A 72,089-nucleotide genomic window follows, 5' to 3' on the forward strand; every position below is an offset into this window, starting at 1 on the left:
GAGTTTAAAGCTGGGATGCTGCTGCCATCCTATGGTGTAAATTGCAGTGACCCATAGTAAACTATACTCACCTCTGTATGCTGGATGTTTGCTCTGTTGTTTTACTTACAGTAATTGCAACACTCATAGAAAGTTCCCACCATAATATAATTGCATCATGAGTTCTGTACTATGCTGCGGTTAGATGAAAATGACAGATGTGAAATGATATCATTTGTGATGCAGTAAGTAATCCAGGAAGCCATCTATAAGAAAGTTATTCACTTTTATTTAAACCCTTTTTACACTGTTGCACTAATAACAGGAATCCATGATGCGCCTCATGCTGTTGAACCTCATGTTGCCCATTCCCATCTGACTGAAGTTCCTGTACTCTCCAGGCCTCATGTAGTGCATCCTGCCTCTGTACTGGGGCTGCTCGTACATCAGCCAGTGGCCGTCCATCACGTTGCAGGACTGGCAGTTGTTCATCTGGAAACGGTCCGTCATGTTGTCACAGTCATCCATCAGCTCGTGCATCTGTCCACCGAAGTTCTCCCTCTCGTAGATCCTCATCCTGAACTGGCCTCTGTGCTGTAGATGGACAAGTGTGAAGAACCAAAAATGATCAACTAAACGTAAGAAACTGTTGTCATACCACACAATTACTGTAGATTCAATATATATGTAGATCTTGGATATTTTCAGTTAAATAGTTCAGCATGGGTGACGCTTAGGTGACGGTGCAAACAAGTAAAAGAAAAACTACCATGGGGATCATGCGGCAGGACCTGAGGCAGTCACTCATTCCCATACGCTGGTAGTCGGCATAATCTCCCCTCCTAACAAAGTACTGGTTTCCCATATAGTTGGAACGATCATACACCATGAAGCAGCCGCTCTCCACCCTGCAGGAGTGGCACTTGCTCAGGTAGGAGGTCATGTCAGCACAATCATTGCTGGTCTCATAGGAACGACCCTGGAAGTTCCTGTCCTCGTAGAAGATGATCTAAAAAAAAGAAAAAAAAGAGGAAGCTTTTCTGAATGCTGCAGGTCTCACAAAATTACATATATATCTTGCATAATACACATTCTTTTTAACCCATTTAGACATGAGGCTGATTTGAAAAACACCTTCTAAATCCTAACCTAAGTTTTCAGAAAATCTTCAATTTTGTATTCAAAAAATAAAAAAATAATCCTGTTGCTATATATATATATATATATCAACATCTAAAATGACACAGATGCTTCCCGTTTTTAAAGGTATAACACATATAGGCTTTCCCGGTGTTAACGTTAAATCGTACTTAACATAATAGTCAAAACAAACATTTCACACACCTTTCCCATGGTCATGGTTGTAGCGACTACCCTATTGGTCAAAAAAGGATTGCAGTTACCTCGATGTCCCCTCTCTCTTTTATACCTGACCAGACACCCAAAGAATACATGACCCTATTGTTTAAATTCCTGACAGAGCAACATGGAACAGAGGCCCCTCTTTACAGTGCAATTCAAAGTGGCCTTCAACGCGCTGTGATTTGCGGCGGTGTGCAATTGTGAGAAGAGGCCCAGCTTTGTATTGTCCTTGTTGAATAACACTCTGATACGGTTTAATTCCTAATATTTTTTTCAATATTGAAGTATCATATTGTAGTTCACACTATGAGACAATATGCAGTCTGCACATTTGTTTACTATATAATGTTTTTAAGGAGTTTGTAACAGGCACAGTACATGGTGCACTCATGAATACAGACCCAATCCATAATCAACTTTGTTCATGTAATGCTTGGGGTTGTCACAGTTACTGTGTGACAATTAAATTAGTGAAAAGTTCAAAGGAAAAAGCCCATTTTTGGAGCTCAATTTTATTGATCTTGACATTGTGAGGCAGAACTTACTATTATAAATTGTGCACATTGACAGGTAAAGCATTTATACCAGTTAAGTCGAGTATAGCCTTGGGTGACAGAACGGTAACACCCCCTGAAAATACAAATACATATTGCTTTACTCGGCTCTCACACTGCAAATTAACTGTTAGACTGTCTCTCAAACCAGATTTTCTACAATCGTTACATTGTAGAAAATTCCAAGAATGAACTGTAAAACCCAGTGAACATCTGTGCTCATATTGCATGCACTTGTTCAAGGGCTCCCAGGTAAGATTTACCAGTGGCGATTGCAACAAATTCTGGCATCCTTAAACAAGTGCACACTTTCCGAGTAAAATGGCAGATGAAACTGAACGACTTAATTTACAAGTTATTGTTACAGCTACAATACATATGCACTTATGCAGTGAAAAAAGTGTACTTTTTATTTTCAGTACTTTTTACTATAGGCTTGTAAGGTGGGACATTTTTCACATTAGTGCAAACTATTCCAGAACATCTTCAACAGTTTTGCCATTATGTATATTGAAAACTGCAGAGCTGTTGCAGAATGTATCTGCTTTCAATATGCTCCAAATCAATGAGCATAATAGTTGTCATAAATTTAAAACACTAAATGAAATCATGTTGTCAATCATGGGAGGAAGATATTAGATGCCCATGCATTCAATGCCTGCCCCAGATTCTTGCCTTATCCTTACCCTCACCAAACCAATGCCTAATCGTAACCATACTAACAGTGCCAAACATTAATGCATGCCCAACGGTTTCATTTACAGTAGTATTTCGGAATCATTATACATTTAATTAGCTTACCTGTTAATGAATAAGGTTTATTGGTTATTGGTTATTAAAATGACCAAAGAGACTAGGGAGCCTGGCAGTAGGCACCACATGTTATTGTTTTTGTGTTTCAATATCCAACTAATATTGTGTTATTTATATTATATTTATAATTTTAGCTAACATAGGGCTCAGTGTAACTTGTAGTAACGTTGACATTTACTACAATTGCCATATTGATGTGTTATATACCTGAAAATGCCAAATAAATATATTGTTTAAAAAAAAAAAAAACTTGTAGTAACGTTATGAACACAACCAACACACTGGCCTACCTGAGGTGTCACACATAGCCTATTCTCCATCTAGTTAACCACTAATTAGACTCTTTGAATCCTGCAAACTCACATACTAGTAGGATGCCCGTTTGGAATGCATGCCCCTTCCCCTTCGGTTGCGCATATCCATTGTACCCGTAATACTTAGTGCAGTACTCATTGTAGGCCAGTCTATGAAATTCTGCTGAAGACACACTTCTTACTCGATCGTCCCGTGCACTCTCTCTATCAACACTGAACAAGATGTACAGTACAGTAAAATGTTGCGCGGGATGTGCACGCACATGCAGCTGTGTTACTGTATGAACAGCAATGAACCCGTGCACAAACACAACCGGAGTGCGCTTGTAATCCATAAATACCGTCAGACTGCATGAATAGTGCGTGGCAAAAATCCTGAAGGGGGCGTCAACAAGTGTAATTTGGTAGCGGCGGACATCTTTGTGGGGTACAGTATAAACAGGTTGACTTAACATTGCTCCCCACAAGTATGTCTGCATGTCCCCCCGCCCCCCGTGGTGACGAGACGTCGGCAAGCACTATACCGCAGCAACTAGTTACTCTTACAAATAAAATATGTTTTCTTTGACATGAGACATCACACTTTCAGAGAGGTCTCTTCACTCCAGTGGCCCACCCAAACTCTCTCTTCAATTCAATTCAACTCAAAATTCAAATGGGCTTTATTGGCATGAGAAAACATACGTTTTCATTGTCAAAGCAAAAGGCGAACAATACAATCAAAACAAAATAAGAGAGAGAGAGAGAGAGAGAGAGAGAGAGATGTGACAGGAGCAGTGCCATCTATTAGAGAGTTACGCCAACTCCGTTCACTTCTAAGGGCCAGGTCTTCTACATACACATACATTGGCGAATAGTGACAAATCCCTAAACCGGAAGTTCATGGAATGCATTGAAGTCTACGGCTCCTTGTCACTATTTCCAGCTACATGAACCACGTGACCGACGCTGTTTCTGACCCCTCATTGGCGCAACTCTCTAATAGAAGGCTCTGGACAGGAGAGATTCCTTTGAGAGGCATTATAGGTAGCCTGTAATTGCCAGACTGATCATGTTGGAGGAACTTGTGAGTGAATCCCACGTGATAAGTCTGGCCATGCCAGGCTACAGCATAGGCACTTAAAAGAAAGACTTCCAAGCTAGTCACATCTCTCAATGATTAACAGACATTAACAAACAATCAGCTAAATATGGCAAGCTAACTTTGAAAACCTATTGCATGGACAACATTTTCTATGTTATAAATATAGTTTATGTTGTGGGGTTCCTGCTTCACATCTCAGCTAATTGGTCCCTGGCCTGAAAAACCTTGAAGACTGTGGTTTAGGGCATTCATCAAAGGATTGTTATTTTTTTCTATTGTGTGCAATTGCCTTATTTATATTATCATTAACCTACTTTCTACTTGTTATTACTTATTATATTATGTCGGAAAGGAGTCAATTTTCCCCAATACTCATGCATTATACAGTATATTGTGTATATACAGTATGTTTTTTTGTCAAAAATATTAATGACAATATATTTGATCAAAGTCAAAGCATTACCTATTCACCGTTGTCAGTTTTTCAGGATACATTGTCAGGAAAGCTCATTGTGTTGAACTACTCCACGTAGCAAAATGATCAAAATGAAATGATGTAGGCCTAATCAATATTACTTAATTAAATAATTAATAAATTAATATGAAGGCATCTTTCTCGCCCAAAGTGTTGCTATCGCAACATTGCTTTTCTCCATTTCTCCTCTCTGCCAAACTTGTGGTCACTAATTAGGGATTATGTTCTATGACGCATTAGATGTGTCTGGCTTGGCCAGTTAGCCTATTGCAGCTAGCCTAACATGCATGTTCCACTGCAGAGTTGTACACAATTTTAACATCCCATCCCATCGCAGCCACACGCCATGACATCTGAGTATAAAAACGTTTGTTTATCGGGTAATCCATGGCTGTCCACACAGCTCCTGGTCGTTTGGAGACACGGATGGGTTCTTGGGGATAATGGTGTGTCTGGGTCTACTCTCTGCTGTTCTGGTGCCTAGCTGATGGGGAACTACCGGGCTGACACCAGCATCCATGAGGTCCAGCGTTGGATGTCCAGAACCAGTCTATGTTATTTATGTCCAAACAGACTGGTGACCGCAGCAAACAAATTAAGTTTCTTACATTAATTTGCGTAATTCCCAGTTACGTAATTTTACAAAATGGTATTCCTATTTACTGATAATATATGACTGAGTGACTATGTGTAACGCTCCAGAGTCCCTGTCACGGCATATATGCTTACTAGTAAGCAGCAGACTTTGCTGTGGTTAGCTCTGATTGCAAGCCATAGCAAGCTATAGGTACATTTGCTGGTGCTTTTTCTTTAAGCTAAACTTGGCTAAGCTGAATCAACATCACACAGAGATGTGTGACATCAAACGCCACACAGAGACATAAAAAAAAACATCCTCCATGAGTTTGTCTGACTTTGGGTAAGTAGGAAAAATAGAAAGATTCCCCTGAACCTGGCTGAATCCCTTTAAGTGGTGCTTACCAAACAGTGTCATAGCTGTGTTTTACTCAAGTATTGTTTTGCAAGGGTGAAATTTGTACTTGCCTCATTGTCACTTGAAAAAAATGTAATTGATTACATCCTCCGTATTGAAAATACGGCCCTGAAATTGCATTTCAAATTTAAAAATGTAAACATTTAAACATTTCTAATTGAAATGGATTTTTTTTGCTCTTCTTTTGCACTCTCTTTCGTTTTAAAATCTTTTTAAGGTTTTATCATTATTATTGTTGTTATTATCTATGCTGCTGCATTGTCTGAAAGAAGCCAAACAAAAATAGGATTTACTCTTATGTACCATGTACACATGATGTAACAATAAAACACAACCTTGAACCTTGAACCTTGATTGGGTAGAGAAATTATGACACATACATTTTTTTTTGTGATTATCACCAAATTTTATTTGATGATTGCAGTGTCTAGTACATGCTATCCATGATGCGCCTCATGCTCATGAACCTCATGCCGCTGCCAGAGCCCATGCCCATGTTCATGAAGTTCCTGTACTCTCCAGGCCTCATGTACATCATCCTGCCTCTGTAGTGGGGCTGCTCGTACATCAGCCAGTGGCCGTCCATCACGTTACAGGACATGCAGTTGTTCATCTGGTAACGGTCCATGATAGAGTCGCAGTCATCCATCAGCTCGTAACTCTGACCACCGAAGTTCTCCCTCTCGTAGATCTTCATCCTGAACTGGCCTCTGTGCTGTTTGTGGAAAAAGAAAGGTTTATAGCGATGGACTTTAATTTATAATGAAGTAGTAATGAAATTATCCAGGAGATTATCCAAGATATCATCCTGTAGGATCCCCTGTACTGTAGAAGAAACAGTGATTAACCACTTAAACCTTATACTTGGTTGACTAGAATCGCTATACTATTGACTCTGCAATAAATATTTTCGCTGAAAATAGCATATAGACAAGCTCACAATGTGTCGTGTTGCGACACATTGTGAGCTTGTAGATATGCTATATGCTGGGGTTTAGGCCGTTGAATAGAAAGCAGCACTTTCAGGCCGCTTTCTGAGACTATGTACAGTACTAGATGAAATAAAATAAATGTTATGAAAATAATGTTTTTCCTACCTGAGGGATCATGCGGCAGGACCTGATACCACCAGTCCATCCCCACATGCTCATGTAGTCGGCGTAGTCTCCCCTCCTCATGAAGTACTGGTTTCCCATGTAGTTGGGGCGGTCGTAGGCCATGAAGCAGCCGCTCTCAACCCTCATGGAGTGGCACCTGCTCAGGTAGGAGGAGAAGTCAGAGCAGTCGCTCATGCACTCATAGGAGCGACCCTGGAAGTTCCTGTCCTCGAAGAAGGTGACCTGAAAAAGGAGAAACAGCCAGACTTTTAGGTGAAAGTAAATGGAACATCATGCATTCATCATAGCCAGACGATGTATTTAATGTATATTTGTAATTATTTTTATGCCACTTACTCTGCCCATGTTCATGCTGGAAGTGGTCATTCTGGTGGGATGAGCTGCTTCTGATGCTGCTGTTACTGCTGCACTGCTGTCCTGTTTGGTTTAACCCTTACTTTTATACCTGACAAAACCCTAAAGAATCTGTGGCCCCCATTGTGAAAACCCCTGACCCAGCAGCACAAAGAGGCCTGCTGTGTGTCGAGTCACTGTATGATAAATCCACGTGACTGGGCCCTCGAAGACTTTAGAAATGTTTTTTCTCTCCCTTTTGACCAGGTAACACAATACCCATTTTGTGAGTCCTACACAGAGGTTGTTACAGTATGACTACATTAATCCACTGTTTTATGTTTAAGGCAGGGAAGTTTTGACCTAACTCCTGTCCATTAAACCTGCCAGTAAATTATTATAATCAAGATGTCTTTCCATCCACAATACTCTGATTTCCACAATAGTTTTAATAAATATCAGCATCACCCCATACATCAATTTATTTAATCTGATTATGAAACAGATTTAGCAATTCTCAAATGTATATATCATGACAACTTATATTGTACAATGTATTACATATGAAATCTATATATTAAACACTAAAACAACTTAAATTATAGTTAATTGTCAAAATAACAATTTAAAAAGACTTATAGATCACCTTTCAACATTTCTTCTTAAGTTTCTTTCACTAATACTTAATTGTACCTTTTTAAATTCTAAAGTTACGTTTTTTAAAGTTAAATTCAGAAGAACAATAAGAACAACAAAAATGTGAAAATTGCATTGATTGCACATTTATTAGAGAATAGCTTCTGATGTACCTATATTTGTTATGTAGTGTATTGCTATCTGTTATACAGTAATGTATTGTTGTTGGATGTCATTCGTCATGTTGTTTAGTGTTTTGTGTTGAAGAGGACCCAAAGGAAATAAGCCCTCTGGCTTTATTGTGTTTTCATCCTCGGTGATGCAAGACAAGTGCTCTTGTGCTCTTGTTTATGTCACCAAATAAAATCAATCAATCAATCAATCAATGCAGTTTAAGAGCTTTTGCAAAATAAAGAAAAAACACACTATCGGTTTGGAAAACCTGTTGTACCCATTGCAGTGTCAGAGTACTTTTCCATTCATAATACTTGGAGGCCAGTCTATGACACCCGTACTATGAAGTAGTCATATTGATGACATCAGGGTATTTAATATTTCTGGACATCAGGCGATCCGTCCGTCCCATTCTTGTGAACACAATACGTATCTCAAGAACGCCTTGAGGTAATTACAAAAAGCCAAAGGTCAATGTCACTGTATCCTCATGTACGTCTCAGGCAAATCTCAGAAATGCTGGGCAAAGATCAAGGTTACTATGACCTGTTGACTTCATATGTAGCATTTGACAACATTTCACACAAATGTGCAATAGGATAAAATTATGTAGCGAAGATTTTGATAGTTAAGGGTCAAGGTCACTGACCTCACGTCCGTCCTGTTCCGATGAACGTGATTTCTCAGGAACGCCTGGAGGGAATTTCATAACATCTAGCACAAACATCCACTTGGACCCTAGGATAAATTGATTAGAATTTAGTGGTCAGGGTGAACCGATAGCTGAATGGTTATGGCGCGTATCACATACTGTAGGCTCAAAAGCCTTTGACTCCTGGGTTGGACAGTTTGCTGCATGTCACTCCCCTACTAGCCTGGGATCAATATCATTTTCGGGTTTCTGATCCGGTCTGGAGCGGAAATAACTTTACGTCATCAGGCAGCCGGAACACACGACCGGAACCTCCGGCGCCGTGCACCTCCAAAATGATTCCCCTAGTTTAAAATGTATTTAGTTTGGTAAAATCGTTTCGTTTCTTTTGGTATAATAATCGTTTGGTATGTCCATATTTTATTCTAACTTGATTTATTCCAATTGATTTCCATTGTGTGGGGAACAAAAACAATACGACGCCAACCGGAACACACCACCGGAACACAGATCAGATCACACGGCTCAGTTTTAGAATGAGTATGGCTTTCCTCCGCAGTGGAAAGCTTGGTGACGCGAGGTTACTCCCCTACTCTCTCTCCCTGTTTCCTGTCTCTCTCTCCACTGACTACAGTATAATCAAATAAAGGCAGAAAAGCCTGGGGGAAAATTATCAAGGATGCACACATTTGTATTGAACCGCTCGCACAAGGCTTTTCAGCATGCACTACAAACCAAACAATTTGCTCTACTTTTTTCATCATACCTCTCTACCTCAACCAGACACGTTAAAAGAGAGCTCTATGAAATAGGTTTGCATTCAACAAAGCAGCCAAAACGATGTACTGCTACTGAGAGACCAGAAACAGAAGATTAACCGGTGGTCCTTGTGAATTATTAGGATGTTGGAAAGAGCGTGGTGGATGAAATGACAACGGTATGTCAAGTTACTTCAAGCCAAGTCAATTTTATTTGTAAATCACGTTTAAAACAACCAAGGTTGACCAAAGTGCTGCACAGCATACAAATACGAAAAATACAAGATACATCAGAAATGAATTTCACAGCATACAAAGTAGTACAAAAATATAGCTGAGCAAGTACAATAGCAAAGTTATAAAACTGGGCCGTTTAAAACATTATAAAACAGCATTTTTGCCACAGGCTATGGGATCTCCAGTCAGAGATGTGGTGCCATAGGCGGGACAGACTGCCTTTTGTTGATTGTTGGTTTTATGTCAGCCAATTACGTTTGCGGGCTCCAGCCAAGTGTGCTAGCACGCTATAACAAAACATTTACATTTTGTGGACATAAGATTGTCCATAAAGACCATCTGCCATGTCTGGACTAATAATCCTCAAGCGTGGCCATCAGTTGAGTTTCGGGAACATTTGCGTCTAACTGACAATCCTGGTAGTACTTAAATTTACTTCATGACTCTGAGGAAGGTCGAAAGACCGAAACGTCAGTCTACTTGTTACCTGCACCGTATTAAATAAAAGGCCTAAATTGTCCGTGTTGCTCCAGCGTTCTTCTCTTCTGTTAAATTTACTTAATTCATTCAAATCTTGAAATATTTCATTGTTTGCTGATGCACTTGCACTGGTATTGATTGCCAACGACCGTTGCATTGCTTGAAATTTAAGAATGTTATATTTGCACCTGTTTTATTGCAAACAATCGCAAAAAAAACCTGATTAAGTGCTCCCAGTTTTCCCCAAATAAATGTATTCACTTATTTTTGTGTTTGAAGGTCCATTATAGCAGATATGTCAACTTAAAATCCCCAATCTACAAGCTCACAATGCTTCACATCTTTATGTGCTTTGAGCTTGTAGATCACTTATTTTTGCAATTTTTGAAAAGGTTAGATTTTTTAAAATGTTCCCCTGTAATGACATGCCCAAAATAGGGATGACAGGTTGAAAATGGTTAAACGCATACATACCAAGCAGCAGATCCAGCATAGCTGGGCTTTACTTTAGACTTGGTGCACTTATATATACTCCTGTGTGGTTGGTGTTCAGTGTTGTCAATAAAGTACAGAAGCTTCAATTACAAAACAATCTCATACATTCTGACTGCAAGAATCCACAGTAGCACTCAGCCTGCAGTGACATAACCACTTATACCCCAGCATCCGTATTTTGGGAAAGCTTTCGCTGTAAATAGCCGATCGACAATAACAGAAAACAGAAATACACTAGTATAGAGCCCTGAGGGACTCCGCTCAACAGGTTTGTAGGTTCTGAAGTTATGGTCCCATGTCCCATGTCAACTAGTATGGACTAGTTGATTATGTCTAAAATGACCATGTGCTGTTGATCTTTGACAAGGAATGGGCTGAACTACATCATCTCAACAAAAGGGAGAAAGTGAATGGTGGAACGGATTTCTTTTTTATTTCAGTGGCATTTTTTAAGCAAAGTGAACATTTGTGTCAACATTTAGTAGCAAGAGTCCATGATGCGCTTCATGCTCATGAACCTCATGCCGCTCATTCCCATCTGATTGAAGTTCCTGTACTCTCCAGGCCTCATGTAGTGCATCCTGCCTCTGTACTGGGGCTGCTCGTACATCAGCCAGTGGCCGTCCATCACGTTGCAGGACTGGCAGTTGTTCATCTGGTAACGGTCCATGATGTTGTCACAGTCATCCATCATCTCGTGCATCTGTCCACCAAAGTTCTCCCTCTCGTAGATCCTCATCCTGTACTGGCCTCTGTGCTGTAAAATGAAGAATATCTCATTTAGGTTTGCATATGACTAGATTCAGGGTAATGGATGAATTAATGGATTAGAAGTCATTAAACAAAGTAGAACAGTAAGCTTACCATGGGGATCATGCGGCAGGACCTGATGCAGTCTCTCCATCCAAACATCTGCATATAGTCAGAGTAATCTCCCCTCCTCATGAAGTGCTGGTTTCCCATGTAGTTGGGGCGGTCGTAGGCCATGAAGCAGCCGCTCTCAACCCTCATGGAGTGGCACCTGCTCAGGTAGGAGGAGAAGTCAGAGCAGTCGCTCATGCACTCATAAGAGCGACCCTGGAAGTTCCTATCCTCGTAGAAGATAATCTGAAAAAGAACACATAATTTTGTCAACACCATCCATAATGGTCATATTTAGAATGAAATACAGACATGAAGAAATGTATGTAAGTGAATCTTTCAAAAAGCAGTACCTTGCCCATCATGTTCATGCCGGAAGAGGACATATTGGCTGTTGACCTGTTGCTGTACCTGAACTGTATTCCTACCTGGTTTAACCCTTTCCTTTTATACCTGACAGAACCCAAAGAGCGTGTGGCCTCTCTGTGAGAATCTCTTACTCAGCAACATGCTGTAGTGGCCTATAGAGTGCCAAGGTTATGTCATTTAGAAAGGCCCTTTCTCTTGCCACAGAAAGGCTTTTCAACACTCTCAAATATTTCTATAGGTGTCCATGTTGAAATGGAAAAGTGGACCATCCGTATGGTTCATAATCTTTAATATTTGGCCAACTTCAGATTTGGTGTGTTCCCTTCAAAGCAACACGCACACACACACACACACACACACACACACACACACACACACACACACACACACACACACACACACACACACACACACACTAATATATTCTTCAAATTATGCCGGGAAAATATATTTTAAAGGATGAAAGTGTTGACTATTAAACCATGTAGTGGGCCAACCTCCCACAGTTTTTTTTTTGTGTCATCTCCATAAGATGGCATATCTGACGGAGTTGACAAAATGCTATGTTTTTTTTTCATTCCAGTTGTAGTGAGTTGGCAATTTATTTTCAAAGTTGCTTAGGTTCTATTAATGCTAATAGAATTGCACTTTTTTGGGGGGCATATTATTTAGTGCATTTATAAAAAAAAATAAAAGCTTAGCAGAGCTTTCGCTGCTTTCCCACCTTTTTTTAAACCCAAGTGAGACAGGGGACCTTAGAATATAGCTCAAACCTGTTTATGCCTGATTAAATTATGTTTTTGTAGAAATCTTGACAGCGTTGACAGCGATCTTGGACACAACTTTAAGAATATATTTTAACTTTTTTTTTAAATCTGAGGCATTGAATTTTTTCAGAGGCCAGTTTCGTATCGCACCCACCTGCAAGTGCTCCTTTAGAGCGGTTTTGAAGGAGAGTAGGGATTTACACTCCTTTACGAGTGTTGGTAGGGCGTTCCACATTTTTGTAGCATAGCAGGAGAACGAATTTAACTCCTTGATTGAGCCAAGTCTGGGTTGAACGTGATTAGTGGAACTCCGTCTGGTGTTGTGATTGTGGATGTTATTGACATTTTGGAAGTAGTTTGAGAGGTACGGGTGTCTTTGTGGTTTAGCGTATCTTGTAGACCAAGCCCATTGCAAGTTGCTGTACTCTGCCCTCTACCTTGAGCCATCCGACCCTAGCAAAATATTCTATATATATATCTGGAGGAGGAGATCCTGTAGATCCTGTACAAAAGTCAAATTAAAGGACATAAGTCCTTTAATCCTACTGTAGATATAGACTTGTCAACCTAAATGCCATTGTTCTGATGTGTAAATACCCATTATAAAGTGTGACAAAAATTCCTACCGGGTATGTGTTTCTCTGTTGATGTTGTGAAACGATGATGTCAAGCGTGTCATTGCGGCGTGCATTCCGTACAATGTTCAGCCTGGGGCAGCAGTGGATCAGGAGGCAGGCGGGCTGTCTGGGAGTCGGAATGTCTTTTCTTCATGTCTAAGTGTCCTTGAGCAAGACATTGAGGCCACGTTTAGATGACAATGGTCTTTAGAGAAAACGGCAAAGTGCTGTTGCGTTCTCACTTTTTATTTTACAGTGATTGAAAACGCTGCAGTGTGCATGCCAGGTGGCTAGGTGGTGGTGACGCACTGCCAGCTAGTCATGCATGCATAGAACAACTTCCCTTCTACTTCCTATCACAGCCGTTTGTTTACAAACACCAAATGTAGTTGTATTCAACGCATGTTCAGGAGTAGAGACCTCCCTCTGCTCAACCCCTGCTCAACTTGGTAAGGCAATCACCTTACCAAGTTCAGCTGTGCTGCTTATCTTTCAGCCAATCCACGCTGCAATCACCACAGTGTAAATACACCTGCCATTGTATCACCTACCTGTTTGAGTCCACTGCTAGTTATTTCAAATCCCCTCCTCCTCCCCAACCACCCTCCTTTCTCACCAATATTGCTCATCTAACTTTGTTTCTTCTCTTTCCTCCAGGAGCCCCAGGGCGGGGCAGTGTCGGAGCGAAGGCGACAGACCGCTCCTGAGCAGACAGACCGCTCCTGAGCAGAGCAACTGCGGCGGTCGCCTGGCTCCCGAAACTACACCCCCACCCTGAGTCTCGCCCCGCCTCGGGCTCCCCAGAAATACACATACATTTCATTGTGTTCAATAAATGCTGTTTAACTTGAGCAGAAGGTGTGGTCTCTTACTAGTGAATGCATCGTGGTTCCAGGTCATAGACTGTAAAAAGAATGGACAGCGTTATGCCCCTAGACTCTACAGACCGTAAATGAAGCTGTTAGTTCAGCAATTTCAAATCCGCCATCTTTAATATATGCCAAACAACGCGCCGGGAACAGGAACCGGAAAACAATCCCCAAAGATTGTTGTTGTGGTTGGGCCTACTTTATCGTCAATTTTAAAATAAATGGGACCATAATTTAGCAAAACGCATATCATGATGATTGAAAGGAGACCTTAAACTAGCGACTGGAAGCATATAGTATTTATGACCATTTTTATTAAGGTAAGAAAATCTAGTCTAAAGTTTGTCAAAAACCCATCCGCTTGCGTTAAGATAAATTCTTTCTGACACCAAAAAAAAAAGCTCTGAAAGGCTACCCCCACCCCCACCAAGAGACATTGGACTCCTCCTATGCCCCCGCCCCATATTTTACCCCTATGCCTATGCCCCCGCCCCATATTTCACTGTTCTGCTTGTCATAAATACTATGACACTTTGTATGTTTTCTCGTTTACACCTGTAATACAACTTCACTGGAGATGCTGATGGTGCTATTTAGCTATTTGTTGTATTATAATATCTGAATGTGCTCTTCATTAATACATCAAGCGGATAGCTCTGTGATTACACATTCAGAACATGGTTGCTTTACTCTGCAACCACTCTGTGTTACATTGTGCACTGAATGGAGGGTTTTTATGCTGCTGCTGTCAATCTTCAAAAATACTTCCCTTGTGTTTCTTTCATATCATATCCCACACGGCCCACCCCTGGACACCCATCCTCCTGCTCAGAGGTGTCAGACTGGACGCTGGAGGTTACTTTTCAGGAAATGGAAAATAGAATGTGTTCCAATGGATCCAAAGTATGGTTTAGTCACAAGCTCTTGTTGGTTCAATATTTATAAAACCCACAGACACACTCTACAAGCTCACAACGCGTCGCATCCCGACGCTTTGTGAGCTTGTAGATCGGCTATTTTTGCTGCTTTTGAGTGACACTGTAGTATGAAGGACATTAATTTACAGAAAAAGAAATTCCCATCGGGGTCACCACAGCACATCATCTGTTTCCATCTGGTTCTATTCTGTATGCATACACCTAGACCTCTGGGAGATGGATTGCTGAGGTGGAGCGCAGCACCTAGCACAGCCCCCAGTATTTTCCGCACCCAAGCCACGCTACTCATATGCAGAGTTTGCGATACCCGGGATCTAACCCATTACCTTGTGGTCCAAAGGCCAGTACTTTATAGGGATTGTAGGCAAGTTTAGAGATAAAAAAAAGAAAAAAACTGTTGTCAAACACCGCCCCTCCAGCAGTTCGTTTCCCCGACCACCAGGGGGTGACGCAGGGGAGACTTCTAAACGGGCCATGCCGAAAATAGGTTGCTTTATTCGGATGCAATGCGTGTCACTGCCCGCCCCTGCCGGTTCTCTGAATTTTTATTTTTAAATAGGCTCTTTCATGATAAATTGACCACATATATGAAGTTAAACAACTAAATTCTATCCAAACGCTATCTTAAAAGTAAATTCTGTGCCTCAAAAAAGAAGTTTGAGAGCGTTTTAAAACCGGAAGTAAAAAGTTCACACGGACGCACACGGACGCATGTGTGCGTTACTTTACATCCCGGACAAACATAAACAGTAGGGAAAATACAGATTTCAGAAAGAGGACTGTGTTTCAATGCAGGAAAACACCCCAGCATCATTATATAGTGGCTGATAGAGGGGAAAAAATGCAAAATATATATATATAAATATTTTTAAAATGTAGGCTTAATGTTGCCTAGAATCCCTTTAGGCCTAACAGACATACATAACAGAAGCACATGGCTACTGAATATGCAATCAAATGCAAACCATATGCAAACCAGAGACCCGCCCCAAATTATTGATTTATTGACTGTGGATCGTCAGCCAATGGCGTCGCGGTGTATCACCATGTGGTATGGAAATAGCTCCTCTCGGGACCAATGAGACCTGCAGAGAGTGGTCAGCTGATTACCATGGGGAGTTGCCATAGAGGTATAATATAACTAGAGGGCGGATTGCCCTGCCCCAAGCTATTAATTTCAATGAAATTGCTCAGTGGCGTTTTGAAGCACCCGGAAGTCTGCCGGAAGTAGACATATTGGGTGATATTGAGTCGATTAGAGTGGCCATTGAGCAGCCATAGAGTTATGAGCATGCGCACAAACGGGAGATGCACACACAGTAGCATTTTAAGTGCATTCTCAGATTTGACCACCAGGCTTGGCCGCTTCACTGTTCTACCGTGGTTCTGAGGGCCTGGGAGTTGCAGGACTCTTACTCAAAGATATGCCTGAGCAGAACAAGAAAGATAGTGGAAGGACCCCATCACCCCAGAAGACTGTTTCTGTGGCTGTGGTTAGGCAAACGCATAGGCTGCCATAAATCCACCATAGAGGGACAGAGAAAGAGTCATTTCACTATATTGTATAGTATATTTGCATAACTCCTGCTATTTACATAATATTGCAAATGTATTCATCCCTCTGCTGCATGAATGTATATTCTGTATATCTTTGATTCTTTGGTTGCTAATTTCATCAATTAATATTCTCTATGTTCTATATTCTGGTCTCTCCAGGCCCCATGCACCATATCCTGTCTCTGGAGTGGGGCTATTCCCCCTCTAACACTATTGTAACACTAACACTAAACGCTGCTCTCAATCTTGAAAATAATTTATTTTGTTCATATTGATGACTCAGAGTCCCGTAATTATGAATAAAGTACAACTTTATTATTATTTCCTTGGAAAGACATCTACATATCCATGATGCGCTTCATGCTCTGGAACCTCATGCCGCTCATTCCCATCTGATTGAAGTTCCTGTACTCTCCAGGCCTCATGTAGTGCATCCTGCCTCTGTACTGGGGCTGCTCGTACATCAGCCAGTGGCCGTCCATCACGTTGCAGGACTGGCAGTTGTTCATCTGGTAACGGTCCATGATGTTGTCACAGTCATCCATCATCTCGTGACTCTGTCCACCGAAGTTCTCCCTCTCGTAGATCTTCATCCTGAACTGGCCTCTGTGCTGTTTGTGGAAAAGGAAAGGTTTATAGCGATGGACTTTAACTTGAAATTAAGTAGAAATTAAATTATCCAGGAGATTATACAAGATTGTAAGCAAATTCATCCTACCATGGGGATCATGCGGCAGGACCTAATGCAGTCTCTCCATCCAAACATCTGCATGTAGTCAGAGTACTCTCCCCTCCTCATGAAGTGCTGGTTTCCCATGTAGTTGGTGCGGTCGTACACCATGAAGCAGCCGCTCTCCACCCTGCAGGAGTGGCACCTGCTCAGGTAGGAGGACATGTCAGAGCAGTCGCTCATGCATTCATAGGAACGACCCTGGAAGTTCCTGTCCTCGTAGAAGATGATCTGAAATTAAAATAATTAAATGTATTTTAAAAGACTGTTTAAGACATCCTCTTATTGATCAATTATTGTGACTTGAAAATGTATTTAACATGTATTGTTTAAAAAATCTGCCTGTAAGCTCACTGGGCTTACCTTTCCCATGGTCATGGTTGTGGTGTTTTCTCCTCAGAACTGTGTCACTGCTACACTGTTGTCATCTCTGTTTTAACCCTTACTTTTATACCTGACCAAACCCAAAGAATCTGTGGCCCCCATTGTGTAAACCCCTGACCCAGCAACATGGTATAGAGGCCTATAGAGTAGAAGGGTGTTTGTCCCATTTCCATGTGACTGGATCCCCTAGAAGACTTTAGAATAGATGTTTCCATAGAGTAAGTAACAATACATTCTAAGAGACAATTGTCCCTTTAACATAATATTTGAAAACACACTCTGTGGCCTTCTGTGTGTCAAGTGGATCCCTACCTGTGATTATTTCCTAATACATACCCAGTACATACGTACATAATGACAATGAAAATAGCACTTTTCTCTTACTGATGGTCAAATAATGCTACTGTACAGTACCACTCATGTTATGTTGATATTTGCATTGCACTGGTTCAATTGTGATACTGATGTGTTAATCATATTTTAATTTAAAAAACATTGTAATGTCACACACACATTTTACTCGTACTGTAATAACTTTGTTGATGGTGATGGTTTTAATGATGAGGATGGTCATTGTAATGAAATGGTGGAGATGGACCTCTGGGCTTCATAGTAGTAGTAGTAGTGCTATTGCAACACCATGAAGTATTTTTTTCTTTTATTAAAGGGAACTTAATTTAATGATTTAATGTGAGGAGAGACTGAAATGCAGAAAATATGTGATATTATTCATATGGTGTTTACAGCACATCTACTTGCCACAGCCACGACCCCCAAACTATGTTGTCAAACTTTTACTCCTTTGTTTGTCTTTTATTTAAGTATTTAAGTAATCTTTATCTGATGCAATCCTGCTGAATAATTATCTTGTCCCCTCAGGGAGGGGTATTGTTCACTTGTCTGTCTGTCTGTCTGTCTGTCTGTCTGTCTGTCTTTTGGTCATTTGGTTGATTGTGTCTATTCATTGCGATTATGCGATCGCATAATCAGCAAAATGGCGCATAATTATGCGGGGGTAACGTTTTTTCAAAAAGGCTGCATCGCATCGCATAATATGCGCATCGCATCGGATAACATGTGTTTCGCATCGCATATTTCCGCATATTTCGCAACTTTTCGCATATCTTTCGCATATTGCCGCATATTTCACAACTTTCCGCATATTTCGCAAATTCACCGCATAATTGGTAGTGTTCAAAGTGGAGTCAAGTGTATTATGTCAGAATTACATGTTCCACTATAACTCAAAAACTGTTGAGATATAGACATGTTTACTATATTGACCAGTAGAAAATAACATACAATATGGTCATTCATTTGGTAACATGACCTTTGATTGTAAGTGACCATGAAGCACTACTTGTACTGTATTTCCATTAAGCGATGACAAATCTGACAATGTATATTGCTTTCCTATGGCTTTGTATTAAACATTAAGGCTGAAACAACGCATTTACAAATACACAGTAGGCTATGCATGTGATTATTTTTCATAGAGCTGCTTTTTTTATAGAGCTGCTTTTATTAGAGTAGACTCTGCCATCCACTTTAGTTAAAATGATTATTTTAAACAATATATTTACGTATAGTTATAGTATAGTTTTAGTTGTGGTCTGGACGGCCCAGTACAGCTATTAAGGGCTACTGTATATTAAAACAAGTTGAGATGAGTTGAGTTACAATCCCAAATTGTAAAGTCTAGCTGAATTGATCTCAGAGGAAATTCAGCTCACTCATGGCTGACACATTATTATCAATCAAAAAACATAATTGGCATAATATAATATCTGTTTTGATTGAATACTTTATTTAGAAGGTTGCAGAGAAAAAGCACAGGAAGTACAGTTTACAATACAAGGTCAACTAAAATGGATCGCTCATGGAAGCCGCAATGGCTTGTTTCAAATGAGATCCTCATGTACTGAATTCATGGAGACAATAAAATAAATGACAGACAGATATACACTACTATGCAGAACATATACATCATAAACAGTTTAACGGTAAGAAAAACAGCTACTTCCTGAATTTTTGTTGTTGCAAGTAAGAATGTTACGCTACACATACAGAATGAGTAAAGTTACATGTTCAGCATATCCTTCAGTTGAAGTTAATTCACCTGCATGACTTCATTCACCTCTTTTGGGTTATTGCCTTTCTGCTTATTTTCTTCCTCATCATTTTGTCCACCAGGAACCGCCAGGAGGTGGAGATTATGTTTTCGCCCCTGTCCATCTGTGTGTCTCTGAACAGAGCTCTCTAGCACCACCCAACCGATTGGGGTGAAGCTTTGCACACACAGGGCCCTATATTGCGCCCGAGCCTCGCTACTACCCATTATTTGGGGATTTAGCATTGCGCAAGGGGCGTTCCCATGGCTGTGTTGCTATCTTGCGGCACCAGCCTTATCCCTAAAACACCTGCGCTACCCCTTACATTATGCATAGGTGTGGTTTGGGCGTTACATTCATTAAAACAATCAGCGTGCCAGATGCCATTGCCTTTAAGAGCCGTCTGCCCTATGCCTTATATTCATATTTTGGTTTCATAACAATCTGTTGTGATCACTCAGGTTGACATGCCTCACTGATTTCATATGCCAAGTGTGACTAGAGGGTATGAGAACATACAGAGAACTTACGGTACGCAAACACAACTTGTTGAGATATACTTTATTTGGTTGTATAGTGTTCTAAATGTTTGTCATTTATATCACCTCCTTTAGATATCACCACTGCTGATTTGTTTAGGTTGATTTTAGTGTCATTGTTCGATTTGATTATTTGAGCTATCTATTGTTTGTTCATATATTTTGTTTGTCTCTCCCCCACACATACAGAGTCCTGGGTGTATAGTTAACTGAGAGTCCGACGGAGCCGAGTGGAATCTCATTGAAACCTGCCGACTAACACCAGAATGTAACCTGGTGTGGCAAGGAATTAACTCTTAAATAATAAATGTACGACTATCAAGGAAAATAATGAATGAAGAATTTCTATAAATTGGGTTCCCCAAAAACACAGTTTCGAACAATGAGACCTGAGACGTGAGTTTCCCCCAAACACCTGGAAGTTTATTTATAAAATCACAGAAGGTACTGTAATCACATGTATTGTAGGTACAAGGAGACAATATTTATTCAATCCCTAATTAAAATCACAAACCTTAACAAAGTAGGCCTACAGTTACCATTATGTAGTATAATCAGAAACCACAATACATTCTACAGATACAAGCAGAGTCTTCTGGCCAGTGGGCAACAACCATTAACAGGGGCAGCTAAGGTAATACTCAACCCAGCCTAATACCACACAGCAAGAGCGCGCGCGCGCGCACACACACACACACACACACACACACACACACACACACACACACACACACACACACACACACAGCATGCAGAAAAAGGGTGCACGCGATCACGCCAAACAGGAGTAAATTCCTTGCCACACCAGGTTACATGGGGTAAAGACGATGATAACTTCTGTGATCGAGGGTGCACGATTTTAAATAAGGGTTCATTTGATCTCATGGCACTGACTATGCATGAGGTGTCATCCCAATTAGCCAAAGTGAGAGAGAATGCGATAACCGCAAACGACAACTAGAGCAGGCCTAGTCTAGAGACAGAGATCATAGCCTACAAAAAGAGGACGTTCGAAAGGGATTCGGCGGACTACCTACCAGAGAGGCGGCGTCTATGGGTGGCGCTCACCCACTACGGAACAATCGGATGTGCCAACTGCCAACAACAAACACACGAAGAAGACGGAGACAGAACTGGGATGTTGACACGCAATTCATCTTTGTGGGACGTTTCTTTTAAGAATGGACAGTGTACCCCACGAAAGAAGAAATGTATGCGGCAGACGCGGCAAGACTTCCACCGAGGAGTGCGCCCAGGATGGGCAGAGGGAAGACGCACTGAACGTCATCAACCTATCCAGTAAGCCCCTATCTAACACTTACATTTCAGCGCTCAGTAAAGGCCTATCTTTTGTTCCCACATTGCAATGACTGCAATGTCTATAGACTTCTGCAGTTTGAGATAATAAAACAATTTGGAGGCCGTGCGGGCCGGTGCGGCCCATTATACACTGTTTGTCACTTCGCTGAACCCCATGAGGCTGTGGAGGCTCAGAATACAGTGACGACACAAGCACATGTGTGACGGTCAACACCTTACCCAGGGGTGCCGGATTTTGTGCACGGCTAGGGGGGCTGAACCTGACCTCAAGCAGATCTACAAGCTCACAATGCCTCCCTCAAATGTGATTCGTGAGCATTGTAAGCTTGTAGATCTACTATTTTCAAATAGCCGATATGGGCTGAAGTGGTTACTGTTTGTTTTGTAATAATAATCAAAATCTACAAAGTAACTCAAGTTTTCAAATCATTGTAGGCCTAGTGGAGTAAAAGTACAATAATTGCCTCTGAGATGTAGTGGATAGAAGTAAAAGTATTGGAAATTGGAAATACTCCAGTAAAGTAGCTTACAAATGCCTCAAAATTGTACTTAATTACAGTACTTCAGTACATGTACTTAATTACTCACCTCTGTAATTTAATTCATGAATCCCACCTGGTGGCCTATGACATAGGCCCTATGTAACTTGATGAACCTACAGGATTGGGGGGGGGGGGGGGGGGGTTGATGATTAAATTCCTCTGGCCGCTGATTCTCTTTTAGCACTCTGTCTGGGCTCTTGTTCTAGAATCTAGGTGTTAATGCCGCGTTGCGGCTCTCTCACGGGCACACATTTGCACCTTCAGAGCTGCGCCGCGCTATAGTAGGCTAATGGTAATGAAATTGGGCCCCAATATTTGACATTCATGAGGGGGCTGACCAGTTGTGCATGGGGCTTTGGTCCCGAAGCCCCCACCCTATCGGCACCTATGACCTTACCTACTACACACCACCACAAGAGCACCGACCCTGTTTAGAGGTAAATCTACATTTATTCCACCCAAATGTAGAGGGGAGGGGGTCACGTCATGACATTCACTGTCAGTTTTGGTGTAGCTCTGAAGTGTATGTAACCAAATGGACTCCTCGGAATTGAATTAACTAACTATAGACCAATTATTTGTTTACTAACATTGAGACTGGATGCACAGGTGATTGTTTCATGCAATCAATTCTCAACAGTTGTTTTGGGGTGCGCTGGTTTCAGCGCACCCCAACCCCCTCTTGTGTGTTGGCTAGTGAGGCGCGTCCTAGCGAGACCTGACAGAATGGGTTTCATTTGGAGCCAGTATGACGTTTGGAGCCAGTGTACCGTCGTCTGTTAAGGGGTCTATAAGCACTACAGCTCTGGATAAAGAACAGATTTTAAATGTTTAAGTAATTTTCAGACTTTCTATTTAAGGGAAATTCAAGCTTATAGTGAAAGTTAGAAGAACTACATGAAACATTGCATTTCAATAAACATCGCTTAGTAATCAGGAAGTCAGAATAAATAGTGAAAATATTAGATTATATATTATACACATAGAGCTCTTCATGGGTTCAAAATGACGGACCCAAACCCTAATGGACCCCTGAAATTGGTTCCGATATCCGAGTGGAGCCGACTTAAAAAAAAGAAGGACGCACCGGATGGCACCCACTGTTTTATGGACCCGACAAACCTAAAACGCTGTTCTAACACAGTAGGCGAGATGTCAGCTATATCATATGAAATCCAGCCTAACTGTAGCAGCCTACAATAACAGACATTGCCAATGACATTAAATTGCATGTTTTCACCTCGATTAATAAGGAATCCATGATCACACATGCCACGGTTTGTGCGTGTGCTCTCACTTTAACTGATGGGGGAACAACTTTGTTCCCCCATATTGCTGCAGGCAATAATCATCCCTGGTCAGTCAGTCTATCATAGCAGCACTTGATTCTAGCAGCCCGAGCCCTCCTTATTTCACACCTACAGCCAGTTTACAAAGAACAACGATGTGTTGTCTTGTGTATTAGCTTGTCTGTCACCTAGTTGATCGAGTTGAGAGAGCAACTGCACGTAGCCAGTAACAGAGCGGTCATGGCGGTGAGAGGCAAGCATGCAGCCATCATGGACGCCATCTTGAAAATGACGCCTATCAGAAGTTAGATTTTCCTAGATTTTTAATACAATATGACATTTAGCATGTCCAATAGTAACAGAGTCCATTGAAAAATATTTTGTATCAATTATTTGGGGGTTTATATACTGACCCGACTAATATTGGAGTTTCTGCAAACAGACCACTAGGGGGCCAGCCGAACTTGTTTGTGATGTTTTTTGTAAACCTTATGCCCATATCTAACACCATGCCAAAAATCTAAAAACAATTCCCAGCTATACAGATTCTCACGCAAAATGTGTGTATTTCTTACAGAAAACGCTATATATCATAACCACAAGATCCAATCTTACCCCAAATGTGAATCGGATGTTGAGGGGCATCCATAGTGCACACCTCCAAAACAGCTTTCACTTCTGTCCATAGGGCATGCCACAAACGCCAACAGTTGCACCGTCTGTTGTACAAACGTCCCTAGTATCCTGATTGCTGCAACCCATGACTGACAAAGCCCTGGGTAGGAGAGCAGGCATGGCGAACATCTGCTTTCAGAGAAGTGCACCTTTCTAGTTTATTAATCTACTGAGCAGATTGCTTTCTAATTAGTACTTGTTTTAATCATTGAAAGTTTTCTTTATCGGTACTACTCATCAGTTTGTTCTGGGAATTAGCCACAGTGGATAGATTAGTTTGAAATAATTATAGCAAGACCAGATTTTAGAAAATCTTGTAATCATTTATTGATGTTTAGATTTAGCACATGTCCATGATGTGCTTCATGCTCATGAACCTCATGCTGCTCATTCCCATCTCATTGAAGCTTCCATATAGAGCACTGCATCGGGAGTGGGATCCCGCGGTACCCGCAGGACCCAACGCAAATCTTGCGGGCGCGGGCGGTATTTAAACACACGCATTATTGTCTCCGCCAGGAGACATTGTTTTCACTTTCCACATGTCAAGCTAACATTGGTCAAGCCTCACGTGACACGTGACAATACGGTGAAATAGTGTGATCTGATTGGCTAGTGACGTATAGCGGCCTATAAATACATGTGTCACTTTGAAAGAGTCTTAGCCTCTTTCAAAGTGAGGTAAGACAGGAATAATCACACTTACACAGACAGGACAGATAGGACACTTACATAGGACACTTACATAGACAGGACGGATAGGACACTTATACAGACAGGACGGATAGGACACTTATACAGACAGAACGGATAGGACACTTATACAGACAGGACGGATAGGACACTTATACAGACAGGACGGATAGGACACTTATACAGACGGATAGGACACTTGTGTCATGTTACTATGACACCGTAGCATGTTCTATTTTTTGTAAGAATTAGAACATAAGAAGTAGAACATTCCCAACATTCCCAAGTCTGCTGGCGGAGACTTGTGCTCCGAGGAGCACTTTTTCTAGTATAATATTGTTGCTGTCCTTATATGGCCGTGACACGGTGGCCTCTCTTTCTATCTCTCGCGCTCTCATTCTTTTTCTGTATGTAATGTTTTTCGATCTCAATGGAAATATTGCGGGTTTTAGCGCATCATCCCGCGGGTTCATTTGGTCATTTAATGTTAACCAGCGGGATGATGCGGTAGCCTACTACATCTTTCAACATCCCGCGGGTTCCCGGCGGGATGATGCGGTACTACATCTTTCATCGCCCCGCGGCTTCATTTTATCATTTAATGATGAAATTAACCCGCGGGATGATGCGGGAGTAAATGTTAAATGAACCCGTGGGATGACGCGGGACAGAATGGGATTTAATTTTTTATTGCGAGAGGGAGCGGCGGTCAGTAATTAACTGCGGGCGGTCAGAAAAAAAGTCAATGCGGGAACGTGCGGGAGTGGTCAAAAAACCAACGGGAGCAGGCGGGAGCGGGATTAAGAAAATACTCCCGCGCAGGGCTCTACTTCCATACTCTCCAGGCCTCATGGAATGTCTCTCTATTCCCCCTCTAACACTATAGAGTACAGAAGTCCTGACGTCACTCGTTCATCCCCAGGTTCGTAAAGTAATTTAGCTATGGAGAATAAATTGGGTCATCTTAGAATCGTCTCATATAAGAATTGTGGTCCAAAAATAAACAAACTGTCTCGGCGATATTGTCAGGGAGGAGTTTCTGTATCGTTTATGATAGTCAGTCACTTATATTTGATACAGTCTGTTTCTGGCGAAAATATAACTAATTCATTATCGTTTTCTCACCGTCAGTTGATGCTTCATATCCATAAGAGTAAAACCGCCAGGGTCATTTGTTTTATTTTTGGAACACAGTTCTTATTTGACGCGATATTAAAGACGTCTATGGGGATATTCAGAATGGGGGTGGAAAACCGCGAACCAGGTAGACAAACTAGGATGTGTAAATTACGTCAGACTTCGGTGCTCTATTGTGGAAAACACTGCTCTCAATCTTAAAAATATTTTCTTTTGTTCATATTGATGACTCAGAATCACATAATTATGAATAAATTACAACTTTATTTTCTAATATTTAACAATTAGTTCCTTGGAAAGACATCTACATATCCATGATGCGCTTCATGCTCTGGAACCTCATGCCGCTCATTCCCATCTGATTGAAGCTCCTGTACTCTCCAGGCCTCATGTAGTGCATCCTGCCTCTGTAGTGGGGCTGCTCGTACATCAGCCAGTGGCCGTCCATCACGTTGCAGGACTGGCAGTTGTTCATCTGGTAACGGTCCATGATGGAGTCACAGTCATCCATCAGCTCGTGACTCTGTCCACCGAAGTTCTCCCTCTCGTAGATCTTCATCCTGAACTGGCCTCTGTGCTGTTTGAAGACAACAGAAACAGACATGAATACCCTTAAAAATAAAACTGCAATATGCATCTTCCTTGTACCTGTTGTGACTATGAAAGCAGCTACTTTATACGTACCATGGGGATCATACGGCAGGACCTGATGCCGCCGCTCCATCCCCACATGCTCATGTAGTCAGAGTACTCTCCCCTCCTCATGAAGTACTGGTTTCCCATGTAGTTGGGGCGGTCGTAGGCCATGAAGCAGCCGGTCTCGACCCTGCAGGAGTGGCACCTGCTCAGGTAGGTGGAGAAGTCAGAGCAGTCGCTCATGCACTCATAAGAGCGACCCTGGAAGTTCCTGTCCTCGTAGAAGATGACCTGAAAACAAACATAAGGGAATGTCAACTAGAAAGGCACATACTGAATCAAAATATACCGTATATTCATCACTTGTCAGTTATCTGTTGGCACAATCAATCAATGTTAATCTTTTATATTCAGTATTTATTTCCTCCTGTACTACATAATATTTCTTACCTTGCCCATGTTGATGGTTGTCGTGTTTTCTCAGAGCTATCAGAGAACTGTTGGTGAACTGATACTGTACCTGTTTTAGCCCTTTACCTTTATACAGTGTGCCCCCTATTGTTTAAATTCCTGACCCAGCAACATGCTATAGAAGCGTATAGACTGTTTAGGTGCTTGCTCACTATGTACTGTAACACAGTCAAATCCCTTTCTGGATAGAATTTTCCACTGACAAGAATAAAATTGAGAGAAAGCTCATTTATCTGAAAATGTTGTATTTCTATTTGTATTTTTTATTATATTGATATTATTATATTTATCTTTTGGATTATATACAGTACACATAGTTTGTCATAGTTTGTGTGTGTGTGTGTGTGTGTGTGTGTGTGTGTGTGTGTGTGTGTGTGTGCGTGTGCGTGTGCGTGTGCCTGTGTGTATGTAAATAATTGTTTTTATTTTATTCTTGATATATATGATATATTATGCACTTCAGTATCTCTGCAGTTTAATCAACTGGGACACTTTCACTCTCAACCACATTTCAATGAACACCATTAATGAACACCACAATGCAAGGTAAATATGCCGGATTTAGCAATAATTCTAATTTCCATCCGTATAGTCCCCATACAGAAAACAAGCAACATTACAAAAAGAGCACATATAAACAAATTAATATGTTAATATTAATAATATTAATCTGACATTTTTTATGAACTGAACTGAACTGAACTGAACACAGGCACACAACTAAGTAAAGCTCATTTCATATTTGTTCAGTGCAGACTACTGCTAATCGTCTATTTTCCTTATTGGATCTGCACACCCATATGAAAGCTCACAACAGGCCTACCCCAACACAACGTGATTTACAGACATACAGATGTACATAGATTTTGTGCATTTATTGTAAGATTGTATGTCAGATTAGCATTCAATAATTTGCAGAGTTGTTAGAGTTATGCATATTCTTACTGAGGTTAGGATTAAGGTTAGGGTTAGACATGGTTTTACTAAAACGTGCCCAGTCTTCCCCCGTAAAGTGCCCAGTCTTCCGGAAGAGTGCCCACTCTTCTTGACCCAGGCACGGCCTAGGGGGTGCCCATGTCTAAGTTTTTTTTTGTTTTAATTTTTATCCCACTATTTTGTAACCCCTATTTTTTACACCCAATGCCAATTATCTATGTAATCCTGGCCACTACCTTCCCTCTGCCAACCTAGGGAGGCCAGGGCCGAGCTCATGCCTACTTCAATGCACGAGAGCCAACTGACCTTCTTATCACCTGACAGGGGAGAGTTTCCCTGGTTGGACGTAACTCGTAGAAGGAACACGTTATTCCAACCAGTTCCTTTCCCCTCCATCAGGCGCCCCGGCTGGCCAGGGGGAGGCAGTATAGTGACCAGGATTACTGCATGTTTTTGTGAGGGTACCTACCCTAGGAGACACGGGGAGAACATGCAAACTCCACACAGAAAGGCCCTTTCGCCAACCCCACCTAGGGTATGGGCACTGATGACGCGGAGGAGAGAACAGCGCCCACAGCGTCCCCTGCGGGAATCGAACCCAGGACCTTCTAGTCTATGGTTGACCGTTAATGGCCCCACCCTCCACTGTTATTGTGGAAATGATGCAGTCGAAACACTTGGCCTGTTTTGCACGCACGCACTAAATATAGCTGCAAGCAGTGATACAGGGGCCAAGGAATAAAAGGCAAAAAGCAATATGCAATAATAGCACAATAAGCCATAGAAACAGAATAGATTGAACTTGAGACAAAGCAGCCCATGCAATTAACAAATGAGCATTCTGAACAGCTGAGCAGAGTGCTGAGGGGTTGTGGATATTGTAATATATCTCTGTATTGTGTTGCTTATAATGCAGATTTCAAACTCGTGTCACAAATTCTGTTATGACAAAAGTTTGCAATTTATTTTACTTCATCTTTCTAGACAACACAGATGGATTGTAAGTATTCTAATTAGGCTTATACATTTTGTCACCATGGTGACAATATGTGGTTAGTCTGCTTCATATTCCGACTGTGGATATCGGTGTTGCCCTTCTACCACTGTAAGAAGTCAACTTTAAGCCCGACATATGAAATAAGCTACGTACTGTAGCGCTGCCATTTTGTTTTCACAGGTCAATATTGTAGGTCAGGATGCGGATAATAATAATAATAGCACTCAGGGGTTAAGGAACTCACTCATGGACACCTCAACCCATGGCCATAGACTGAAATCGAACTCTTGACCTTCGGACTCACAGCCTGCCACACTACCAATAGAGCTAGAGCTTTGGCCACCCTGATGGTGTCTGTTGATGACCATTAAGTCTTGCCTTATGCCATGAACCAGGCCCCTGTTTCACTAACACTTCTCTAGATCAGTGGTTCACAAACCTTTTAGCTCGAGACCCAAAAGAGAAATTTGATGTCTCCCAGGGACACAAAAAAGTGAAAATAGCCAATTTACAAGTTCACAACGTGTTGTTAACCCGGAAAGTTGTGAGATTGTAGATCATATTTTGTTGTTTCCACAACAAAATATGTCATAGGCCTACATAGAAAATAACTACTCTCAAAAAAGCATTTCACTGCAATGCAATTTAAATGAAGCCTGCATGAGTTGAGGCTCGAACAAGAGACCTTGTGACTTAAAGGTACACACTTTACCGACTGAGCCATTAGAACCACAGACTTTAGATTGAGAGAAAGATTGAGAACAGCCAGATGTTTTAATTTTACATTTTTATGAAGCTGTATACCCTCTACAATATTCATTGGATCTACAATATTCGGCGGAGCTTACTGGCCAAAGAGACAGATGTGTTCCTCATGAGTCAAGGCACATGTTTAAGCAAGTTCCATGGCTGGTGTTCAAACTAGGCATGCCCGTTTAAAGTTTGCATTTTCATACGATTGCTATAGCACCCCCCTTTGGCCAATTGGAGTAAGATTGGTTTCAGTGATATTTGGAATGACCCTCTACCATACTGCAAAGTTTCATAAAAATGTGACTGCATTTATGTGTTAGGGACAGAAGAATAATTTTCATAAAACTGCAATTTTCATTGGCTCATAAAAACTTCATTTCTTAACTTAAAAATAAAAACCGAACATTTTCTTTAGATATTGGTCCTCATGTGTAAAAGGTTTCGTATACATCGCTCAAAAATCCCAGGAGGAGATAGATTTTAACTGTTTTTCATATAATTCAAAATGGTGGGAGATCTAAGGGTCAGAGGTCATTGTGACCGCTGTAATAGTTGTTTGTCATGAGGATACGCATATTGGCCAATGATTGTGAATTTCATTTCTACATAGGTTTTCATGACCCTCTACTACTGCCAAGTTTCGTAAAAAAACAACTGCATTTGGTCTGGAGCGGCGAGATCTAGATCAAAAGTCAGACCGGTATAGTTGTTCGTCATGAGATGCATATGTGTATTGAAGTTGCATGGCTATAGCACAAACAGGGCATGAGTTACACCTGTTAAAGGTTTTTGCATTCAATTGATTGAATTGAAAAATGCAACTAGCCGATCTACATCAACACGTTGTGAGCTTAGATCGGCTGTTTGAACTATTTTAATATGTTTTTCAAAATAGTAAAACATGGCAAAAGAGTTTAGGGATAAGGAGTACACTGATGCTGAGGCGACATGCAAGATAGGGCCGTGCATAGGAAAGATTCCTTGATTAGAACTGACTCTCGTTTGATAAGCTGATTCAAATTCAGATAATAAAAAAAAAAGTAACCCCAAACCTAGTACCTTTTTATGTGTACTCAATATAACAACATTGTATATATACAATTTCCTATTGAATAACGAGCTTAGAGTAACACATCAAATATCAACTAGAAAAAGTGACCTGTGCTCCTCGGAGCACAGGTCTCCGCCAGGTCAGGTAGGTTACTGTGGCCTCCTGGTGGCACTATAATAAGCCAATGTGAAAAGGGGGGCCATTTCTTCTTAGGCCTTGCAGGGCAATCGAACACTGCATTCATGATTTGAGGCATTTTGTTCCAAAAATGTGTTTCGCTAAATTAGACCTGCTGGTGGCGCTATAAAAGGCCAATGTGAAAAGGGTGGCATTTCTTCCTCGACCTAGTGGGAATGTCACAGAAATCACACATTGCGTTCATGATTTGAGGCATTTTGTTCAAACGGACCTATCCAGCAAACTTTGGAAGCCACTGTTGGCCAATTAGGATGGAATATGAAATATCGGACACTTCCATCTTTATCACATGACTATAGAGATACTGTGTACCGATTCGTGTGATTTTTGGACAGAATGTGAAGGAGCAATAGCAAAAAAGTAGTTTTACAAAAGTCAGCCTCCTGGTGGCGCTCTAAAAGGCAGATGTAAAAAATGCAGGGCAAAGGTTTTTCCTTGGCCTCTAGGGAGATTGCGTGCAAAGTTTCACGCAGATCGGTGCAGTTATAGGTAAAAACGCAAATCGGCCTGTTATAGCGCCACCATGAGGCTGATTTAAACATTTTCTAGTGGCATTTCTTCCTCGGCCTAGTGGGAATGTGCGTGCACAATTTCTCGGAAATCGCATGTTGCGTTGATGATTTGAGGCATTTTGTTCAAAACAAACCAATCCTGCAAACTTTAGAAGCCAATCTTAGCCAATCAGGATGGAATCAGGGGTCGCGCTAGGATTTTAATCTGCCGGTCCCAATGTCCGGAAGGATTCAAATTTATCGGACATCTGACAAAAATAACGGTCATAATTATTTGTATGCATTAATGACAAGCAGGTGCGTAAATACAGCATAACAATTAGGCCTACAGCATTATATTTTGGATTGAGCTATTTGAACATGAACCATCATAATATACACATTTTATATAGCAGGGTCATCTTACACAAATACATTAATTACCTACATTACCATTTGCGCATGCTGCGTGCGTAATGGTTTCTCAATAATCAATTGCGTTTGTATGCATTTTCTAATCAAAGGGCACTGCACAAAATTGGGCATTTCAGATGAATCCTTCATAACGTGGCTCAGCTGACTTGTTAGGGCAATAAATATAGACCACTACTCACTCATAGGAGGTTATACTGTATAATTAGACAGTGGATGCGGTCCGTGCGTCTAGTTGGGACAGCCGTGGGAAAGTTGATGAGTTGTGAGAATCTTGTCGTCTCCTCATAGAGCTATTCAGTTCAAAGTGGTAACGTATTAACGTGTCCACCTCATCCTACTATAATTCTAGTAACCTCACGGTGGTGGCGGCGGTGTCTTGGTTCGGGGGACTCTTGATCAAACTGCGCATGCGTCGTTGCCAGGTTTCGCGAGAGAAACAAGCAGCAAGGTCTATGAAAACGAGGCCAAACCAAACGAACCCTATACCACCAACATTGCCCCTACAGCGCTTACAGTACGCCGACATGGCAACACCGACACCCCGCCCACTCTCTCAGCACAATTCTTTCTGTGGAAAGTAAACACACCAGACGGACCCGGGGCGGGCGAGTAACATGCCTACGCCATTCTCCGTGCTTATATATATGGGATGCGCGCGGGGGAGAAACCGCGCGACAGGACGTGCATTAACCCCAACTTTGCAACTACTTTCACCTGCGCCTTTCACCGGGTATGGTCTAGTAGAGTTAAAAATAGGTCCACGATTATGATTAACGTCATGTTTCACCTCAATGCCATAGTTGCAGTAGCCTATAACTGTTGTGAAGAGTATTTACGCATCTGTGTTAGATTTCATCTTCAACCTGCACTGTTGTTAAACTGTAGGGCAACTTGCCAACTTTACTCACAAGTGCCATTGTATTAGCCTAGTATCTGTGACATATTCTAACTAGTAATGATACAACTTGTGTGTAGCCTCGGAAACCCATGCCTTTTTTTTTGTTTCAAAAGAAAAAAAGCCTGGGAGAACCTTGCAGGAACGCTGGTATTAGGACCTTGTTATCTCCTAACCAATCAGAGTGCTCCAAACCCAGGCGCTGGAATCCAGCGCCTGGGTTTGGCTCCGCCCTTCAAGACCATCGATTGGGCTCGTTCTTTCAGTCTAACTTGTGTGTGACTGGCTGTTAAATACACAACTTTATATAATGTAACTTGTAACCGGACCGCGGACTGCCGAGTCCGCTGGCTACGCAGCAGCAGCAACAACTAGCTCTCTTCTTTTTCCTGTTGTACCTTCACAATAAAGTGTCTCCTATTTACCGCCCAATGCAGCCCATTTTACACTGGTTATTATTAACAGGAAATAGGTGTAACCTAACAGCGTGTGACAAACTCTTTTCTTTCTACGTCTAGTACGTCTCTCTCTCTCTCTCTCTCTCCCAGAAACACACGCACGCTGTTAAGAGAGAGAGAGAGAGAAAGAGCGAGCGAGCGAGAGAGAGAGAGAGAGAGAGAGCGAGCTTGCAAAGCAGAGGATTTGAAATGTGCCTAATTTTGCGGTGATAATTAATGAACAGCCGTGTCATTATCAACCGGTCAGGATGTCCGGAGAGATTAATTTTTTCCGGTCTTTGTCATAAAAAAACGGTCAAAACCGGCAATTATCGGACTAACGCGACCTCTGGATGGAATATGGAAAATCGGACAGATCCGTGTTGATAACATGACTATAGAGATACTGTGTACCGTGTTTGCGTGATGTTTGGATACAATCTGCAGGAGTAATATAAAACAAAATGTTTTGCACAAATCTGCCTCCTGGTGGCGCTATAACAGGTCTATGTGAAAAACCCGGGGCAGAGGTTCTGAATAGGCATCCAGGGAGTGTGTGCACTGTGCACAGTTTCGCAGCGAGCGGGCCAACGGTGCTGGAGATTAGCTGGTAACAGACAGATGGACACGCGGACGGACGGACGGACGGACGGACGGACAGGGTGCAAAATATACTCTCTCGCCATGCCTTTCGGCCTGGTGGAGACAATAAACTGAAGTTACCCTGAAATAATGAGACTATAAGAAACAGGGGCTGAGGGCATATCTGCTTGGCTGGGTTGCCTAGTCAGGGCTGTGTAAGTTGTCGGTTACTTACAGCCGCTAGGATCCAAGGAAGTTGTGTCGGGGGGATTACATTTATATGATATTTGGCAAGTTTTCACATTTGTGGCACAGAAGTGGCAGAAGTGAAAGTGAAAGTGAAAGTGCACTTCCTGGTTCCACTGCAAAATACTCAATGCATTTTTCCCATTGACATTTCCAAAAATATTTATATAAATTATTTTAAGCCTAGAATCAAGCTATCCAGGGTCCTGGTGAATCATGACCCTAAAACGCTTGATTCTGTGAAAAAACTTTTTTGAAAACGGCAAAACAAAGGGTATTTATTAAATATACTAGTATATCATATCATTAAATATAAAATAAAAAAAATCACAGAAAAAAATGTTTAATGGTCATGATTCACCAGGACCCTGGATGGCTTGATTCTAGGCTATTCTAGGATATAAATATTTTTGGAAATGTCAATGGGAAAAATGCATTGAGTATTTTGCAGTGGAACCCGGAAGTGGCCGCAACTGCGATGCCCTATAGAGGCCCCTCAACATGCAGAGAGTATGTTTTGCATCCTGTGGACAGCTAATCTCCGGCACTGTTGCCTTGATTGCAGCGAAACTGTGCACACACAAGCCAAGGAAGAAATGCCACTTGAATTTTTTATAATTATATAATTATAACTATAACAGGCCAATTCATGTTTTTACCTACAGTACAGTATAACTGCACCGATCTGTGTAAAACTTTGTATGTGCACTCCCTAGAGGCCAAGGAAAAACCTTTGACCTGCATTTTTCACATCTGCCTTATATAGCGCCACCAGGAGGCAGACTTATTTAAAACACATTTTTGGATATTACTAGTTCAGATTTTATCCAAATTTCACGCAAATCGGTACACATGACCTCTACAGTCATGTGATCAAGACGAATCTGTTTGATTTTTCATATTCCAACCTGATTGGCTAAGATTGACATCTTAACTTCGCAGGAGTGGCCCGTTTTTAACAAAATGCCGCAGGTCCGATTATGGTGGAACTTTGCACGCACATTTGCACTACGTTGTGGAACAAATGCCACCCTTTCAACATTGCCCTATTAGCCTAGTACCACCAGGAGGCCGATTTTTGCAAAACATTTTTTACACATACAAATGTTGTCCAAACATTACGCAAATCGGTACATATTATCTCTTTAGTCAAATGATCAAGATGGATCCGTCCGATCTGTCCGATTTTTCACAGTCCAGCCTGATTGGCGAATTCCGAACATTGCTGGCCCACTAACCTACCTGACCTGGTGGATGTTTCTTTTTTGCTTTTTAAGACATAGGCCCCTCCCACACATTTTGGAAGCCAATTACAGTCTGATATTTCAAAACCCTGTTTGATGCTCTTTGTCACATGACTCCTGAGATCCTTAATGAGATCCCTAATTTGGTGGAAAACCATATTTCTGCAACAAACAGTGACATTTGTTGCACCTCTGATTAATCTTTTGACCTTCAATGTGTGATTCATATTTGGAAGGCAATCATATAGCCAATTTGAGTGGAATGTCTTACTTGTCCTACTGGCAGCATGCATGAAATGTTTGACGCTGATCAGTTCAGCTGTTTTCAAGATTAGTCACACACAGTCAAAAACACAGATACACAAACAAGGGCGATAACATCATCTCTGCCTCCTGGACTTCCGGCCTGACAGAGATAATGACTAATTACTAATGAGACGTTGTATTATATCATTACTGTATGTGGGTATATAAACTGTATAATAAAATAATGAGCAAAATAAATCTGATAAAATGTCATTAATGCCTAATAATCTAATACTGTTAGATACTGTTAAAATACTGTTAAAAATGTTGCTCTCAATCTTATAGTTCAACGTAATCATTTATATTGATGACTCAGAGTCCCATCCTTATTAATAAATTCCAACTTTATTTTCTAATATTTAACAATTAGTTCCTTGGAAAGACATCTACATATCCATGATGCGCTTCATGCTCATGAACTTCATGCCGCTCATTCCCATCTGATTGAAGTTCCTGTACTCTCCAGGCCTCATGTAGTGCATCCTGCCTCTGTAGTGGGCCTGCTCGTACATCAGCCAGTGGCCGTCCATCACGTTGCAGGACTGGCAGTTGTTCATCTGGTAACGGTCCATGATGTTGTCACAGTCATCCATCATCTCGTGACTCTGTCCACCGAAGTTCTCCCTCTCGTAGATCTTCATCCTGAACTGACCTCTGTGCTGTTTGTGGAAAAGGAACGGTTTATAGCGATGGACTTTAATTTGAAATTAAGTAGAAATTAAATGATCCAGGAGATTATACAAGATTATAAGCACATTCATCCTACCATGGGGATCATGCGGCAGGACCTAATGCAGTCTCTCCATCCAAACATCTGCATGTAGTCAGAGTACTCTCCCCTCCTCATGAAGTGCTGGTTTCCCATGTAGTTGGGGCGGTCGTACACCATGAAGCAGCCGCTCTCCACCCTGCAGGAGTGGCACCTGCTCAGGTAGGAGGACATGTCAGCGAAGTCATTCATGCACTCATAGGAACGACCCTGGAAGTTCCTGTCCTCGTAGAAGATGATCTGAAAACACATAATGGTACATTTTTTATGAGCTCTGAGATGCTATAGAAGCATACTATTTACTGTGTTGTATTGCTATTGTTATGAAACTAAATGCTTGATATTGGATACATTTAGCTGAAAGTTAGGAAGTTTTACAATGTGTTATGAAAGTGCTTTGGCGCCTACTGTACCTTTCCCATGGTCATGATTGCTGGTTCTTGCTCAGGACTGAGTTGTCACTGCTCTGGTTTGCTGTCCATTTTAACCCTTACTTTTATACTAGCCCAAAGCCAAAGAGTAGTAGGGGCCTCTATTGTGTAAATCCCCTGACCCAGCACATGACATACATACCTATTGAGCACTATAGATGATGTGTGGTACAGTTTCATGTGTACATATTGTTTCCTAACATAAAGAGGTAAAAAGAAGCTTCCACACATCCTCTGTACTGTACATGGTGAGGTATTTCATTGGGTATTTTACTGTATTTCAGTGCAAAACCATGATGACAGATTTACTACATTTGACTGAACGCCTGTTTGCGTGGGAATAATTGACTGACAGGCTTGTTATACTGTAAGAACAGTGTTAACATTAGTGTATTGTTAGCTAATGAAACTACTGATAGACACAATAGGTGAAACTAAATATAGTACATATACATAGGTAATAATGCAGAGTATAGAATTTATAAATATTTCTGTTGAAAAATATCTTCTATGAATATATTGCCACCAGCTTAAGCCAGGATTAAAGAAAAGTTGTGGTTTGTATTAATTAGATCTGGGAGGTCACAACATAGCCTTTCTCACACAAATCCCATATATACTATGTAGGAATATAATTTCCCCCCATTATATCTAGATGCATCAGATAATCCTGGAGGACGCAGTAGCTTAATATTTATCCACAAATGTCACATTTTAAGGATGAGCTTGTATGAACTGAGTAAATAATTGACACAACTTAAGTTACAGTAACAGTATCTACCAATTTGAAAGAAAGATGATCCAATGAGCCCATTATGACCAAAGTTATCTGCCAAAATGACTAGTACTCTAGTAAAAGTATATCAGGTTAAGATCGGATCTTTTTTGTGCTAGTTAACCAAATCAATGACTTATTGTACTTGCTTTAAAAAATAAATGCTGCTCATAAAGTAAATGAGTAGAGTCCTCAAGTACGTGTGCTCATTGGAAACGGGAGACAAATATGTTGAAGCAAAACATTTCCAAGGGGTCTTTTACTGATGAAGACCTGCTCGTCAGAACACATTGACGAGCCATGTTATAATTATGTTTCTGGACTCCTTACTCCTTACTCTACTCGGAGTGCCTTGCAAGTTTTAGAACTTAGATTATGTCTGATCGGTCTTGTTGAAGAGAAATAAGCTTTTAACTTAATGCTAGAACCCCTTGAAAAGTATGCCAATGGATTGAATACATTGTCAACACAGCACTAGTACTCTGGCAAATGAGCTACAAATATACACACACAGTACACAAACATATAGCATGGATAATAAACGTCAGATGCCCAATGCTGTGTTCTGCTACCCTGATGTCAGCAGCTGCCCATGCATTACTATTATTATCATTACAATTTTATTATCAAAATTGCCAACTTCACCATATCAGCAAAATTAGAGCTTCAGTTGGCCTATGATGTTTTATGGTTAACCTACCTGCCCATGCCCTACCCTTTCAGTCTGCAGTGAAAAACATATCTCGATGAAGATAGATATTCGTAGGCTATTTAATGCTAACAATGACATCTCTACTGAAATTGAGATGATAAAATTGACCTTGAATAGCAGTACAGTTTTCCTTTTACCTGTTTACTCTTTCTAAAAAATATATAGTTCACAACAGACCAAACTATCCTAAACTACATGCTGACATACATAAGAATGTAAATGGAACAGAACACCTCTCTCATCCAGCATCACATGGTGTCACTTCACAAATAAGCTCATGAAAACATCAAAACTGAAAATCTTTTTGCAGTTGTTTATTGGTATTTGCCAGTTAAATTTGCATCACTCGAGCCAATGTGTCTAAAGGCTAATTTGTACTTCGTCAAGCGGGCCATGTGCAGCGAAGTACAGCCTGAAGCCTAATTAAAAAAAATATAAATAACTCTTTGATTATTTTTTAAATCAGTTATTTTCGTTGAGGGTCACGATTGTTTGACGAAGAATGAATCGGTCTTAACAGGATTCCATGATGCGTCTGATGGAGCCAATCCTCATGTCCATGGGACCCATGCCCATGTCTCTCGTGCTCCTGTACTCTCCAGGCTTCAGATAGATCATTCTGCCTCTGTAGTGGGGTTGTTCATACAGCAGCCAGTGACCCTCTGTCACGTTGCAGGACTGGCAGTCGGACATACGGTAGCGATCCTGAATGGAATCACAGTCCTCCTGCAGTTCATGCATCTGACCAGAGAAGTTCTCCCTCTCATAGATCCTCATGCGGAAGTTTCCCCTGTGCTGTATTTGAAAAAATGGAAAGGAACAAGTTTACATTAAAGTACAGTACAAGCAGTGTGGGGAAGTTACTTTAAAGATCTCATACAATGCTTTTAATTAAGAGTAGTCATTTACATTACAATATTACTTCCTGGCCTTTTGCGTTACTGAAATCAAGCAGGAAAGGACTAGACATAATATTTAATGGAAGAGGGTAGGCTAAATGCAATAGAGACGAATCCCACAATAATTATATGGGTATTAAAAAATACATTTTAGCAGACAAAATCTCAATGTCTTGATGAAACTCAAGCAACTCATAAAGTGCAATTCCCTCTATCAGCACCGTACTATATTTAGAAAAATTGTAGAAAAGTCTAAATTGCAACCGGTCAAGAAACTGCATTGCCGTTTGTGTGTTTGAAGCTTAAAAGGGTATAACAGGTTCTGTAAGTAATGCTTCACTTGACATAGTAACTAAAAATAATACCCAATTTGTAAAAATGTAATGTGATATTACTTTGTAATTCATAAAAATATTATCACATGCATTACTTAGAGTAATGCATTGCCCCCATAGCACTAAATACAAGTTTAACGTGCGTGAGTTGATGGTAGGCTATATAACTTGACAAATGGCCATGAAGTCTCATACCATGGGGATCATACGGCAGGATCGGATGCAGTCGCTCATGCTCATTCCCATCAGGCGCTGGTTGTCAGGGTACTCTCCCCTCTTTGCTAGCATCTGGTGGCCCATGAAGTTGGGCCGTTCATAGACCATGAAGCAGCCGCTCTCCACCCTGCAGGAGTTGCAGCGACTCAGGTAGGAAGTCAGCTCAGCACAGTCGGTGCTGGTCTCATAGGAGCGACCCTGGAAGTTCCTGTCCTCGTAGAATATGATCTGGGGAAAAAAACAATACATAATGTGTTCATGTGCAACAAATGAGCTGCATATTCAGATTATTTTAGGAGTTGGAAATAATAATAAAAACTAAAAATAATTTGTTGTCCTACCCTGCCCATTTTGATGTTGATTATGTCCCTGACGGCACTGGTACTCTGCGCACCCATCCTTTCACTTTTATACAGAACTTGATAGCTAAATGATCTATGGAGCCATTGTTTTGAATGACTTACTCAGCAGCATAGCATACAGGACTAAATGGGTCTGTAAATGGTTACTATTCCAGACTGTATGCATCTGGGGCAGTGCCAGCTGCAACAGCTCTCATATGGGGGACAGGTGGATGACAGCAGCAAAAGTATCAACTGGGCCTTTTTTACTGTCAGTTAGGTCCATGGAGGTAGAAGCTTCAATATTTGACATACTGTAGTTAATCACATAACTGGCACACAAAAAAGTGTTGTATCTCATGCATTTTATGGATGTCTTGAACATACTACGGTATGGCGAGAGTTCAGTGGGTCATAGAAAAATGAGTAGAGGGTTTTAATTTCTTGGGCACTAGGTTGGGTCTGAAAATGTCCCAGATTTATGTTTTATTTTGTCACTTGTATGTGAAGAAATCACAAAAGTGGTCTATAATGCTAATACAAGGCATACGACTTGACATATTGATGACAACAATAACCCTGAGGCAGGGGTGGGCAACTTTGATTGTGAGGGCCACTATATTTCCACACTAACTCTAGAAGGCCACATTGCATATACTGTCTCTCCGTATTTACAGTAACCTTTTTTCGCCATTCTATGTCACACAATTATTATTTTTTTGCTATTTTTTAATTGGAATCCTGAAAAGTAATATTTTTATTTAATTTCAAATGCATTTAGTTATACGTTAACTTTATGAACTTAAATACAAATACATTCGACATAAAACACTTGGAACACATTTCCCTAATTTTCAGCAGTTACACATACTGTAATCTGAGTTCCCAGAAGTTTTCGCCAGCTCTGGCGAGGAACTTCTGGGCCAGAGCCCTGGTATTTGTGGGCGGGATGTAATTTACGCTCAGAATCTGAGCGGACACGCCTCTTACTGGTCTGAGAGCTGTGCAACTCGTCTAAAAAGTCCGACGAGAGGCAAACGGCAGTACACAACAATGGCGGCCGAAATTTCTCAAGGGGAGATTGCTTCCCGTCGATCCTATTTAGATGCAACACCCACTGCATGTGGATCCCGCCCCCTTTTCTTCATTGGCTGTTGATTTGAATCAGAACTCAGTGGCCGCGCCCCTGTTGTCCAGGATCCAAGCCGAAGACTCCCAGACTACACATACTGTAGCTGATGGTAGTATTGGGGTGGAGGTGGAGGGGTATAGACGAATCCACAGACGCGCTGCCTGTAGGCAGCCATAGCTGCGGTGTCAACGCTCCGCACCGCGACACCGCAGCAATGGCCGCCTACAGGCAGTGCGTCTGTGGATTCGTCTATAGGGGGCGGGAGTGGCGGGTGTGGGGTGCGCCCCCCTATAAGTTCTGTGCCTCCAGGCTTCAGTGAGCTTGTAGATCAGCTATTTTCGAAGGTGTACAGTATGTTCGTGTGTGTGTGTGTGTGTGTGTGTGTGTGGGTGTGGGGGACTGTGCGCACGCAAGCACACACACACACACACACACACACACACACACACACACAATATTCCACGCAGCACACAGCACGTAACATTTTGTAATTAGGCATGGCGAGAGAGTATGTTTTGCACCCTGTCCGTCCGTCTTTCCGTCCGTCTGTCCGTGTGTCTGTCTGTGAACAGCTAATCTCCGGCACTGTTGGCCTGGTCACTGCAAAACTGTGCACACACACTCCCTGGATGCCAAAGCCGAACCTCTGCCCCGAATTTTTCAGATCAGCCTGTCATAGCGCCACCATGAGGCCCCCTTTTCACATTGGCCTGTTATAGCCCCACCAGCAGGTCAAATTTAGCAAAACCTCAAATCATGCATGCAGTGCCTGCTTGCCATGAAAGGCCTAAGAAGAAATGGCACCCTTTTCACATTGGCCTATTATAGCGCCACCAGGAGTCCACAATAACCTACCTGACCTGGCGGAGACCTGTGCTCCGAGGAGCACTTTTTTTAGTTGTACTATATTTTAGTTGTATTAAACTTAAACCCAAGAATGTTGCTCTCTTATACTTGTATAAGGGCATGTAACAATACAAATGAATCTCAAATCTAGGATGTTGATAATGCTATTCTCTGACTCAACTACATCATGACACATACTTTTGTAGTTACTTAAGATTTCTTATTTTTGCTTGACAGGTAGGGACTCGGCACATGAAGTAACAACCATATAGCATCATTGTATGCCACCCTTACAACAAGGCGGCACAAGAGATGCTCCGCTCCATCCCGGAGGACCTGTCCACAAGTGCATGGCTGGCGGCATCCTGGAAGCAGGAGTGGGAGTCTGCTGGGCCCTCCTGTATCCACCACTACATCTGGGACCCCGGGAGATGGCATTGAAGGAGAGGACCTACCACGCCGGCAATGGACCCTACTGTGCACTGGAGTGGGCTGCTTCAAATCAGCTATGAAGAAGTGGGGCTTGGCAGACAGTGCATCATGCGAGTGTGGCGAGCCTGAGCAGTCTGCTGAATACATAATTAACACCTGCCCCCTGTACTGACCTAGCCTGGTTCCAGACGAATCTGCCATTGCAAAAATAAATTGCCCTTGGCAGATTAGGTCTGGCCCTTCTCAATAGAGATTGTATTTCTCTCCCTCCGAAGATGTGAGGGACCAATCAGGGCCCAGTATGCAAATATGGGGTGGGTTTATCACCAGTGCAGGTTCCACACAGAGATTCCAGACTAATATCTACGCAGTGATATTTGTCTGGCCATGCCAGGCTAGTACTGACCACCTTCGGAGGCCAGCCTCTTCCAATTGGGACCAGAGACAAGGGCGTGGCTAGCTACACAATACTGAGTTGGACATTTGAGGATGATACACGAAAGAAGAAGAAGATATGCTCTGGCTCTCTGCATACGGTCTTTTTTGTAAGTACACCACAGGTGAGCTCTATACAGGGACATACAGAAGGCTTTGACAAATGGAGGAAATTTACACATCAGCGTATTAGCTGTCATATTGTCATCTGTTAAATCATCTGTGATACATAGGTCAAGGTATTTACTATAATCTCATTACACACCTTAAAAGCATTATCACTCAGGAAAATAATTGAAATAGTGATTTCCTGTCCTCTTTGCATCTAACAATCATAATATTACTTGTTTTTGGCATTATATTTAATGTCAAATTCCCAACAACACAGCAGTTTTGCACCTCTTTGGCTGCTTCAATAAATGAAGCCATATCATAATAGATGATAATAGTGATTTCGCCACAGGTCAGCAATTTTATCTGATCCACAAACTCCATCGATATTAGTCGGTAAAGAAGTTCTACAGTTGTTTATATTGCTGACCTTTAGAAGTAGTAATTATAATTTTTGCAACATCCTAGCAAGTGAGTCACCCTCATTGTCTCCGCCAGGCCGAAAGGCATGGCGAGAGTATGCTTTACCCCCTGTCCGTCCGTCCGTCCGCGTGTGTGTGTGTGTGTGTGTGTCCGTCTGTGAACAGCTAATCTCCGGCACCGCTGGCCCGGTCGCTCCGAAACTGTGCACACACACTCCCTGGATGCCAATTCAGAACCTCTGGCCCAAATTTTCACTTGGGCCTGTTATAGCGCCACAAGGAGGCCGGTTTGTGCAAAACCCATTTACTCCTACAGATTTTTTCCAAACGTCATGCAAATCGGTTCACAGTATCTCTATAGTCATGTGATCAACACGGATCTGTCCGATTTTCCATATTCCATCCTCATTGGCTAAGGTTGGCTTCCAAAGTTTGCAGGATTGGTCCGTTTTGAACAAAATGCCTAAAATCATGAACGCAGCATGTGATTTCCGTGAAATTTCACACACACATTCCCACTAGGCCGAGGAAGAAATGGCACCCTTTTCACATTGGCCTGTTATATCGCCATCAGCAGGTCTAATTTAGCAAAAAACATTTTTGGAACAAAATGCCTCAAATCATGAATGCAGTGTCCGATTGCCGTGAAAGGCCTTAGAAGACATGACACCCTTTTCATATTGGCCTATTATAGTAGCCTCGCGTGGCCAGACAATATCACACGACACACTGCGTGGATATTAGTCTGGTCCCTATCAACGGTAATTTTTTTTCCAAGGGGCAGTTACAAAAAGATCCAAACGGACTCTATTGGTTAGACCTAAACCAATCAGAGCAGTGCTTCCTTGAACGAACCAATCAGAGCAGTGCTTCCTTGTGCTAAGCCCACCCACATTTGGATACTGGGCCCTGGTTGGTTCCGCACAACTGCGGAGGGAGAGAAATGAAATCTCTATGGATGGGGGCCAGACCTAATCTGCCGAGGGCTAAAGTGCATGCAATTTTGCAAAGGCAGATTCGTCTGGAACCAGGCTACTATTATAGCGCCACCAGGAGGCCACAATAACCTACCTAACCTGGCGGAGACCTGTGCTCCGAGGAGCACTTTTTCTAGTTGTGTCCTCATTTCTTTTAATGCAGCGGAGAACTTAAACGGGACCTATTATGCTCATTTCCAGCTCTACATTTATTTTCTGGGATTCCACTAGAACAGCTTTTATGATTTGCAGTTCCAAAACTCCTTATTTATGTTATGCTGACTCTTTGTGCAGGCCCTCATTTTAGCCTCTGAAAGAAGCTGTAATTAGTGTAGTTGCAACCAACACTATTGTACTTTAATTGTGACTTTAATGTTAAATAAACTAAAGTTTGCTGCGCTACTCCTCCCACAGTTTTGGCAGCACACACAAGTCATATGTCAAATTGACCGGCTTCATCGGGAATCGTGTGCTTGTATTTAGCTTAGCAATGTTTTATAGTTTAATTGATATTAATTTATTAGTGAATACAAATTTCCCATTGACATGAATGGGAATAGGGGACAGCTCACATTAAAGTATTTTTCTCTCTGAAACTGTAAGGGCTACAGTTACCACACTTGGTAGAGAGGTTCACAGTCCAGTGGTCTACGCAGGACAAAACTTCCACCAGTCGGCCTCATGGTGGCACTATAACAGCTCATTTTACGTTTCAGCCTATAACTCTTGAACCACGCCCATTTGCGTCTGACTCTTTTCTGCCATTTAGAAATGTATTCAAAACACTCTTTTTGCTCCTCCTCCAAACAAATTTAGTCCAAATCTCACAAGAATTGGCTCTTTTAAACTTCTATATGATATGTTTTTTACTACATGGGTCCCCATGTACTAAAAACCATATCATATAGAATTTTGATAGTACATACCGTTCGGCCGTAATTGGCTTCCAAAGTTAGTGGGAGGGGCCTATTTGACCAAAATTGCCAAAAATCATGAACAAAACGTGAACAATAAACCCCAAATTCTAATCACATGTTGAGGGTTGTGTATTCAATGCAGCACCAAAAGCATTTCCACTTTCATCAATAGGGGACGCCACAAATGCACAAAATGTAACAGTTTGATGCTAAACAAGAGTTTTGGGGGGATCTATCCCCTCAAAATGAAATATACATGATGATCTCAGTGATGTGACAATGTAATTGGCTTGCAAAGTTAGTGGGAGGGGCCTGTTTCTTAAAAACAAAACGCCATAGCCTATATGACCAATGCAGAATCCAATCAGCACCAAATGTGAATTGTGTGTTGCATGAACTCCAACGCTTTTCCTCCCAGCATATTCCTCAGGTCCCGACATTTGAAACTTTGGCTACATTTAATGTGAACACACAGCATTGCAGAAAATAAGTAAAAGCACATTAGGTTGCATTTCAATCTGGCATTAGTATGTTGTTGTTGTTTTTTTCTGAGTTCTACTCATTCCAGCCAATTTTAAGTTATGAACCCTGTTCTTATGTTTATAACATGACTAGAGACCTTTAGAACTATAGTATCATATTGTACCTATACATAAATAATGACCATATTACAAGTATTTATACTGGGTAGTACAGTCAAAAGTGCTAAAAGTATAACACAAACATCCCCAGGGGCTTGTTTCCATTGTGGTCCATTGTACTCAATTCATCAGTAATACATATACTATACAATACGATTCAACACAAATACCATACAAAACATATTGTGATAAAGCTCAGCAGCATCATATAGTATTATTTACAGAGAAATGAGGGGTGGGCGGAGGCTTCTTCTATCAAAATGTCCACTTGTATTTTGAGAACAGGACTTATTTTAGGTTAGTTTTGAGTTTGGTTAGGGAGTTGAGAACCCATTATATCTTTTGGTAGGTCATTCCACATTTTAGTGGTAGCATAGTTTTACCACTGTTTGAGCCGAATTACGTAGCATATTTTTTATTGTTTATTACGGATCCCCATTAGTCAATCATTCCAGATCTTGTTTAGATAACCACGTAATTTGAATGCATAGATCACATTCTACAAAAAGCTCTTCAACCACCAAACAACTTGTTTTAGCGCTAGCGCTGTGCCCTACAGGCAGGCCATGCTATTTCGTATGATTCACATAGGACATCACCATCATTGCATTCTGTACGTTGGGGTTTATTTTTTTATCCAAGCGACTCCCTAACTCCACGCTACTCAACAGGCCTGTGGGCTGTCACGCTGGGCAAGACCTGGCCTAAACGTAGTGCCTAAACGGAAGTACGGGAATTTGGTGGAAGTACCGCCCAAGGAAATGACGCTGATGCTTTATAAATCTGTTAACATTCTCTGTGAATGAAAGAAGTGTTGTGATTGGTCGAAAAAGATTGTTTCTGGCGGAAATAGGTATGACGGAAGTTCCACACCTACAGGCTTTTCTCTTCGCAGATGAGTAAGGCTGGGTACGAGGCTAGTGAGCTGTGGGCTTTATATTTTTGCAGCCCTTTATTGTCCTAGCAACTACAACAAACAGAAGATTATTCTTTCATTGAAGACAAATTATTAAATCAAAACAAAGACAAAGACAAATCATTAACGTTAATGCTTAAAAGACATTTCCAAACATGAGAGGAAGAATTTAGTTTCATGGAGGTAAATAACAAGCCAGTGTGCCATCTTGGCCAGAGAAAATGGGCATTTGGAGTATATTTACAAAAACAAACACAGGGCCCATGGTACTATAGGGGTGACTTGACAATGACTACATTGGGAGAAAGGTTGTCCTCCCCTCAAAAAACAAACAAACAATGAAATAAAATAAAATAAATCGTATATGTACAGAAATTGTGTGATCTTTATGTACAGAATAAGCTCACTAACTGTACTGATTTTGCCTGCCTTAACTGCAGGGCAGCTTATATGTATATATAAATGCTCTAAAGTTATGTTCTCAATAGCAAGAAATTATGACAGTATAGTATACGATTGCAGCGATATCACCTATACACATATCAGATTGGTTCTGCATGATGAGTTTATGAATTAACCCTGTAGAACCTGAACTATGAAGGAAAGGTGCGAAAATTCCAAAATTTTGAAAAGGGACACTTTATTGGGTCTTAAACATTTTTGATTTTGTTTTATTTTTTTTAACATTCCTTTGTATAATTTATTTGTTGTATCATATTTGATACAAGGGGTATTACAAGGGGTATTTCAAGTCAGTTTTACTGCCTCCCCCTGGCCAGCCGGGGCGCCTGATGGAGGGGAAAGGAACTGGTTGGAATAACGTGTTCCTTCCACACGCTACGTCCAACCAGGGAAACTCTCCCCTGTCAGGTGATAAGAAGGTCATTGGCTCTCATGCATTGAAGGAGGCATGAGCTCGGCCCTGGCCTCCCTAGGTTGGCAGAGGGAGTGTAGTGCCCAGGATTACATAGAGATTGGCACTGGGTGTAAAAAATAGGGTTACAAAATTGTGGGATAAAAAAAAAAAAAAAAAATCAAGTTGGTTTTAACATTACAAAAAAAAATCTTTTAGACCTGTAGTATCAAATATGATATGAATCGTAAAGGACTAATAGACCTGTAGTATCAAATATGATACAAACACTTTTGACATCATAAAAAGCAAACTCAAATACTACATTTTGAGAGCTCATAAGTGCATTCAAGTTATCCAACACTTATTTCAAAATATTAGTAAAGATATACTAGGAAAATGTACCCGAACTGCTTAAAAAAATATTGTTTGTTAGTAGTGCATCAACCTCTCCTGTTTAGTTGATGGCAGCCATTTTGGGTCAGACCACCTGAGGCTCTGTAACTACCTGCAGTGCAAATGGTATGGTCCAGGGGGAAGTGGGGATGTGTCAGATATGATACAACAGGTTCTTGATTACACTGATTTATTAAAAAAACAGTGTAATGTGTGTATCATATATGATACTTTGGTGACATAGGGTTAATCTGTCTCAGAAGAGCTGGACTTCAATCAAATGTGTAGAGGGTTAGGGCATGGTGCTGGGGGTCTGCTAGAGCACCGTCCGTTGGCTCCAACCACTGCCCACAGAGGGAACTACAGATGTCTCACCCATATACTTCTACCCAGTTCACAATCACACCAGTTATCACCTGAGACTTTTTTAAATTTAACTCTCGGAGTCGCTAGGAAATTACAGTTGAGAGTCTATACCGAGTACAGACAAATTACTACAAGCCCAGAGAGCTTAGCAGCCCAGTGAGTGACATCTTTGGTGGTAATTAGACATATAAAAATAATTATGTTTAATAAATAACAGATTGTTTCACATATACTTGACTTGAGAACAAGGTATAAACTGTAAGAAATGATGTGAATTGTATCATTCCAGGATATCATGAAATAATTAATAATGTAAAAATGATGTTTGTATATCGTATTGTAATTTTTAAAGATTTGTTCTAATTTAATTAGATTATTAAAGCAGGAACAGACAGTACATAATTATTACAAAGACATTTAAATAGACAATGTTGTAACATAAATTGTTGCAACGTTCATATCATTTTAAGGTTACTTCAGTTATTATACTATAATTTGTCATTCTTTGGCAAGCAGAAGAATATTTTACCTGATATACCGTATTATAATATGATAATGTGTTATATATACAATAGTATGTTATATCACGTACATCATTGTAACCTCACAGCAAAACAATAGACAGACAATTTAAGTCATCTATTCGATTTTTATTCGTGTTAATGTTCAGGTGTTCAGCAGAATAACAATTTTGAACTTGAATTTGATACATGAATTTTGAATTGATACATTTTTCAATACTTTAGACTCATACTTGAGACCAGTAGAACCTGCATACCAATAGGGAAAATGTTGATTTCTATTATTAATACAACACTAGACAATGTTGGGGTCCAAGGCGGTTCTTCATCAAAATGATGATGACAAGATTGTTTTAATCTTCAGGTCAAAGTTTTAAAAATCTTATATTGATAGATTGTTTATTGATCTAAAAATAAAGACATTGCAAAACAAGAGGGCTGCATTATATTTAAACACTTTATTTCATTGTTATTTCATTCTTCAACAGGAATCCATGATGCGCTTCACAGAGCTGAATTTCATTCCACTGTAGCCCATCTCCTTGAAGTTCCTGTACTCTCCAGGCCTCATGTACCACATCCTGCCTCTGTAGTGGGGCTGCTCGTACATCAGCCAGTGGCCGTCCATCACGTGGCAGGACTGGCAGTCATTCATACGGTAACGTTCCAGGAAGGAGTCACAGTCTTCCAATAGGTCGTGGCTCTGACCTTGGAAGTTCTCTCTCTCATAGACCCTCATACTGTATGATCCTCTGTGCTGTTGAAGATGCAAAAGAAAAAAATAATGTACATGGGATTTTTCTATGATCTATTATTTGTTATGTGTTTGGTCCTTTAGAAGGGTCAAAAACATGCATTTACATGCACTGCACTATTTTAGGCCTATATTGTTGCTTCTTACAAGGTAAGATACAGACAGTGCAAAAACAGCATAGACTAGATATACCTTAATTGCATAAATGATTTAGAAATACATTTAATCATATCTTGTGCTTCAATGTAGATCTGCCATTTGAAAAAAAAAAGGTCAAACTAATGTCTCATCCAGAGATAAGGTACAAACATGAAACTCATGTCTAATCCAGAGTAAAGGTACTTGGGCCTTGCAAACCTGAGGAATCAAACGGCAGGAGCGGATTGAGTCACTCATGCCAAAACGAACGTAGTCAGAGTACTCTCCCCTTCTCAGGAAGTACTGGTTTCCCATGAAGCTGGTGCGGTCGTAGATCATGAAGCAGCCATTCTCCACCCTACAAGAGCTGCACCTGCTCAGGTAGGTGGTCATGTCAGAGCAGTCGCTCATGCACTCATAGGAGCGCCCCTGGAAGTTCTTGTCCTCATAGAAGATGATCTGTGAAAAAGACATTGAGCATTTTCAGCTGACACTGATAGTCACATACATTTCAGTGGATGTGATGTCCCTGAATTGAAGGTTTTTTTTTTTTTTTACAGAGCATCTCTTGTAAACTGACACACCTGACCTGTTTTTTTGTATTTTTTTCAGTGATCCCTGTTAATAAGTATTTCCCCCCCCTCTTATCTTTGTTATACTGTATGTAATTCCCAAATGCTTGAAGTTTTTCAGTCCTGCCTGATTTAGAAACTGCTTTGTTCATGGTATAATCTGTACATACCTTGCCCATGTTTGATGGTCTGACTTTCTGGGATTCTGTCCAACAATCAGTGGCTGCCAGGGGGCTTTTATACTTTATACGCACCGTAGCTGGGTTTTGTTATTTAAATTATGTGGAAGCTGATGAATAAGCAGGTCTGCGATCACTGTTACTGTAATTTCATTCGTGCCATCATCATGCAGAATAAAGGGAACTAAATTGGGCTGGAGAAATTGGGTTTGGAGAAGATGGAATAAACTGAACTGCAATCTTGTCAATCAAAAGGATTAGACCTCATGTGGAGGATCGCACAGTTCCTGAAAACTGAGTTATCAGTAATATCAGATCGACCAGAACAGTATTTTTACTGGGAGAGTAACTAGCTGTGGTGTAAAGTAACCAAGTGCATTTACTCAAGTACTGTACTTAAGTAAAATGTTTTGATATTTTTTACTTTATTGGAGTATTTCAAATTTCAATACTTTTACTTCTACTCCACTACATCTCAGATGCAAATATTGTGCTTTTTACTGCTATTATTTTAATACTTCAGTTACTAGTTACTTTGCAGATTTTGATTATTATTACAAAACATACATTAACCACTTCAGCCCTATATACATTTCGGCCATTTGAAAATAGCCGATCTACCAGCTTGTAGATCTGCTGTTTTCAAAGGATTTTATACATTTGGAACCTGTGAAATGGGACATTGTGCATAATGAGTACTTTCTGCTTTTGGTAATTTAAGTACATTTTGATGTACAAAGTACCAAAACTTTTGTACTTTTGCTCAAGTAAATTTATAATTCCGGATTTTTACTTTAGTTTACAGAGTATTTTTACGTTGCAGTATTGATACTTTTACTTAAGTAAAAAATGTGAGTACTTTTTGCACCACTGGTAACTGGGAAAGTCCCTTTTTTAGTATTTGTGTATGAGTAGTATGATGTTTAAACGTAATTATATTCAGAACAAGGATTCCACAAGGGTATAGGGAATAAAACAATTACTTAAATAAACATGTACTTTTTCTGCTAGCTAAACATTTATTTTCTAAATATTTTTCATGCCATCTCAAAGCCAAGATGGCACACGATCAAGGTCTATTGAAAAGATGTTTGTTTAATACTTATTTGACAGTGACAGATACTGTCCACATACTGTGCAGAAAATAATAACAATCTGATGGCACATCATAACATCACATTTATAGCTGAATTGCAATGTTTGCCCCCAGATGGACCTTTGTTAAAAACATGTTTAAAGTCCAACATACAATATGATCAGACTACATTGCACTGCTTTTCCCATGTCACTTTAAAGCCCAATCTGAAAGTGAAAATGGATCTACTCTTTGGCCCACAATTGGTTTTGTACATTTATTTTACCTCATAACACCATTTGCTGGTGATGTTGTAAAGTCATATGCCTGTGCCAATATGCCATATTAAGACACAAGTCATTTACCTTGGTGGTCATTGGCTTCAAATTATGTTACTTCAACTTTGAGAAAACAAGTTTTGTCAAATCAAAGTGACACACAACTGTTTATATTACTACATGATAGATCTGAAGATGAGAGTCAGTAATATTGAGTCAGTAATATTAACCCCGGAAAATGATTGCTCTTTAACCCAAAAACATATAAGGCTTTCTGTTGAGGGACCATTCTGCATCCTGCACAACTTGGTCATTCTTACTGTGTGTGTGTGTGTGTGTGTGTGTGTGTGTGTGTGTGTGTGTGTGTGTGTGTGTGTGTGTGTGTGTGTGTGTGTGTGTGTGTGTGTGTGTGTGTGTGTGTGTGTGTGTGTGTGTGTGTGTGTGTGTGTGTGTGTGTGTGTGTGTGTGTGTGTGTGTGTGTGTGCGTGCGTGCGTGTGCGTCTTGCCTGGTATGTAGTATGCCATGGCTATGTTCAGTGGTTGCTGGGATGTGTGTGTGTGTGTGTGCGCGCGTCTTGCCTGGTATGTAGCATGCCATGGCTATGTTCAGTGGTTGCTGGGATAAGTGCAAGGCACAACTTGAGACAAGTAGAACTCGCACACCGAATAAATTCAGCCTTCTTTTATTAGTACAAAACTAAGATCATGGTGGATCTTTGTCAGGTCAACTTACAAAACAAAATGTGTATCTACAGTACATCTTATGTTTAAAGAGCAGAATGACACATCACAGACAATGTGCTCCATGACTAAGTAGTAGTAAACCGTCAAAGCCAACACATAAAACACAAAATGAAAATACTTAAGAAAATCGTTCTTACTGTAGCTCCAAATAAGCCAAGACAATTTCACAAACTAAGGGCTCTCTGATATGGGGGAACTGAATATAAATAAAAAGTATTTAGTCTTTGCAACTTGCACATCTCAATTCAGCCACATCCCAATTCTTTGATACGAGGCCATTACAGTATGACAAAGGGAAATCAAACTTGACCAAACCATTTTGCTGATATGCAAATCAAGCTAATTTAGATGACAACAGCTTTCCCTTGTCGGCACATTCTGCATTTCGATATAAACCACAACACAGCTGCAGCTGTTTGGGAGGTGAGCAACAACATAAAAAATGGGGAAGGTAAGGAGCCTTAGGCAGTATTTACCTCAAAGTGTTCCCAGACGATTTGTAACATTTTTGACAGTTGATTTTCTCTTACATTTTCTGTTGCTGTGTTTTCTTTTTTGTATTGCATTATTGTAATGGAATACTCAGGGTTCGATTTGTTAAAAAGAGAAATAGAGGGGGGACATTTTCTTAACCACTTACAGGTATACGCTCTATATGCTTCTTTGTACGGCAAATAGCGAAAATAGTCGATCAACAAGCTCATGGCACGTTGTGAACTTGTAGATATGCTATTTATGTTATTTTTTTATAGAGATGCCAGGGTTAATGTGGTTAACATACATTCTTAATTAAATTATGATAGTATCTATAACATAAATATCAAGCCTATTGTATTAGACAGTCTAACTTTCTAAAAGTCTGACCTGCTGACCAGCAGGGATAAAATATATTCCCACCAGCGATATGCCCGGTGGGCATCAAAGGCAGGAGCATGGATCCCCCCCGCCAGCAAATTCAACCCTGGGAATACTGAGCAACACACTCAAGCAATTTACTGTACGAGGCAATAAAGCATGTCTTATAGCTTACCAGGATTTAATTCTGTTGTCCTCTTTACAGATTGAATTGTTTGAGGATAAGAACTTCCAAGGTCGGCACCATGAGTGCAGTAGCGAATGCCCTGACCTGCAATCATACATCAGTCGCTGCAATTCCATCAGGGTGGAGAGTGGCTGTTGGGTTCTGTATGACCGTCCGAACTACACCGGCTTCCAGTACATCCTGACCCCCGGAGAATACACCGATCACCAAGAGTGGATGGGCTTTAATGACTGTGTCAAATCATGTCGCTCGATCAAAAATGTAAGCTCAGTAAACAGTGACTGATCTTTACCACATAGTCAAGGAAATCAGTCAAGGAAAGTTTGACAGTAATGTGCATAGTGGGCTGTTTTGAAATAATGGAATCATATTATTATTCTTGCACAGTAAAATATTTCACCTCTACAGAGTTAAATTAACACTGAGGATTTTACTATGTGTAGGTCTTTGGGGTCTTAAGGGATATTTCAGCACTTTGGATGTTTGAAAGGTCTGTGATACAATTTTATGCAGAACCGTGCCCAGCTGCCAATGGGTTACCACTGGGTGCACCAACCAGGCAGTAATTAGTCAAAATCCAATGGACAATAAAGAGAGTTAAGAGGCTCATGCTTTGGCAGCAACTGGCCTCTTCATGCATGCATGCATCAATTGGTGAAAGAAACGAGGAAGATGTCCAAGAAAAGACCACAATTCATATAGGCAAACTCAAAGTCCTTTGGAAAACATTACATGCTGTAGTACACTAACATAATTTTGTCCCTACCATTGATTGTCATTCTCTTATCATTTTAAAGGTCTATGGAAATTCCTGGAAGATGAGATTCTATGACAGACAAGAGTTCCGGGGCCAAATGGCAGAGAGTGGTGAGGATTGTCCATCAGTTCACAAGTCCTTTAAGTTTTGCGAGTTCCATTCTTGTGCAGTGTTGGATGGTGCGTGGGCCCTCTACGAGCAGACCAACTATCGTGGCCGCCAGTACTTCCTGGAGCGTGGCGAGTACCGAAACTATACAGACTGGGGTGCCACCTCCCCCGCTGTGGCCTCCTTCCGCAGGATCACAGAGTTCTGAGGTCTTCTCTGGGGTGCATCCCTCAGAGGTTGCACCAGACTTCTGGTCTGGAGCGGTTTCAAAACCTCTTCCCCTTTACCATCTGATCTTATGCCCTGTTTTCCAACACTCACCTCTGTGAGCATTGATGTCAAATGAATAAAATCAATTCCTGTCTGCACAAAAGTTGTCAAGAGGTTGTCATAATCTATAGGATCTTGTTGGTGCACATGCTTTTAAAGTTATTCTATGCATACATATACAGCACTGAACTTACAGTTTATTTTGTTCTGCACATGGTGGCATTAAATAGGTATATCAGTTTAGCTAACTAAAGTTAAGTAATAGAGAGCAGAAAAAAACATTATTTGCTGTGTGTTTAGCACTTTTCATACAATTGAAAGTGAAGTCATGAAAGGCACATAGTAAATAGGCAGGAATAAAATGGAACAATATAGGTAGCTATATAACGAGGGTTTTACTTAGTCTCATGCTATCATTAGCTCTATTGTTTAAGAACAATTATCATTCTGTTAAGCCACCAGAATATGGAGGGGTCCCAGAGCCAGACGCCTTTGAAGGTGACACCTTTTTGATTTGATTTGATTTATTTGAAAAGCAAAAACGACATGGTTACAGCAGTTCGAGGATTACACAAGAAAGTCCTGAGACTTATTTCCGTTGAGGTCCTCTTACATTTAACAGTTGATAAGTTAAAAATACATTACAATACAAAACCCATGACTATAACATACGCAGTACATACAGTACATACAAACAAGTGCTCCCTTATCTTTCCCTAGTCAAATGACCCTCTATAGGAGATTTTTGTTTCAGCTTTATTGTCATACAGTATATCTGGTTTCCAGGTATAAAGAAATGGGTGAAATTTGTTTTTGCATAAGCTCCATCATTTTGTTTTTTCCCAGCTATCATGTTGTTGTTTCCCAGCTAGGTAGAAGAAAGGGGCAAAAAGGGGGGTGGGGGGTCGGGGGGAATCAAACATTAAATAAGCATGTCAAAGAGATCTACATAATTTATACGCACATAGCATAAGACCAGCAGATTCAGTATGTACATGAGGTTAAGTGCAAACGTGGCAACATATTGGTAGATCCACATATAGCGGTAGGTATGTGCATGAGATAAAACATGTGTGATGCGATGCGATTGATTAAACATAGGGGACAACAAAAACATTGTATGTAAATGGATAGTTAAAGTTGCAGTTGTGTTGGCTCTTACAGCACCAGTTTGCTGGCTGGGTGCTACCTGTGGCCAGGGCCAGAGATTGTGTTTTGCCCCGCTCGCACACGTGCTTGCGTGTGTGAGACTGGTTGGCTGGCTGGCTGGCTGGCTGGTTGGCTGGCTGTCAGGCTGTTTGGCTGACAGCTAATCTTGCAAACTACTACACTGATCAGTGTTACATTTCAACCCTTTTTACAACCTAGCTGAGTCTAACATTTGGGGCGGCCATAGCTGAATGGATGGAGAGCCCGCCTGCACCAAACGTCCCAGGTTCGATTCCAGGCTTCAGCAATGTGTCAAAGTGTCCCTCAGCAAGACACTTAACCCACAGCTGCTCCACGAGACGCTGCCCCCGTAGTGCCCACTGCTCCTGTTACTTACGATGGGTTAAATGCATGACCTCATTTCACTGTGTATGCAAATACAGTAACAAATACCTGTGGTGGCAAGATTTATTGATCGCCAAATATGTGTATCACTGTATCTATTTCCCTTATATTCAACCTTGATGAAGGCTTTTTGTGTTATCCTTTAGCACCATTGTATAAGCGTACCACTGTACTATTTGCAAACTGTTAATTATCTCACACCATCTCTCAAGTACTAACTTAGATTAGATTAGATTTTGACTGTCAATAACAGCTGACTCCCCCCATGGACTAGCACTCCTTAACCAGTGTATAGCCTGTTCATATTTATCACTATTTAGGGAGAGCATCTCTGGGTATAAAGCCAAAAACGACCCCTCAGAAAGCTTGGGCCCCAGGGGGCTATTGCCCTGTTGGGGCAGGAAGAGAGGGGGCTATTGCCTTGTTTGGGCAGGGAGAGAGAGGACTGTGTGTGTGTGTGTGTGTGTGTGTGTGTGTGTGTGTGTGTGTGTGTGTGTGTGTGTGTGTGTGTGTGTGTGTGTGTGTGTGTGTGTGTGTGTGTGTGTGTGTGTGTGTGTGTGTGTGTGTGTGTGTGTGTGTGTGTGTGTGTGTGTGTGTGTGTGTGTGTGTGTGTGTGTGTGTGTGTGTGTGTGTGTGTGTGTGCGTGCGTGCGTGCGTGCGCGCGAGAGAGAGAGAGAGAGATTTGTGTATGGCTGAATGTAATGTACCTTGAATAAAGGCACTATATAAATGCAAGATTTTACCATTTACATGTAATAAAATAATTTGCGGGGTCTAATGAAGTGAAATGTTTCGATGTCACGGAGCGAAGCATTCGTTGGGATTGGAAGGGGTCCTTGGGGCCAAAAAGGACTGTACAACACATAACCCAAAGTCTGTTAATACTTTGACTATTCAGTATACTCATGACATCAGGGATCTCCATTCATGGGAATAAAAGGGACAAGTACTGACAAATACAGTGATCTCCATATCTGGCCATAAAAGGGACAAGGACTGACTCTCATGGTTCACTCCTCAGCCCTTGTCTGTGTTTATTAGTTTTTGGTCTTTTACTTGAATTCCAGTTCTGTTTTGGTCTTCTAGTTCTGTGTAGTTTGTTGCCTTGGTGTTCTGTATCTTATTTTGTAGTAATGTTCTGTGCCTAATTCCTGTCTGCCTTGTTTGCTGTTACCTGCCTTGTCTATCTACCTGTATTATTGTAGACTGAAAGAACGAGCCCAATCGATGGTCTTGAAGGGCGGATCCAAACCCAGGCGCTAGATTCCAGCGCCGCTTCCTATTGCTTCACCAAGCTATGTCCCCGCCGATGCTGTAAGTAGGAATTATACAATGCGGGGCTGCTCAGCCATCATAGTGATATAAATTCTGTATATCAGTTATGCATAAACATTTGCATTGCAAATCAGAACACTTAGACAACAAAATAACTTTTTGCCACAATGTGAGCTTGTACATGTGCTATTTTGGATTTTTTGGAAAAATCTTGAAATATATAATAATTAAAAATATAGTTTAAGTCAAGTGGATGGCAGATTCACATCAATTAAAAGAAAAACTAGAAAAAGTGCTCCTCGGAGCACAGGTCTCCGCCAGGTCAGGTAGGTTATTGTGGGGCAGTAATGTTCGGAATTTGCCAATCAGGATGGAATATGAAAAATCGGACTGAACCATCTTGATCACTTGACTATAGAGATAATGGGTACCGATTTGCATGATGTTTGGACAACATTTGTAGGAGTAATATAACAAAGAAAAGTGTTGCAAAAATCGGCCTCCTGGTGGCGCTATAATAGGGCAATGGTAAAAGGGTGGCATTTGTTCTTCAACGTAGTGCGAATGTGCGTGCAAAGTGTCACCTCAATCGGACGCTGCGTTCATGATTTGTGGCATTTTGTTCAAAATGGGCCACTCCTGCAAACTTTAGATGTCAATGTTAGTCAATCAGGATGGAATATGATAAATTAAAGAGATCCATCTTGATCACATGACTCTAGAGATCATGTGTACTGCTTTGCGTGAAATTTGGATAAAGTCTGAAGGCTTAATATAAAAAAAAATGTTTTACATAAGTCGGCCTCCTGGTGGCGCTACGAAAGGCAAATGTGAAAAATGCAGGGCAGATGTTTCTCCTTGGCCTATAGGGAGTGTGCGTGCAAAGTTTCAAGCAGATCGGTGCAGTTATAGTTCAAAACGCAAATCGGCCTTTTATAGCGCCACCATGAGGCTGATTTGAAAAATTTCAAGTGGCATTTATTCTTCGGCCTAGTGGGAATGTGCGTGTGAAATCTCACGGAAATCGCACGCTGCGTTCATGATTTGAGGCATTTTGTTGAAAACGGAGCAATCCTACAAACTTTGGAAGCCAACCTTAGCCAATCAGGATAGAATATGGAAAATTGGACAGATCCGTGTTGATCACATGACTATAGAGATACTGTGTACTGATTTGCGTGATGTTTGGATAAAATCTGTAGGAGTATTGTCAAAAAAATTGTTTTGCAAAAAGCGGCCTCCTGGTGGCGCTATTACAGGCTCATGTGAACAATGCAGAGGTTCTGCTCTGGCATCCAGGGAGTGTGTGTGCACAGTTTCACTGTGATCAAGCCAACGGTGCCAGAGATTAGCTGTACACAAAATGACGGACAGACGGACGGATGGACGGACGGACAACATACTCTCGCCATGCCTTTTGGCCTGGCGGAGACAATAAAATTGTAGTTATAGTTATCGTTATAGTTATAGTACTCTGTGTGACTGATTCTACAAAAAAGACGTGTAGAATGGGCCTCACGTCTTAATGGGCATTGACGGCGAGTCAGAGATAAACAAACACCGCGCCTCCAGCAGTTCGTTTCCCCGACCACCAGGGGGTGACGCAGGAGGGACTTCCATAGAGCTAAGGGGACTTCTGAAGGGGCCATGCCGAAAATAGGTTGCTTTATTCGGATATAATTCGCGGAACTGCCCGCCCCTGCTGGTTCTCTGATTTAAAAAAAAAAATAGGCTCTTTCATGATAAATTGACCACATACTGTATATGAAGTTAAACAACTAAATTCTATCCAAACGCTATCTTAAAAGTAAATTCTGTGCGTCAAAAACGAAGTTTGAGAGCGTTTTAATACCAAAAGTAAAAAGTTCACACAGACATGGACGCGCACGGACGCGCACATGCTGTATGTTTTAATGGCTTTAAGCTTTTATGTTTAAAGCATCCTCCACATCATAACTAACCTGTCACAATTTTTTACATGAAATATTTCTTAAATCAGAATCCTAGGGAAGGTGCAATCCACCTTCCACAATGCTGATGTTGCAAAACACATCCATATTATTGTTCATTTCAAGTGATCTGCCAGAATTAACTACGTGTGACGGTGACTATATAGTGACTGATACAGATGGTGAAACAATGAGACTGCCATTTGTTAAGCCTGTGACGGTTCATTTGGGACAGGCTTAGGTTCATTTTACTTTGAGGTGTGGTTGGAGACAGAGGGTGGGGCTTGACAGCCTGAATGCAATTGTCCACTCCACCAGATGTTAAAGCTTGCAGAACAAAACTGTGTGGCCACTGGCCAGAAGCCAACCTCCCTGTAGCTGCCTCGTACCGTCTGCAGGGAAAACAATTTAACACTGAGTCTATTCAAATGACAATGATTCCCCTGCCGGTGCGTTTCAATGTGCCGACACATACTGTAGTATGTAAATCTGTCTCAAGCTTGGAAGCAATACGGTGTATGTGAAAGGGGGATATAAACAATCTGTTACCAAAGGTATTACTGGACACAAACATGGACCATATGGGAAAGGTACAGGCCTTCAAGCTTCAATGATTGTTGTGACCGCTTCTCTATATTAATCATTTGTTACACATACTGTAGAAGTAATTATCAACTGTGAAGTTATGTTTTTGTGTGTATTTTTGTTGTTGTTGTTGTTGGTGTTAAATTTATTTGGTCAGTCTGCAAGTAAAATTGTTTACTTTACTTGCCGAACCTCTGGATATACTGCAATTCAGGTTATTGGGTATATTTTGAAAACTGCTTGGACAGTTTTGTGAATTTGAGTGTCATGTAATGCATACAAAAATGTCTTAGATTATCTTTTATGAGCACAGAAACTTCCAAGGGCGCTACTATGAGTGCAGCAGTGACTGCCCTGAGCTTAACACAGTCGATGCAACTCTGTCCCGGTCGAGAATGGCTGCTGGGTGCTAGAGGCCCAACTACGAGAGGCCCAACTACATGGGGTCCCAATACATTCTGACCCAGGGAGAATACCCCAACTTCCAATGCTGGATGGGCATCAATGACAACATCAGGTCCTGTAGGATGATCCAAAACGTGAGTTCAGATAATACAAAAGGAAAGGCGAAATACTTACACTTACACTTAGTAGTGTACAAATGCTAATTTTTAATTCACTTTTTGTCACACTTCTGTTTCTGAACCAGAGTCTCTCCTACTAAATACAGTATCTACCATAATCCAAAGGGGAATACCCCCATGACCAATGGCGATATTAGGCTTCTGGCCTACAGGCAGGGTGTTTCTGCTACATTGATCCCCTTATGACCTTCCCCCAATCAGTAAACCACATCTCCAAGTACTTGGTCCCCTCCTTTTTTCCCGCTACACCAAATCGCTTTGGCAAAAATGTACAATCCACAAGCTCACAACGTGTCACATTGCGGCGCGTTGTGAACTTGTACAGTAGATCTGCTATTTGACGCCGAATGCTTGCCTATTTTTAAGGGGCCAAGGCCGTAGGGCCTTTGGACCCTTATTGCATCTCTACACTTTCACTATTATTATTATTCTTCCGCTGTTTTTTCTGTCACAGCCTAACCGTGCTGTAACGTTTTACAAAAAAAATCGCCTTTTTTCGAATAGTCAAAGTATGACAGAGGGGGGGTATGCCATGTGGTGTGGTGGTGGAGTATGGGGTGGGGGGGGGGGGTAGTTTTGGAGCTTGCAGTGTACAAACGTTTTAGCATCAACATATACTTTGAGACCAAAGTAAAAGTACTCACAATTTCAGAAAATAGCAGATCTACAAACTCAAATTGCGTCACATTGTAGATCGGCTGTGTGTGGTTACTTTAGGTTTTGTATTTTGTATATCTGTCATATGCTGTAATTGTAGTGGAGTAGAAGTAACACAAATGGAAAGGAAAGTAAAAGGACCTCAAAATTAAACTGTGCATTGTAAGCACTTGCATAGTACTTGAGTAAATATACTTAGTTACTTTGCAGAACCACTGAGCAGCCAATGACTGACAGATTAGGTAGCACCAGCTGCTACTGATTGCTAGAGTTCTAGAGTGAAGAGAGACATGGCTTTATAGTAATGGTCTTAGCTTAAAATGTATACATCACACAGCTTAGATCTTTGGATTAAATTGAAGAGCAGACCCGTGCGAACTTGGTGATGTAAAAAACATATCTGTAGTGTAAAAAATGCGGCCGCAGTGACTTTACGAAAACATGGGGCATTTCTCATCTCAAGTGAAAGAAAAAGGGGTTTTCAGTTGAAATAACATTGACTTTCCCATAGACTTTTTGGGGTGTTTAAAGTTAATTATTTCAAAAACTACAAATTATTTCAAAAAGAAAAATACAAGCACACATGTCCACAGTAAGTTGGATGTTTTAAAGTTTGAATGGAGTTTCTAAGTGCAAGTATGTGGGAGTAGTTAGGTGCCATACTTTTTGCGGAGAATAAATAAATAGTGAGCTCTGCTGCAGCTGCTGCTGCAGCGAGCCCACAATAAGCATTTCATGTTATCTTTAGTCTGCATGAGGTGAGGCTTGAACCGGTGACCTCGTTTTTGCTAGGGCCTCCCTCACAGGCTCACACGGTTAAAACAATCGTTTTGTCGCTGCCTTATGCTTACGTGAAGCATAAGGCCGTTTCAATTAATTTCCTATGGAAGTCACGTGTTTTGATAAAGCTGACTTGCCTTATGGGAGGGGGGGTAAAGCCAGAGAGCGGCGAGGCAAGTCAGCTTTATCGGCCTTATGCTTCACAGAAGGCATAAGGCAGCCATAAAACGATTGTTTTAACTGTGTGAGGGAGGCCTAAGAATCCAGGGGGGATAGTGACGGAGCAGAGACGACCTACCGCTCCCCGAGTAGAGCGACGTGATGGCTGTCAGCTCCCGAGACTACATCCCCACCCTGAGTCTCACCCTACCCTGAAATCTTAGTATCCTCCTATAATTTGACAAACCTCTGTAGTGGTGTAGTGCGTGGTGTAGTGGTGAGGCCAAAATTGGTTCTGCCCGTTTTTCCTCAGTGGCTGGAGCAATTGATCTGAATTTGCACACAGCCATTGACCATTACCATGTGCACCTAACAGCGAAGGCTTTTTTTCCGATTACACAAAATCTCAGCTGTTTATTAGCGCTTTTGTGTTCGCTGGCTCCCGGGTTGCCAGATCATGTGCGCATATCCCCCCACAGGTATGGTCTAGTTTTGCTAATTATTTGGGGGCCCACTTGCAATACAGCCCACCAGTGGTCCCCAGCCTACAGCTTGAGTACCAGTGTTATAGAGCACAGCCAGGACCCCCATACAAGATTTGTGTTTTTAAAATGTTTTAAAAAAAAATCGCCGACGGAAAAAATCTAAACGGATTCTGATGCCATATTAACAGGGACCCCCTGGAAACCCCTCAAGGATCCCTGGGGGTCCCCAGACCCTACTTTGAGAACCACTGCAGTAGAGTACAGATTGTCAGCAGGGTACTCAACCTCAATATCCTGTAGATGTTCCATGACTCAAAGAGACATCACAAGATTCATGAAAAGGGGTCTTTAATTACTTAAAGGGATCACTCAAATAGTTCACTCAAAGAGTCTCCATTGAGTCTCCGCTGGTCATCAAATTATTGGCTTAGGAATGCGACAAAAACATTAAATAAACATGAATTCAAGGCTTCATGGGGTGAGTAATCGATCGAGAAAAAAAGTCATTTTGGGGGTGAACTATCCCTTTAAATCCGATATACTTAGTTGACCTGAGTCCCCCTTGGGCTCTTTTCTTGGTCCGCTCCTATTTTCCCTGTATATCAAATCTGACCGATAAACTATAATGATTGATGAATTACTTGCTGCAAGTCTATGAATGGATGGATCACATTTAGGCTCCGAAATGTTTACTCTGACAAACATGTATTGTCAAAGGGGGGCAACTGGGGCATTCACTTTTTCTTTTAGTCAGTGCATTAGAAAAAAGGTGTATCCCAGTATGCATCTGCCTCAACACAACTATAACCCCCCCACACACCCCTATTCCCCCATACACTGGCCTTTAGCGGCTACAGTATTTTATTGATATGAATCATATTTCTGTTTACTGTATGTATGTATGTATGTATGTATGTATGTATGTATGTATGTATGTATGTATGTATGTATGTATGTATGTATGTATGTATGTATGTATGTACAGTACTAGAAGTTCGGGCCGCTATGCGGCCCGAACGTCTAGCGTGACGCGTCGTTCACTTTGCAGTGCCACCTTACAGGCACCTCACAGTGTGAGAGAGAGTTTTGTGCTCTCCTAAATCCACGGCAGGCTTTGAAAGTACCCACTTCAGAAAGAGGTGACGTGCATCACCTCTCCAATGACCAAAACCCACTATGGAAGCCGTCGAACTGGTGCGATCTGACGGCATCCTAGAATTTATAGGTAGGATGTGATGTCATATACCGTCTCATCGTGATGTCAGATTACGTCACACTGGCGTGATGTCAGATTACGTCACACTGGCTACATACGTACATACTGACAACCGATGACAACCGACATGGCGCAGGATTCAAATTGTATATATAGATGTACAGTATGTAATGTATGTATGTATGTATGTATGTATGTATGTATGTATGTACAGTATGTACAGTATGTAATGTATGTATGTATGTATGTATGTATGTATGTAGGTATGTATGTACAGTATGTACAGTATGTAATGTATGTATGTATGTATGTATGTATGTATGTAGGTATGTATGTACAGTATGTACAGTATGTAATGTATGTATGTATGTATGTATGTATGTATGTAGGTATGTATGTACAGTATGTACAGTATGTAATGTATGTATGTATGTATGTATGTATGTATGTATGTATGTATGTATGTATGTATGTATGTATGTATGTATGTATGTATGTATGTATGTATGTATGCATGCCACATCTCTATGTACAGTATGCGTGTAAGTGTATGCCAAGTTGCCAACCTTTGTACCCAACCTGTGCATATGTGTAAGTGTACTCTGTGAGTCTGTGCTGTGCAACCCGCCCTGGTGTAGCAACAGCGTAGTGCAGGCCCCGTGGTGCAGAGGACAGATACATGACAGGGTGATCAACACACAACCCAGCTAAACCTGGGGGACAAAGAGGTGCAGGCATGCTGATGACTCAGTGAGATTTGCCAGAAAGAGCCTGGAGCATACCAGGCATTCCCGTTACTGCTGATGCGAGCAGAGGCACAGTGCATGGTAGAAACAAAGGGACTTTGACAACACAAAGGAGCACCTGCCAGCATGTTCTCCCCAGCTGGAGTTGTTGACCTCTGTGTCCCCCTTGTTTACTGGACTCCCCCACACACCCCTCCCTGCCATGGCAGTGAGCATGATGTGAGTTTGAGCCAAAGAGCGCACTCTTGTGGATGCTGTTTAGTGGTGCAAGGGATAGTGTTGTACAAGTTTGTGTGATTGTGGGCTGGCATCCAGGTGTGCATACATGTTGTTTGACTGAGTTTGTTTTCATTTAATCAGACAGAGGCCATGGAGGTCTCATTGACATGTGCAGACACGGTCCCTGTCTCTTCTTATTATAACTTATTATAACTGGCAAAGTCTGCTTCAGTTTATTTCTAGATTTGAAGATAGCATTGTAGACCCAAATCAAGACAAATGTCTTCTGTATTATGTAAGTATAAGTTCAGAAATTTGATATTATCGTCTTGATGAATGTCACTGTTTCACCAAAACGTTGATTCAGTGTCTAGCAGAGAAAAGTGTGTGTGGGACTATGCAGTTTTTGTGAAAGAATTTGATATAGACACTTGTGTCTATAAGTGGTAGGTCATGGGAGACTGAGTTCTAAAAATGTCTCTTCTAAGAACCCTAATGATTCTATGAGACTGATGTTTCCCCTAAGTAGAGCTTGCTCCTCCTCTCTCTCTCTCTCTCTCTCTCTCTCTCTCTCTCTCTCTCTCTCTCTCTCTCTCTCTTTCTCTCTTTCTCTCTCTCTCTCTCTTTTACTGCTGTGTTTGTGATAGGCCTCTGCAGCTGAGAGGAACTAAGTTAATCCTTGAGAAAGAACAAAAATAGCATTGCCAGACCTGAGAATTGCCTTGTATGGCAACAATAGATGGATAGGGGATGAGAAAGAGAATTATGAAAGGAGAGGTACACAGACACATAAACATGCAGACAGAGAAAATTTTAACTTTTTTTTTTATGAATAAAATGTACTTTTGTCCAAACTGTATGGTAGAGTATGTTAATACAATATAACTTATACAATTGGGGTGGTTGTGTTTTGTCTCCCTGCTCTTTTATTGAGACTTTTAGATCGTGTCAAAGGTCATGTCTCACCTAGAACACAGGATCTGACATGAATTCTGACCTGATGGTCAAGATTCAATTTATCCCCTTGAGCAAGCAGGCCGGCCCCATTAGCTCAATAGTAAAGATTTCAGCTCTTGTGCACAAATCTCAAATCTGGGGTAGAAGAGGAAAGAGTGCTGCTTTAAGGATATTAGTAGCCTACGTAGTTTGCTGTACAACAGTGTATACATTAATAAGCATTACACTGGTTTGAGAATGTGAGGCAGGAGCTACAGGCAGTAATGTGGCAACGGTACAGTTCTAAAACGGAGGACTTTTCTGGGCCATCGAATGCAGTTATGATGTAAGCCATTTTCCTGATCATCTCTACTGGAAATAATCTTAATGGATTGTTCAATATGATGATTGCTGATGCACTCAGCGCAGTTAATGACAAGCTGCTATTTGACATTTGAAACATCTGGTTTGAACTGCAGGATGAGGGGACACAGCACCACTACAGTGTAAATTGAGCTAAAATTGAGCTACAGTATGTGATCTGGAATACCAGCCTAAGACTATTGCCAAAAGAGGTTGATGTCCAATATGTTATGAGTTGAAGTGAATAATCTCACCAGCCATACCCCAGTATAAAAAGAAACAAAAATAGGTTTACAAGCGGCTTGATCATTCCTATTGACAGTCTACAGTAGACAGTTATGGTTTAATACAGATTTATAGTCCACCCAAATGGTGTATATATATGAAACTGAAACATATCACTGATCCTATGAGGAGGTCATGGAGCAGCTTGATTGAAAACAATTCTACAGCACATGCTGCTGAGTAAGGGTATTCAAATATATTGTCAATGGTTGTTATTGTGTGCTATAATTATGTGTTATGTGGTTTCCTTGACAGTGGACACTGCTTGAATTGAAAACCTCAGTGCCTCCTACAGGCACCATTTGTCTCTGACAGTAGCTATCCACTCGAGATTTCAGGCTGAGGCCTTTCTCTTCCTAGAATGTTAGCATGGTAGGTAAAATAGTAGCCAAAGTTTTTTCATCAATTATAAATACAATAATATACAAAAACAATATAGGAAAACAGTTTTTTCTCATTATAATCTTAGTTAGGGTTGCAAGCAGCGAAGCTGCAGAAACATTTGTAGTTGTTGTTGTTCTCAATATTGGAAGTTCCAAAACGGGAATGTGGGTTGCACATTCCACCAATCCACCCCCTACTTAGGCACATAGAAAGACACTTATTGACCTCAAGGTGGCACTCTAATATAGTGTTAATACATTTAAGTTTTTGCAATTATCTCAAATGGATTGGCTATTGAGTCAAAATTATAATTATTATCATTTAATCTCCCAAGTCAGCCGCATCTTTGCTCTACTGGTCTTCTGCAAAATGACTTTTGCAAAATGTTCTCAAAATCCAATTTCCAACCTCATAAATGTAGTCCGGAGGATCAGATACACATGTTGCTGATCTTAGTTTAAGAATATTTCGATATGTCAATATGTTTCAATTCAATCCATTTCTATAAAATAAGCAACATATGTAGCCATGTGAAACATGTCTTCACTGAAGGTCATAATCTACAACCTTTCAACAGATCATCAGCATATGCTGCTGTCACCCCTCCCCAGTTCCCAGCCACAGCGTGCTGCCCACACCCAAGACAGGCCGTAACAAACACCACACCCTTGATCATCACAACCAACTAAGTGAGGGAGGCAGGCAGCTCACCAGGATTGTAGTGAACAAGGACTGGGCAACACCAATCTCTGTGCAGAGCACAGCACAGTTCCAGCACTTCTTTTACTTCTGCCTGAGGCTGAAGAAGGTACAGTCGCTAGAAAACCTCCTGCATTGTCCCAGTACCCAAGAAATGCCCTCAATGACTTCAGACCAATCACTCCGACCTTGCATGTCATGAAGATCTTCGAGAGACTGGTACTGGCAAAACTTGAAGCTAACTCATTTGACCCTTATGTGAGAGTTACAGTGAGAGTCATGTTCTTTGACTTTTCCATTGGCCTACTGTTACGCCCCGGCCTAGGGGAACTTCAAAACAACCACCTTCAGCTCAAAAAAGAAATGCCCAAGGAGCTGGTTGTGGACTACCGGCAGAGTAAAAAGAGTCCTTCAACTCCCATCACCATCTGTGGGGACAGGGTATCTCCACCTACAAGTTCCTGGGCGTACACATGAACAACAAATTGAACTGGACCAACAATTCAAAGGCCCTCTACAGGAGATGTCAGAGCCAGCAAATCGGGTCCTTCAACATGTGCAACTTTCGACGTTCTAATCAGACACACAGAGAGAGTGGATTACAGGAACTCAGCAAGGCCCTTCTACACCACTGGAGTGTGTCATGCTAGCAAGGGGAATACTTTCTTGGGATACTCACTGTACATTATTTGGACCTTTTCTCCTAACCTGTCTGCATGTCAACTGAACGGTCGGTTGCTGAGAGCGACACTAAGGGGAGCGACCATGGGGCGTCGTCGCAATGGCAAGCAGGGACCAGAGCTATCCATGCTGATGGGGTGTTGAGCAAGAGCTGCAGAGCCAGATCTGACCTGGGGTGCATGCCGAGTACAGAGAATCAGGTAAGCCCACAGTAGCTACTTTGTATTATAGCCTACCTATATTCTGATGGAAAGTTCAACAAATCCATGTTTTCAACCGAGTGTGTGTAAATTGAACCTATGTACGAGCTGATAAACACAGTTATTGATGGCCATCACTCACCCCTCCCCCAACGCCACTGAAGTGCCCTTAAGCAAGGCACTGAACCCCCAACTGCTTCAGTGGAACTGCTCAGTGACCAAGAGTATAAGGCTGTGGTTGTACTGTCCCAGGTTTTAATGTGTGTGTGCCTGTGTAGAGCGTGGCTGAAAATGAGCATGAGAACATTTGCTTATCTACTACCATGGGTAAATAAAGGATAAAAAACGCAGTGGTAACTGAGTTTATCAGTCACAGTAACAGTAACAGTCTTTATCAAACAAAGGCTTGCATTGTACACCCACGCGCTCGCCTAGTTGCAGTACACATGTAACAGAGTGGTTCACTACCTCAGCCTGATGGCCTGAAAGTCTAATATCTCCCCCAAGTGATAGGGATATCCCTTTGGCTTAGTGGTTAAGATGTTGGCTTTCCATGCGGGAGAACCGGGTTAGAATCCCAGACGTTACACACATACACGTACCTAACCACCTGGATTCAATCCTGGGTGAGAAGCCAAACATTTACTGCTCAACCAGATGGCATCTTGGTGGACAACCCTGCTACATATACTGCACTGTGAAAGTGGACATCATAGATATCACACAATCAATTCAATTCAATTCAATTCAATTCAATTCAAAGGGCTTTATTGGCATGAGAAAACATACGTTTACATTGCCAAAGCAAAAAGCACAATACAACAATACAGCAATACAATCAAAACAAAAAATGTACATTTGAAAGTCAGAATCTTCAATAGATCAATTTCTATGTACCAAGATCACTGGGTGCAAATATAGTGCAGGAATATACACAATGATTCGTCTTTAGGGTGGTTGTGTTCCGTTCGATATCCTTCTCCTATCACAGCAGCTCACGAATCTTGCTGCTGTGTTTGCACATTGTTGTACTTCGCCCAGCAGATATGGGAGTTTTTTGTCATTGGTCATGTTTTCAAAATCTCTGTGTGTGGTTGTAATCTGTGGGAAGTATGTGTCTCTGATGTCTTGGTACAATGGACAGACGGTTAGGAAGTGTAGCTCGGTTTCCACTTCCTTTTGTGTGCAGTGGGTGCATAGTCTGTCTTCTCTCGGGATACAGGTCTGCCTGTGACGACCTTTCTCGATCGCAAGACTGTGCTCACTGAGTCTGTACCTAGTTAAGATTTTTCTTTGTTTTGGGTCGGTCACGGTGCTCAGGTATTCTGCCACTGCGTATTCTCTGTTTAGGGCCAGATAGCATTCTAGTTTACTCTGCTTTTGTGTTGCTTCTTTCCAATGTGTCAGGTAGTTTTCCTTTTGCTGTTTTATAATTTTGTTTGGTCCGATGGGTTTTCTATCTCGTGGCTCTGTTTGTGTTTGTGCCCGGAGTTCCATGGCCAGCTGGCTGAGGGGGCATCTCTCTAGAGTTTCGCTGTGTGTGAGTGCTTTGTTATGGAGTGCATCTAGGTCGCTTTCTTTTAGGTGGTTGTAGAACTTAAGTGCTCTCTTTTTTATTTTGATTATGAGTGGGTATCGTCCTAGTTCTGCCCTGCATGCATTATTTGGTGTTTTTCGCTGGGTACGGAGAATGGATTTGCAGAATTCTGTGTGTAGGGTCTCGGTTTGGTGTTTATCCCATTTTTCAAGGTCATGGTTTGCTAATGGTCCCCAGATCTCACAACCATAGAGGGAAATTGGTTCTATCACAGAGTCCAGTATTTTAAGCCAGGTTTTAATTGGGATGTCTATTTTGATGTTTCTTTTGATAGCATAGAATGCCCTTCTTGCCTTGTCTCTCAGGTCCTTTACAGCTTGGTTGTAGTTCCCTGTGCTGCTGATGTTTAGGCCAAGGTAGGTATAGTTTTTTGTTTGTTCTAGTGGGATCGTATTTAGGAAAAATTGATGGTTTTGGCGGCTGGATCTTTTTTGAAATATCATGATTTTAGTCTTAGTTAGGTTCACTGTCAGGGCCCATGTCTGTGAGAATTTGTGTAGGAGATCAAGTTGCTGCTGTAGTCCTTCCTTGGTTGGAGACAGCAGCAGCAGGTCATCTGCGAAAAGTAAGCATTTGATTTCTGTGTTTGCCAAGGGGATGCCTGGAGCTGTAGACTGTTCTAACGTTTTTGCTAACTCGTTGATATATATGTTGAAGAGTGTTGGACTCAGGCTGCATCCCTGTCTAACTCCTCGGCTTTGGGGGAAAAAGTCTGTGTGCTTTTCGCCTATTTTAACTGCGCATTTGTTGTTTGTGTACATTGATTTTATGATGTCATAGGTTTTCCCCCCTATGCCACTTTCCAATAGTTTGTACATCAGACCCTCATGCCAAATTGAATCGAATGCTTTTTTGAAGTCGACAAAGCAGGAGAATAATTTGCTTTTGTTTTTGTTTATTTGGTTGTCAATTAGGGTGTTTAGAGTGTAAATGTGGTCTGTTGTGCGATATTTTGGTAGAAAGCCAATTTGTGATTTGCTCAGGACATTGCTTTCTGTGAGGAAGTTTAGGATTCTGTTGTTGAGGATCATGCAGAGGATCTTTCCGAGGTTGCTGTTTACACAGATCCCACGGTAGTTATTTGGGTCATATTTGTCTCCACTTATGTGATGTGATGGGCAGACAGTAATCACAGGGACATGACCCCACTGCGGTTCGTCCCCTGAGAGGACAGAAGGTGACAATCAAACCTTGACACAACGTACCCCTCTCCATTACTGTCTTTATCCACAGAAATGCCATGTGTTTTAAACACTTCAAATTCTCTCAAGGTTGATTGTCACCTTCTGTCCTCTCAGGGGACGAACCGCAGTGGGGTCATGTCCCTGTGATTACTGTCTGCCCATCACACTCTCAGTTCACACATTAATGACACATTCCCCTTCACGCACCTGGTGCACACACACACGCACGCACGCGCGCACACAGGCGCAGGGACGGACGCGCACACACGCACACACACACACACACACACACACACACACACACACACACACACACACACACACACACACACACATCCACACATGCACACACACTTTCAACACTTTCCCATTCACGCACCTGGCACACACAGGGACATGCTGGGACCTTAATTTGGGCCCGAGTCCCATGCAAGGAAAACACCCTGGTTTGCCTCAAGGAAAAACCTGTGAGGGATGCATCTCCACTGAACAGTGGTTCCTTCCATAAGTCTTGCCCCCTGCATCACAAATTTGAGATGAATTATAAAACGTATTTATATACATATATTTATCCATATTTATTGCTGATATTTGTGTGTGTGTGTGTGTGTGTGTGTGTGTGTGTGTGTGTGTGTGTGTGTGTGTGTGTGTGTGTGT

The 72,089-nt window shown here is 41.4% G+C and overlaps 5 protein-coding genes across 9 annotated transcripts; 1 reads left to right on the plus strand and 4 right to left on the minus strand.

Moving 5' to 3' along the window:
• Positions 1–294: 294 nt before the first annotated feature.
• On the minus strand, positions 295–11,705 carry LOC311064120 (gamma-crystallin M2-like; the record flags this gene model as incomplete). 5 transcript variants are annotated; one of them, XM_084083880.1, is made up of 4 exons in its annotated part: positions 295–573; positions 749–988; positions 6,673–6,915; positions 7,030–7,044. In XM_084083880.1, the coding sequence occupies 4 exons, from the start codon at positions 7,042–7,044 to the stop codon at positions 295–297; spliced, it is 777 nt and encodes a 258-aa protein (XP_083940006.1). The 5 variants fall into 5 exon arrangements, with proteins under 5 accessions (XP_083940006.1, XP_083940010.1, XP_083940007.1 ...); XM_084083884.1 differs by lacking the exons at positions 6,673–6,915; positions 7,030–7,044 and adding an exon at positions 1,324–1,338; XM_084083881.1 differs by lacking the exons at positions 295–573; positions 749–988; positions 7,030–7,044 and adding exons at positions 6,003–6,290; positions 11,673–11,705.
• A 5,069-nt stretch (positions 11,706–16,774) lies between these two features.
• On the minus strand, positions 16,775–17,544 carry LOC311064123 (gamma-crystallin M3-like; the record flags this gene model as incomplete). Its single annotated transcript, XM_084083889.1, has 3 exons — positions 16,775–17,047; positions 17,155–17,397; positions 17,530–17,544. The coding sequence occupies 3 exons, from the start codon at positions 17,542–17,544 to the stop codon at positions 16,775–16,777; spliced, it is 531 nt and encodes a 176-aa protein (XP_083940015.1).
• Positions 17,545–26,160: 8,616 nt separating this feature from the next.
• LOC311064383 (uncharacterized protein) lies at positions 26,161–36,555 on the minus strand (the record flags this gene model as incomplete). The annotated part of the gene is made up of 5 exons (XM_084084214.1): positions 26,161–26,433; positions 26,541–26,783; positions 27,776–27,782; positions 35,925–36,193; positions 36,301–36,555. The coding sequence occupies 5 exons, from the start codon at positions 36,553–36,555 to the stop codon at positions 26,161–26,163; spliced, it is 1,047 nt and encodes a 348-aa protein (XP_083940340.1).
• Positions 36,556–38,734: 2,179 nt separating this feature from the next.
• On the minus strand, positions 38,735–50,343 carry LOC311064118 (gamma-crystallin M3-like; the record flags this gene model as incomplete). The annotated part of the gene is made up of 3 exons (XM_084083878.1): positions 38,735–39,016; positions 39,651–39,899; positions 50,089–50,343. 3 exons carry the CDS (start codon positions 50,341–50,343, stop codon positions 38,735–38,737), a joined length of 786 nt encoding a protein of 261 aa, XP_083940004.1.
• A 2,816-nt stretch (positions 50,344–53,159) lies between these two features.
• Positions 53,160–54,832, plus strand: LOC311064384 (gamma-crystallin M2-like; the record flags this gene model as incomplete). The annotated part of the gene is made up of 3 exons (XM_084084215.1): positions 53,160–53,168; positions 53,778–54,020; positions 54,557–54,832. 3 exons carry the CDS (start codon positions 53,160–53,162, stop codon positions 54,830–54,832), a joined length of 528 nt encoding a protein of 175 aa, XP_083940341.1.
• Between the last annotated feature and the right edge of the window lie 17,257 nt (positions 54,833–72,089).

Source organism: Gymnoscopelus microlampas (assembly GCF_963454915.1).
Source record: "Gymnoscopelus microlampas genome assembly, chromosome: 17".
Classification (NCBI taxonomy): Eukaryota; Metazoa; Chordata; class Actinopteri; order Myctophiformes; family Myctophidae; genus Gymnoscopelus; species Gymnoscopelus microlampas.